Source organism: Bidens hawaiensis, unplaced genomic scaffold (genome assembly GCF_021521415.1).
Source record: "Bidens hawaiensis isolate Kalapana, Puna unplaced genomic scaffold, B.hawaiensis_p1.1 tig00013297_1, whole genome shotgun sequence".
NCBI classification, from domain to species: Eukaryota; Viridiplantae; Streptophyta; class Magnoliopsida; order Asterales; family Asteraceae; genus Bidens; species Bidens hawaiensis.
In genome coordinates, this window is record NW_027492126.1 from 127,246 (window position 1) to 199,334 (window position 72,089).

General features: G+C 35.1%; 2 protein-coding genes across 2 annotated transcripts; one reads left to right on the plus strand and one right to left on the minus strand.

The window, feature by feature from the left end:
* Positions 1–11,496: 11,496 nt before the first annotated feature.
* Positions 11,497–39,548, minus strand: LOC143543762 (protein FAR1-RELATED SEQUENCE 5-like). Its single transcript, XM_077036013.1, has 6 exons — positions 39,312–39,548; positions 12,965–13,791; positions 12,768–12,882; positions 12,138–12,604; positions 11,648–11,704; positions 11,497–11,584 (listed from the first exon to the last, which is right to left on the minus strand). Exons 1-6 carry the CDS (start codon positions 39,546–39,548, stop codon positions 11,497–11,499), a joined length of 1,791 nt encoding a protein of 596 aa, XP_076892128.1.
* Positions 39,549–41,761: 2,213 nt separating this feature from the next.
* Positions 41,762–43,321, plus strand: LOC143543758 (putative WRKY transcription factor 51). Its single transcript, XM_077036009.1, has 3 exons — positions 41,762–42,447; positions 42,688–42,829; positions 43,027–43,321. The coding sequence occupies exons 1-3, from the start codon at positions 42,180–42,182 to the stop codon at positions 43,148–43,150; spliced, it is 534 nt and encodes a 177-aa protein (XP_076892124.1). The 5' UTR covers positions 41,762–42,179; the 3' UTR covers positions 43,151–43,321.
* The last annotated feature ends 28,768 nt before the right edge of the window (positions 43,322–72,089 follow it).

The window sequence follows — 72,089 nt, forward strand, 5'->3', positions numbered from 1 at the left end:
CATAATGAATTCGGGTGTTGAATTCCAAAAGAATAATGAGGAATAAAATTAAAGATTTCAGGTGTTGAAATCCCAAGGAATTCAGGTGTTGAATTCCCAAAGAATAACGTGGAGTAAAAATAAGGATTTCGGGTGTTGAAATCCCAAGAAATTTTGGTGTTAAATTTCAAATGAAAATAAAACATATTTTTATAAAATGGTGTACTTACTTAGCGAAAGCCAATAAAAATATGTTTTAAAATGTTTTTAGGAAAAGCACCCATAGATGGTTAAAGCTTCATGGACGGAACTGGACTGACAAAAGAACCATACTCTCGTGTTTAATAGTTTGTATAATAAAGCTTTTTTTAAACATATATGTTTTCTTGTATAATATATATTTTTATAAAATAAAATATCACCATGAGTGATAGGTTTTGGATGTAAACTGGGACCTACTCTGATAGATATTTTGTGAAAATATTATTTATTTATAAAAAAAATAAAAAAAATTTAGGGTGTTTCAAGTTGGTATCAGAGCACGGTTCGAGAGATTTAAGTATTCGGGATAAATACTTAGACTCGAACCATAAGTGCTCTTGATATATAAACGAGATGGTTCAGTCCAGAAGCGGTCCATGGAAGCTACAAAGAGGAGTTTTGTATGGGTGCATAAATGAAATTAAAAGAGAAAATATGTGAAAACTGAAATTTGTATGTGTAAAAGACAATATATTAGTTTGGAGATCAAGATGAGTATAATATATTTTTCAACAATTATATTGTGTTGGAAACAACAAAGAGTAAGTGGGGGAAGATAAATATGCATGAATGATGTACGTGCTTATATTTATTGCATCATATGTGCATATACGTTGCTTTGTGTTTTATGGCCTTAGATAAATTGTTAGAATTAACAATAGATTGAGGAGTATAAAGGCCTTGATAAAGTACATTATAAGGGATAAGATTACGGAATGAAAATAATAATAAATAAATTATTCGTCACAGTAAAAAGATATGGCGGAGGAAGAAGGAAATATTGTACACGGTGATGGAAACCGTAATGTAGAAAAGCATGTAGATAATGCTTCAGAAAGATCTGCGTCTTCACCTCATCAAGATGATGCTATAAAATTTGTACCTGATGAAATTTGCAAGCATAATTGCAATTGAGGTGGGGAAAGCATTCGAAGCCTATATTCCATTTCTTTTTGCTGAAATGCAAAATTTTATAGGAATTATGCTGGAAGAAAAACTTAAAAAGAATGAATTGAATGTGAAAAAGCCTCTCGAGAACGTGAGAGCGGCACCAAGAGTGGAGGTAAATATGCATCGATGTGCGTATAGAAATTTCATGGCTTGTAAACCATTACAATTTAAAGGAGAAATAGACCCCTTGGTTAGCCGGAGGTGGATAACAGCCATAAAACTATTTTTGACACGTGCCACTGCGACACGGCTGATGAAGTGATCTTCGCAACAAATCAATTTTTTGAACGAGCTAAAGACTAGTGGGATATGGTCAAAAAGGAAAAAAGTAGGGAAACGATAAGAAATATGTCTTGGGAAGAATTCAAACAAATCTTCCTAAAACATTTCAGTCCCCGTGTTGCAATTGATCGTATCACCGAAGAAATTCTTCATATGCGTCAAGGAAATGAAACGGTGGACTAAGTATTAGCAATTTTCTATGATAAAGCAAAGTTTTGCCCTTCTCTTTTCACTAGTTAAGAAGCGTGGATGACTCGTTTCCATCTTATCCTTAAAACGGAAATAAGAGAATTTATTTCTCCATCAAAGTGTGGAAGTCTCAAGGAGCTTCTTAATTGGGCTCGTGAACGAGAAGTGGAGCTAAAAAGACAAATTGAAAGAGATGGGAAGCGAAAGCTAGATGTTGTAATTCCTGCAGCACCGGCAAAGAAAGCAAAAATTTTTAAGCATACAAAAGTACCTAGCTTGAAGAAGGAATCTGGTACTTGCCAATTCTGTGGAAAGAGGCATTTTGGGGAATGTCGTTATAAGAATCCAACTTGTTATAAGTGTGGGAGACTAGGGCATATGACACCAGAGTGTACTAGTCCAGTGAACTTATGTTATAACTGTTATAGACCGGGCCATATGAAAAATGATTGCCCAGAATTGAGGGCAAGGAATGGAAAGGCGGCAGAAGGATCAAGAACTACAGAGAACGTGAAGAAATTAGAAGCTCAAAAACCCCGAGGCAGGGCTTTTCAAATCACCGCAGAGGAGGCGAAGGTTATACCTGATGTCGTAACAGGTACCTTTATCGTAAATTCCCTCCCTGCCTATGTTTTATTTGATTCTGGAGCCAGTAGATCCTTCTTATCCAAAAATTTTGCTTGCCATATTTCTTTTAGTAAAAGTAAATTAATAAATTCATTAGACGTCGAAATCGCTAGTGATAAGAGCTTTGTCGTCTCCGAAGTATGTCGAAATTGTAAAATAATTATTCAAGAAGAAGAATATTCTATCGACTTAATTCCTATTACAATAATGGAATTTGATGTCATTATTGGGATGGACTGGTTATCTCAACATCGGGCGTCGATTGTTTGCAATCGAAAGATTGTTCAATTTCAGTCACCAACTGGAAAACAAATTTGTTTTTATGGAGAAAGGAAGAATGATATCATAATATGATCGATGGCAAAGGTGAGGAGTTATATGAAGCATGGCCATCAAACGTTTCTCGCATACGTAATTGATACTAAAGAAAAAGGAAAGGAACTTTATCAGGTCCCTGTTGTTAATTAATTTCCTGACGTTTTTCCTGATGAGCTACAGGGAGTCCCACAGGAAAGGGAAGTCGAGTTTAAAATTGATCTAGTTCCAGGAGCTAAACCTGTGGCTAAATCGCCATGTCGGCTAGCACCAAACGAGATGAAGGAGCCGATGTCTCAACTCCAAGATCTATTGGACAAAGGCTTTATTCGCCCAAGTGTTTCACCTTGGGGCGCACCTATTTTGTTCGTTAAAAAGAAAGACGGTAGCATGCGGATGTGCATTGATTACCGTGAATTGAATAAATTGAGCATCAAGAATAGGTATCCTTTGCCTAGAATTGATGATCTTTTTGATCAACTGCAAGGTGCTAGTTGGTTCTCAAAGATCGATCTAAGGTCAGGTTATCATCAAGTAAAGGTACGAGAAGAAGATATACCTAAGACGGCTTTCCGTACTCGTTATGGGCATTATGAATTCGTTGTGATGCCATTCGGCTTAACGAATGCCTCAACAGTTTTCATGGATCTTATGAATCGAGTATGTAAGCCAATGCTTGATCGTTTCGTCATCGTATTCATCGATGACATTCTCATTTATTCCCGAACCGAAAAAGATCATGCTCAACATCTTCGCGAGGTTCTTGATACCTTAAGAAGAGAAAAGCTATACGCAAAGTTTTCTAAATGTACATTTTGGCTTCGAGAAGTTCAATTCTTGGGTCACGTAGTAAACGAGGAGGGTATCTTAGTTGATCCCGCTAAAATAGAGTCTATCATGCAATGGTCTCCTCCAAAGACCCCAACTGAAGTCAGAAGTTTTCTTGGATTAGCCGGTTATTATTGACGTTTCATTCAAGATTTTTCAAAAATAGCCTCCCCGTTAACAAAGCTAACTCGAGAGAATTCTAAATTTGAATGGAACTCAAAACACGAAAAGGCGTTTCAAATTTTGAAAGAAAAGCTAACTAGAGCTCCGATACTAGCTTTACCGGAAGGAACAGAGGATTTTGTTGTTTATTCTAACGCCTCACATATTGGATTGGGTTGAGTTCTTATGCAAAGAGGAAAAGTGATAGCATATGCCTCACATCAATTAATGTCACATGAAGCAAACTACCCGACCCATGATCTTGAATTAGCAGCAGTAGTATTTGCGTTGAAGATTTGGAGGCATTATTTATATGGAACGAAATGCACTATCTATACTGATCATAAAAGCCTGAAATATTTCTTTGATCAGAAAGAATTAAACATGAGACAACGTCGGTGGTTGGAATTAGTCAAAGATTATGACTGCGAAATACTCTACCACCCAGGTAAATCCAATGTTGTTGCTGATGCCCTAAGTCGTAAAGAGTATAATTCTTCGATTAAGTTACAATCATATAAACCGATTGTAAATTCGGACTTATTTGACCAAATTAAAACTGCGCAAAAGGAAGCACTAAAGGAAGAAAATTTAAAACGCGAAAGAATTGTTGGTCAAGTTCGACATTTGGAGGAAGATGACAAAGGAGTTAAGATTCGTTTTGGACGAATTTGGATTCCTAAGTCTTGCTCAATTAAAACGATCATTCTAGATGTGGCACATAAATCAAAGTATTCAATTCATCCAGGTGCAACCATGTACAATGACTTGAAGAAAAATTACTGGTGGCCTGGTATGAAAAGAGATATTGTTGAATATGTGGAAAGGTGTTTGACTTGTTTACAAGTTAAGGCTGAACACCAGAAACCATATGGAAAGATGCAACCTCTAGAGACTCTATTATGGAAGTGGGAACACATTACGATGGATTTAATAACGAAACTTCCAAAAACAGCCAAAGGACATGATATCATATAGGCAGTTGTGGACCGTTTGACAAAAAGTGCACACTTTATACCCATTCATGAAGAATATACTTCAGAAAGAATGGCAGAAGTATATATTAATGAGGTGGTGTCAAGACACGGAGTGCCAGTATCTATCGTGTCAGATAGAGACACACGTTTTACCTCAAGATTTTGGAGAAAATTTCAGGAAGAAATGGGCACCAAATTATTAATCAGTACGTCATTTCATCCTCAGACTGACGGACAAAGTGAAAGAACAATTCAAACTACTGAGGATATGCTTCGTGCTTGTATAATTGATTTTGGTGGCAGTTGGGACAAGTGTTTGCCCCTGGCAGAGTTCTCTTATAATAATAGTTACCACTCAAGCATTGGAATGCCCCCATTTGAAATGCTTTATGGTAGAAAATGTCGAACTCCAGTATGTTGGGGAGAATTTGGTCAAAGAGAACTCGCAAACAAAGAAGTGGTAAACGCAACGAACGAAAAGATTGATCAAATCAGAGCACATTTGAAAGCGGCTCAAGATCCACAAAAGTCGTATGCTGATAAACGGATACGCCCAATTGAATTTCAAATACGAGATTATGTTATGTTAAAAGTCTCTCCATGGAAAGGAGTGATTCGTTTTCGTAAATGTGGCAAGCTAAGCTCACGGTTTATAGGCCCATTTAAAATAATTGCTCGTGTGGGGCAAGCGTCCTACTGACTTGAACTACCCGAAGAACAAAACGACATCCATAACACATTTCATGTGTCATATTTACGAAAATTTTTGGCTAATGAAGCAGCTTGTGTGCCATTAAATGACATCGAAGTGGATGATAAGCTTAACTATATAGAAAATCCAATAGCAATTCTTGATCGTAAAGTTAAGCAACTCTGAAATAAAGATATAAGTCAAGTGAAAGTACAATGGAAACAACGACGAGGTTCGGATACCACATGGGAAGCCGAAGAGGAAATGAGAAAGTATTACCCTGAATTATTCAAGGTATGAACAGGTTTCGGGGACGAAACCTAATTAAGTGGGGGAGATTTGTAACATCCTATTTTGTGAATAAAAACAAAATATTTGGAATATATATTTCAAATATTAGTAAACGAGTAAGTAGCAGGTAAAACGACTCGTTAGATATGAGGTGTTTAAACAAGCGTTCGATGCTATTTAATATCGTTTAAATATATAAAATAAATTGAAGTAAATGACATAATATTATTATTAATATATAAAAGAAATTAAAGATTTAGAAGTGTGCGTGTGATCTAAATGATGTAACATGGTCCGAAAAATAATAATTATAATAATAGCATAAATAAATTAATAGGACAATGAGGTGGTATCATTTGGATGCAAGAAAACATGTGCATGAGCCGCGTAGCCCAATGGATAAACACAGAAGTTAAATCTTCAACTTGAAGTTTTGTATATCCCATAAATCTCCTAGTATATATGTATATGTATATGTAAGAATATATATATATATATATATATGTATATAGATTCAAGCTATAAAAAAAGGCGTGAACCTTAAAATAATAAATAATAATGATAATAATTTGGATTGTCGATATTAAAGGAAGTAAGAGTTAAAAGGTTGTGAGCCATATTAGTAGGACATCGACCGAAGTGATCACCAGGAACTTGGTATTCGTATAGTGTTTCCTTTAAGTTTAAGGTAAGTACACGGACCATAATCATGTTATTTTTACAAGAGTTTTATATATGTTTATTTTGATATGCATATATATAAGTTTGAGAAATGATTGTGGGTCCAAGTATGTAAATTAATATGTGGCTTAAAAAGAGGCTATAGTTTCAAAATAAATATGGTTGTATGCCTTAAATAAAATATGGGTTCGAGTCTCGAGGGTTTCGGTAGTTGAAAATCCAAAAAATTTAATGCAATGTATAAAAAGATTTCGGGAATTGAAATCTTAAGGGGTTCGGGTGTTGAACCCCAAATATACAAGGGGGAGTTAATAACCCTCATGAGTTAAAAATGAGCTCATAATGAATTCGGGTGTTGAATTCTCAAAGAATAATGAGGAGTAAAATTAAGGATTTCGGGTGTTGAAATCCCAAAGAATTCGGGTGTTGAATTCCTAAAGAATAACGAAGAGTAAAAAATAAGGATTTCGGGTGTTGAAATCTCAAGAAATTTTGGTGTTAAATTTCAAATGAAAATAAAACATGTTTTTATAAAATGGTGTACTTACTTAGCGAAAGCTAATAAAATATGTTTTAAAATGTTTTCAGGAAAAGCACCCATATATGGTTAAAGCTTCATGGACAAGAGAACCATACTCTCGTGTTTAATAGTTTGTATAATAAAGTTTGTTTTAAACATATATGTTTTCTTGTATAATATATATTTTTAAAAAATAAAACGTCACCATGAGTGACAGGTTTTGGATGTAAACTGGGACCTACTCTGATAGATATTTTGTGAAAATATTATTTATTTATAAAAAAAATTAGGGTGTTTCAGTAACGAAAAACACTAACATAAGAAGCTTGAATTGGTGTGACTACATAATAGAATGTCTCAAAGAAACACAGAAAGGATGGACTGGTGATGGTGACGCATTTTACAATGGCCCGATGTTGTTATTCGCGGTAAAATAAGCAATATATATTACACAATGGAAGTTACATAGTATTATGATTATTGTTTTTTTTATTGTTAACAGATTATATATATCTATCAGCGACAGAAACTTTCCGCCAAGAGGAAATGGGTTAAAGATTCTAAAATACTTGAAAAGATTGACTTCACTACATTAGTGGAGTTTTTGGAAAATTATCTTATAAACAAATGGAAAGACACAATGAATGAAAAGGTTAAAGAATCGAAAAAGTCATTAAAAGTTGTTATAAAAAACACAATCAAAGTGATATCCAAGATAATATTCGAGGTATTTAACTTAACCTGTTATGTCTTATTATATTTTGTTTCATTCACTATGGTGTAACATGATTTATTTAATTATATATACTACTTAGATCATTGTGCAAATGCGATTTGTATTAGAAACAGAGTCTGATGAAGATGAGTCTGATGAAGATGACACAATGGAAACAGAGTCTGGAAAATATAACACAATGAAAACAGAGTCTAGAAAATATAACACAATGGAAACAGAGTCTGGTAAAGATGAATTCCTGGAGACAGAGGAGGTATGATAATTAATCATATCTACATTTTCTTAATGTTTTCATTTCTTTAAATTTGTAATTAATAAAAAATTGTCTTTGTTTTACAGATTTTGGCTAATATGTTAAAGAAAGAGCTTAAACAATTCAATGAACATGGGAAGAAAATTGAGTTTATTTGTTACAAAAGGGAATTAATCATTTTCCTCAGGTACGTTGATCAGACAACAAAAGGACGAATGGGAACTTTTGGTAAAGAAGTTTCACAAAAGCGACCAAGATGAAGTTAGGCAAGCTAACGTGGGTATGAAAAACGGAAATGCTATAGACAGTACACCATTTGAAGTTAGTGGATCACAAATGTTTGAGCTTGATCAGATGGAACAACCAACCATTTCATTAATTAAAAAAAGAAACCTCGTTAAATCTTTTGAGCCCTCAAGTTTTGACTTGCATTTATCTCAACCAACACCACCAACTCCAAAATCAGAGGTGGGAGCAACAAAAAACACAATGAATAATCAAGCTGGAAAAGAAATAGGTGCACAACCCATGGTTGAGGATGGGCGGGAAAAGAATAAGAACCATGTGGATGAGGTCAAAAAATCGTCTAAAGGTACATATGTATTGTGTCATAAAAGTCTATTGTGTCATAATATACTGATTGTGTCATATATTAACTGGATTTCAGAAAGCATGAGTTTTGAAGCCGGAAAGAATAAAACTGAAGACATGGCTGCTGAGAAAACAAAGTTGATATTAAAAATGTATTTCAGGTCAAAAGAAAAGGTTGTAGCACACATTGTTGAAGAAGGGGAAACACATAAAAAGAAAAATGTGGATGTGGTTAAACAATCGGGTCAAGGTACGTACGTATATATTGTGTCATAAAGTCTGTTGTGTCATAATCTACTGTGTTATATTTTGATTGTGTCATATTTTAACTTGTTAAAGGCATGATGAGTTTTGAAGCAGGAAAGAAAAAGAAGGAAGACATGGTTGAGAAAGGGGAAACACAGAAAAAGAAAAATGTGGATGAGGTTAAACAATCGGGTCAAGGTACGTACGTATATATTGTGTCATAAAGTCTGTTGTATCATAATCTACTGTGTTATATTTTGATTATGTCATATTTTAACTAGATGAAGGTGTTGAACAAGTTGTTGATGTTGATAAAACAATAAAGAATTTACCAATCCTTCAAATAGAAGAAAATGACTACATCACACTAGTTAAATATGTTATTATTGCCGAACCAATTTCAAGTGTAAAACCACAACAGAATGAGGAACATGGGCAACAACAGAATGATGAACAGGGCCAAAAAAGACCTACAAGAAATAGGACTTTAGCTGAAGCCCTGTGTTCTCCTTTCGTTCGAAGACAAGTTGTAATGACAGAAAAAAGGACACAATCTGAGAATAGTGTTTCATCCTACTTATTTACAGAGACCGAAGACATTTGGTACAACACCTTTTAAATTTTATTACAAAATTTAACACAATGATCTTTGTATAATTACTTTATTAATTGTTATCCGTTTTTTTTTTCAGGGATTTTATATTCTTGATTAAAGATGTTATATCATTGCCAAGAATTGAAATGAAAAGCTTGATGCCAGGAGTTGAATTACATGCTGATGTTATAAATGTGTGGTCACATATTTTAAACGATGGAGAGAAGACAAGGGGAAAGAAATCTGTACATCGTCTGTTTTGCAATATCCCAATGATTGTAAGTACATTGTGTCATTGTGCCATTGTGTCATAATTCATATCATTGTGTCATTGTGCCATTTACATATTTTTGTGTAATGTATCATTGGTCGGATTATATGTTTTGTGTAATATTTACATATTTTTTTATTATCTAATACGATTGTATATAGTTTGACTTTGATGCAGATGAGAGTAATAGATCTGATCAGTTCAGGAGTAAAATGACTGAACTTTTAAAGAAATAAAAATGGAAACTATTGAAGACATTGATATTGTATTTGTACCAATTATTCAGGCACGCCATTTTTATGTCATCTGCTTCAACCTAAAAGACACAAGGATTGTTCTCATTGACAACATTGCATCAACGTTAATCTATGAAGAGAAATACAATGGATACGAAAAAAAACAGTAAGTATACAAAATCAATCATATATCACACCTATTTCTTTTTTTTGTTTTCATAAAACACAAACTATTTTTTTTTTTGTTTTTTTCAGAAACAAGCTTTTAAAGCTTAACTTGATCATATATCACATCAGAAGGTGATCCTTATGAAACTACAAAATTAGAAGAATTACAAATGCCATGGAAAACTTCAACTAACTATATCGATTGTGGTATTTTTTTAATGAGGCATATGGAGACCTATAAGGGTGAGGAAGCCAAGGATTGGGCGTGTGGATCGTTGAAGGAGGAAACCATAAAAGCAGGAGGCGCAAATCATAGAGTTACGCAGGAAGGATGCCGCTAAGATCCCTTTGCGTGACATGAACGAGAACATAAACTTTGTTATAGAATGGGTGAAACTTTATATGGCAAAATCAGCAGCAGACAGAAAAAAGCTACAAAGTAAGGAAAAAAAGAGAGTACTAAAAAGGTTGGCTAAAGAAGTGGATTGAAGAAAAGATGAATGTATGGTTTGTATGTGTTCTGTTTTGTTTATGACAAGATTTGGAATGTATTTTATGATCGTATTTGACAATATTAATATCACTATGTTTATGGCACAATGACCATGCAAAAATTAATTAGTTTGAATGGTTTATGACCAACATTTTAGACACAATGACCATTATAACACAATGATCATTATAACATAATAAAGCTGAAGTATAAAAGCTAAAAGTATGACACAATGAGAATTAGACACAATGACCATTATTACACAATAAAACTTCTGAACTGGTTGTTGCTTCTTTCTCTTTAATGCTAAACATTTAGACCAAAAACATTCCAGTATGACACAATGACCATTATAACACAATATATAAAATACGACACAGTGACCATTATAACACAATAAAAGCTAAAAGTAAGCCACTCAATTCAGAACAAAAAATTCTAGTATGACACATTGAGAATTAGACACAATGACCATCATTACACAATAAAACTTCTGAACTGGTTGTTGCTTCTTTCTCTTTAATGCTTTACATTTAGACCAAAAACATTCCAGTATGACAAAATGACCATTATAACACAATATATAAAATATGACACAATGACCATTATAACACAATAAAAGCTAAAAGTAAGCCACTAAATTCAGACCAAAAAATTCTAGTATGACGCAATGAGAATTAGACACAATGACCATCATTACACAATAAAACTTCTAAACTGGTTGTTGCTTCTTTCTCTTTAATGCTTAAAATTTAGACCAAAAACATTCTAGTATGACACAATGACCATTATAACACAATAAAAGCTAAAAGTAAGCCACTCAATTCAGACCAAAAAATTCCATTATGAGAGAATGACCATTATTACACACTAAACTAAAGTAAAAATTTATTAAGACTCTGAATCTTGCAAACAAGAAACTCTTGAACTGGTTGTTGCTTATTCTCTTTAATGCTTTGTAAGTTTAACTTTAACTTGCAAGTGTGTATATTGTGACCAACACCTTTGCAGAAACCACATCCCCTTTGTTTGTCCCCATCTTTACTAATTGCTATCTCACGAGCTGACTTGAAACGTTTATGACTCCGACAACCTTTTGTTCTTGTTCTAACAGTATTTCTGATTGTAACACTACATGGTTCTCTCATTCTAGTCATTTATGCATATCTATCTCTCCTGCTGGGGGCAGGGCAACAACTTGAGCCTCATCAGCCTTAGACATGTAACCTTTGGCATAATATCTATAAAGACACAATTGTTCTTCGTTACTAACCAATTTACTTATATTATACTCGTGAGCAAACCTAAGTTGACGAAGAACAGCTTCAACATATGCACGATTTTCCCCAAACTCTTCGGGCCTAAAAGAAGAAAGTGATGTATCAAAAATAGCTTCCTTTCACCATCGCCTAACTATATACTTCTTTGGGAATTCTGTTACGAAACTAATTCTAAAAACATAAAAAAATATGCCTACATAGTAATCCGAACAATTCAAATCTTCTACAGCTGCATGATATTATTTGATCTGCACCTAGATACATAACCTACACAAAAAGAACACATACAAAAAGGATTAACATATATACACAAATATTACACAAGCAAAAAAGAAAAGATATAATGACAAATGAATAACATTAACATTACACAATGAAAAGCAAATATAAGAAAAAAAAAGAAACAGGAACTGAAACCTCAAAAAATGTAGAGCATGGCTGCTTCAAATCCTCAATTTCAAACTTCAAAAAATGCCAACTGGTTGTCTAGTAACGGAAGCACAACTATGAATACCATCCTCTATCTCCAGTTGTTGATAAAAAAATCGTCCGTGTAAAAAGTTTTGCAGCTTGACTCTCAAGAACGAACGTTGGATTCATAAATCCAGGAATGGTGTATCGAGAGTGGTGATCATTTCCTCTATGCTCATTCCATTGAGACTCAACTACCGCTTCAAAGTGACAAAAAAACTCAACTAATGTTGATCTTGGATTACAAAACTGGTTAAAAAAATGGTTCTCACTTTCTGATCTTGACGTGGTACGCATAAGTCCAGAAAAATTCTCTGGTAGATAATACGCAGGTATCCAGTCTTTTCTAATCTTATAAAGATCGGCCAACCACTCATGATCACTTAAGCCATATTCAGAAAGAATTGAGGGAAATTTCTCTTCAAACTCATCCGTTGTGATAGAATCTGTCCACACAATCTGAGCTAATTTTTCTTTGAACTCAGCAACATTAGGCGTCACTGGCCCAACCTACAAATATTTGAACATGAAAAAATACACGATTTAGATAGAGTAGCATAAAAAAGACGCAATGTACATAAAAGGAAAAAAAACAATAAATAGCCCACTTCATAGCAGCATCTTGGTCAGTAACAACTACTTTAGGTGCAGAACCAAAGGCATGAGTATATACCCTTAATAACCACCTGTATGAGTTAGCATTTTCAGATCCAAGAAGCGCAGCACCAAGTGTAATATTCCTATTGTGGTTATCTATACCAGTGAAAGGGACAAACACCATATCATACCTAGAAAACAAAATCAAAAAGTTAAAGACAAAAAAAATGACACAATGAATGAAGAAAGACACAATGAAATTCTGAGTCTTACTTGTTTGATCGATAGGTCACATCAAACCCTACAACATCACCAAAAACCAAGTAACTTTTCTTTGAATTCTCATCAGCCCAGAACAACCCACCTAAAGTCCCGTCTTCTTTAATAGTGTAATCAAATGAAAAATTAGGACAGTGCTTCTTTTTCTTCTCAAGACATTTATTTACAATATCTGCATTGTATTCACTAATGTATTCACTTTGACGCGTCTTAAAATTCTTAAAGTCATTCTTTGTTACACCTACTTGCTCATAACCACCATAGAAACTCTTCAAAATATTAAACGCTCTAACAGGCCCTAGATTTACTTGAGACAACACTTGAATAGCACTTTCTTTTACGTAATCTACCATTCTCGCAGATGTTAAAAACTGAATATCATCTTTATGCATGAAATTGTGGTTATGCTTTTCTTCATAAACATAAACCTCATATTTGTTTTTATCGTTCAACCTAAACTTAATATGTGCACCGCATCCGGTTCTCTTCGATGGTTTCCTATGCTTTCTTTTACCATTATTTGCATCATCTAATGTAGTATACTCACTTCCACTTTTAAACCCTTCCTTAGACCAAACATAATACTTCAATTTCAGAAGACCATGATTAGTGTATGCACTATTCTTCCTAACACTAAAACCACTAGCATGAGCATAGATAACATAAAAAGCATAGGCAAGCTCAACAGAATCAAACACCATACCTATAACAGGTTTAAGTGATGGACTCACAACAGGTTTGTAATATATTTTTCCAGACCTCGGGGATACACGTTCTTCACCAAGTTCATTGTAAACTACAACATCTAAATCAATAAAACTCTGTTAAGTATACACAAATTTCAATATAAATATAACACAATGCTAGCAGAAACTATTTTATCAGTAAGACACAATGATGTTACAAAAAGGCACAATACTTGTAAACTAAAATCAAATAATACCAAAAAAAATCGATTTTTCAAATTGAAGCAAAACATTAAATCAATTCAATACACTTTGAATCAAAAAATCGGATGAACTAAACTGATTCAATCAATGAAATCAAAATATATGGAGAAAAAATCGTACCAGATCCATCATCGTTCCTGGAAGAGTTTGTATCTGAATTCGTACCAAATCCTTCATCGTTCATAGCTTGAGTTTCTAATCTTCGATTTGATTTCACCGATTAAGATGCATAATTTGTTTAGATTTGTTGATCCATTCTTATTGATGGTCGATTGTCATGTATACGGTGTAAATTGATAAGAATCTGGGTTTAAAAAATAAACCAAAAAAGTTCCAAAAATACCCTTCCTTCCTAAAATCATGTTGATGGGAAGATTGTCATGTGTCATAATCCTATTCCTTCTCACATTTCTTATTTTTAACCCCTTTGTATTTTAACTTTACCCGGCTACATAGTTTCCTAACTCTAACTTTTATGTCATTTCTACTCTTCCTGTAAAACTATGTATTTTTATTTTAATATATATATATATATATATATATATATTATATATTATTGTAACACAATGAAATCTTTCTTTCTCCCTACATGTCCATCTCTTAGTACTTTGTTATTAGATAGTTTCAAAACAAATAAAACATTAAACATAAGTACTAACTACTCCAAGTGGGTTGACTTGTCAACGTTTGACGTGGGTCAGTATCTACCCGTTCAAGGAACTTGATTCGTGTGACTTCTAGTCGTCCACTCTCCCCTAGTCTCTTGTATACATCAAGAGAAGCTCACAAGAAGTCTCCACATTTATTATATAAATAATAACTAGTATAATAAATATGATTAAAAACATAATATCATTAAAACATATATAATTACCATAATTAAATATAATAGTTTTTAAAGTTGCACGTTTATTTGAATAACCTTTTGATAGTTTTAAACTCATTCTAACTCGTTTGATTGGTTTGATAAGCTTGAGTTTATACTTGTTTAACGTATTAGAAATCTATATCTATGTATATAGTTGTAAGGCTTTGTTACTGGTGCCCCACTTTAGACGTTGGATTTACTCATAAACATAGTTTCAAATATCAGAGTTAATTAAAACTTTCGCAGAATAATAATAATAGTCAACCATTCATTACAAACATTCTTAACTTGTCTTTTAAAATATAACATAAATGATAATATCAAAACATCATGGCAAATCTTTATATGCTAACCTCTTCAATATCGCCATGTGTCCTGCTCAAACCAGCTTTCTCGATCTGTTAACCTGCGTGCATACTAAAAGTCAGCTACGCTGAGTGAGTTCTAGTTAATAAAACTATTTACTTTACGTACATATATACGTGCTTGAATGTACGCATTACATACTTAACATGTTCAGCATTCTTACATATATGTTCATAACTAACCTTACATTATAAAGAGCGTTTCACCCTACATACCTCGGATATTATTAAGGTTCGGTACCCTTCATCCTCGGATATTATTAGGGTCCGGTCTCCCTCCATCCTGGGATATTATTAGGGTTCGGTCTCCCTCCATCCTCGGGTATTATTAGGGTCCGGCACCCTCCATCCTCGGATATTATTAGGGTTCGGTCTCCTTTCTTCCCTACTATCATGTCATATCTTTCTATATATATAATTGTAAGTTTCATACGTACATACATCATTCATCCATCATATACAATAATCGTATAATCAAAACATCACCTGACAGTACATGCAATATCCGAAGATCGTTCACGCACCGACAAGCTTTCATTCATATTTAAGACATACATAAATAACATACAAATCATACATGGCATACATTTACCATTTAAGGTAAGTGTATTAACTATCACATCGAGTATGCACACAGCCCCAAAAACATAACAAGGGATGGGGCTAGAAACTCACCTAAACACGGTTACGTTCACCATTAATTGTTATTCATTTCCTTACCTGTGCGCGACTAATTGTATAACGATTACACGTATCAATTAACTATCACTACTCATATCGCATTTCTAGTCTAGTTATAACCCTCAACAAACGGGGGTCCGGGGGCAGCGCCCCTAGAAGCGGGATTCTAGGGGCGGCAGCCCCTAGCGGGGTCCAAGGGGCAGAGCCCCTGGTTGGGGTCGAGCTGTCTTAACACGTTTTTCATTAGGATTTTAATTATTATTTTATTCGCTAACTTAAAAAGTTCGAGGGCTTCTTTGTAATTGATCCATTTTATTCTAAGTCTAGGGACCTATCCATCATTCTTCAAACTTCAGTTCGTTAACCAGTCCTTAACGAATGAAGGCTCATAACGAATGAACTCATTCATTACTTCATAACGAATTAACTATTATAACGAATCTGCCTTCATGACGAATTGGCTATTATAACGAACCGGTCCTCATAACGAATTGGAACTTATGACGAACTGGTCCTCATAACGAATTGGACCTTATGACGAACTGGTCCTCATAACGAATTGGACATTAACGAATGGGGCTAGTTCGTCATTCTTTCCTTAACGAATTTGAATACGAATTAAGGCTAGTTCGTTAAACTTCCGTTCATGAATTAGGGTTAGATCAGAGAATGTCAGACATTCTCTGACACTATCCTAACCTCGTACCCCCTTTCCGGCGCCGCCAGTCCAGCGCCGTCGTCGCCGGAAAACCGGGATCTTGCCGGAAAAGCGAGATCTCGCTTGTTTTTCATCGTTTTTCGTCTCGTTCGATCCAGATCTGAGCTAGGGTGACCCCTAGGCTCATCTTTTGCTCGGTTCATACCCGATTCCATCCGGATATCGTGACTTTAACGGTTTAAAGGTGTCGGCCCGTCGTTTCGTGACTAAATCTAACGGTTTTGGATCCGTACACTATCCTATTTTCATTACCTCAGGTCGTTACTTGGTTTTCCTTCTTGGTTTCGGTTAGAGAAAGAAATATGTAGAGATAGAGCTTAAGTGTGTGTTTAGGGTGGTGTATGGAATATGTGAAATAAATGGATTATGGAGTAATTATTGTTTATATATGATGGGTCATGGGCTTAAGCCCATGGTATTTTCTTCTTTCCTTTTTAACCCAAGTCCATAACTTATATCTATTTAACCCAACACAAGCCCAACTCATAATAACTCCTATTTTATTTATTAACCGAAACGAGAAAAACGGGATGTTACAAGTCCTTTCATAAAAATCTATAAGTTTTACCACTTTTCATTTCCACATTAGAGCATCCACAACAACAAACTTTCAAAAACTAACACATCAAAATCACGTCAGATAATTATAAACTTTTACAAATCCCATTATATATATATATATATAATGTATATATGCATTTGAGAGGGTGAGAAAATGAACCAACCACCTTGTTTGTTGCAGGTCTGCAGAAACAACCCCAATCCTACAAACTTTGATCCCATAATAATGGATTGAGCTCACCTTTGTTTGTTTCTTTTGCCAACTCATTCAAACTTACGATATTGCACCATGTTGTGGGTGCTCTTAACATCATATGTTGTGAGCGCTCTTAAACATAATCTTTTCTTAATGAATTTATTAATAATAATAATAAAATAATACTAATAATATCATTCATCAAATTTATGATTCAAAATTGGTTAATTTAATATTTACTTTCTATTTTTTTACAAACATTTGTAATTTATAATTATCTTTTATTTATTAAAAACCATTTTTATTCAAGATATATACACTTACTAAAAGTTTTTAAAGTTTGACTTTATTACGTTTGTACGCTCATCAAGTTTTGCTATATATAAGAATATACATAACATTCCGTCGTGTTTCATATACCAGTTAGTACCAATAATAATTCAAATTGAATAGAGTTTTACTTTGAAACCATATTTATATCTGGTGTCATATACAAGATTTTTAACTTTCATTGCTAGCACTCTCACGGTTAACTTTTTAAAAGTCTAATTAAATCAATGACAAATAAGTATAATGTAATCTTTAAGTTCTCTTATGATATGTTTAAATAATAGACTATAATGCAACAACTAAAATACCCATTATTTAAGTCTTTTATAAGAAATCGCATTGTTAAAAAATTGACAAAATAGGAAAACCCATCCTTTATGTTTATTCAGTCGTTGTCCTTTACCTCTAAAATGTAAGAAAAAATATTTTATGTTTAAAAACCTTATAATGTTATGTCGTTTGGCCCTAACGCTATAGTTTTGACAGTTCCACTTCGGCAACCACCACCATCACCGCCACATCCCCTTCTAACGACAACACTAAACCTTGTCTTAGATCTATATTTTAAATTAGGTCTAAATAACAAAGCTTTATTTCATATATGGGTAAAGATTTTGGCAAACAGGAGATCTACTAATCCGTGTTTCAGATCTCGCTATAGAGAGACATCTAAATTTGACTTTTCCAAACCGACAATCCCAAATCGAGGTGAAACAATATCTAAGTTGAATCTTTGCTTGGGTTTTGACCATACCACTAGAAAACAGTTGATAAGGTTTTGAGGCTAGAGTTTCAAACTCATTTTTTTGACCTAAACAGGCGGTGGCGATGGCAACCTTGAAAACTGTTTCATTCATGTTGGTATATATATGTAATGGGTCTTATATGACCGGATACAGATTCTTTAGCACCCCTCGTAGAAAAACCCAGTTGTGGTGGTGGATTGGATGGTGTTGAGTTGATGATGAAAATGATGTGGAGGGGATAAATAGGGAACATGTGGGTGTGTGGGTGGGTGTGCGCAAGTGTGTGTGCACGCGCGTGTGTGTGTGTTTATGTGTGAGAGACAGAGAAAGAGAGTTATTTATACATTTTGTATTTTATTAACAAATAAATGTATTTTAATATAAAACTAAATCTTTAATCTAATTACTCAAATAGCCCTTAAAAGGGTAAAATACCACATTGCTTTCATATGCAAGGCCCATAATTATATAAAATTGAGAAATTTGGCATTTGTTAGTAAAAATAAAGAATTGTGCAAGGTTTTTAAATATATAGGACAATTTAGGATATTTTTAAACATAAAGGACTATAACTAAATATTCGTGCAAACATAAATGATGAGTTTTGTTATTGTCTAAATATTTTATGGGTACTTTATTGCTTTTCAATTTTTTGAATTTGTGTTAAACACTAAAAACCTTTCGGAGAATAGTATTGTATTGTTTATTTTAAAATTGTTGTAAAGACTATTGTACAATAATGATGTATTAATAGTATTTGATATGTTTATTCTTTATTGTATAGCGGTTTATTGTTATTGTTTAATGCGTATCTGTTACTTATATTTTCATAAATTACTCATGTAGTACACAATTATCAAACTAGTAAAATATAATCGAAACACAATATCATTTTAGATGGATGAGTTACTAATAATATTTCTGGAAATATATACAATAGCACCCTAAAATGGTCTGGTTTTTATATAAATTAAACAAATTAATATATATATATATATATATATTAACAATTTTACAATGATTAAGATGTGATACTATATATCTGTTTACAAATTAAAACGATTAAGATTGAATGTTTTGGTTTGTAAAAAATATTTGTGAGTGTCAGCAATGCAGCACACTACATCTAGTGTGGGTGAGGGGGGCCGTGTGATGGTACACGTGAGCTCACTCATGCTCTTAAGAATCTAAACCTTTTCTTTAAAACTCATCTATGGTCATACATATCAAAATATGGCCTTTCTTGTTTTCTACAAAACAATCTCATCTTGTTCTCTACAAGGAGTTTAAACTCATTATACAAAAGGGATCCAAGCAATCCCAACTCATATATTCAAGGACTCAGTTCTCACAAGTATTTTATCTGCAGTGTGATCCTCCGTATATTTTTTATTGGTCCATTGTCATTTGCCAGTTGGAAGGAATACCTTCCCAATACCCAAATACCACAACAATCCAAACCATAAAATCTTTAAAAAAACCAGCCTGATACCATCCCCGAACCCAATCTGCACCGTCCAAAATGAAATGTTCTAAAAAGTGTATCTATGAAACCTAATCACTAGCTAGTAAGGCCAACAACTCATGGCCTATATGGACAAGGAAATGGCTTTAACACGAGTGTGGGTCCATATCTCAAAGGATCTCGTTATCCTAAGTCACTCATTACACAGTAGACGCAAGCAATGAATTGAAAACCATAGCACACATGCCTCTCTCATATGGTTTTGTTGCACAAAGATTATTTTGTAAATAGGTTTGAGCTCCATACCAAAAAACATGATAACGGGCAGGTCACGCTGAATAGTGGTGTATGTGTGAGGGGGGCTTACATTGAGCATGAGCGTAATTATTATGGAATACTAGAAGAGGTCTTAGAGCTGCAATGTTATGGCGTTTCACATTGTCTTATTGTGATGTTCAAGTGTTCTTACTTTGATAATAGTTGCGTAGCTAGAGTGGACCCAAAGCATGGTTTGGTAGATATCAAATTCAAATTAAGACTAAAGGCCAACGATCAGTTGATTCTAGCATCACAAGCAAGAAAGGTCGCTTGTGACCATATCTTCCAGCATCAAATGATTTGAAACATTGGTGGGATACAAAAAAGGCGAAGCTAAGGGTGGGGGGGTACATGAGCTAGAATAACGTGTTGATGAAGTACCAAATGGTGATAATATAGAAGATGAATATTGTTTTCCAATCAATGAAATGGTAAACCATTCAATAGTTACGGGAGTGAATCAAGAATCCAACTCGTTTCTCTTATCATGAAGATGTAGGCAAATTCCATTATAATGGGGAAGATTCTTTAGAGAAGAAAGCAGATTTTGGAGGAACATATAAAGATACATAAAACTAAGACAAGTTAATTTGGCCTGATTATTTTTCTGATGAGTACTAGTTCTTAGTGAGTAAAACACCAATTTGTTAAATATGTAGTTCGAATTAGGCTTAAAACTACTATTTTTTATGTTTAATTTATCTTTGTGTGTGTGTGTGAGAGAGAGAGAGAGAGAGAGAGGAAAGCCCGGAAACCAGGGTTTCCAAAGTTGGATTAACTCATTCGCATTATTGTTCTTAAACTTTAGATTTCATTCACTTGCATCGGAATCGTTCAAAACACCGCCATAACATCTTGTTCCAGTAAGATACATAATTCATAACACAAATCTGTAATACAAAATATAAACACCGGGTTGCGAGTACTTAGCCAAGGTAACCCTTACTTTAATGCCAACCAATCCCACAACATTCTTATGCATGCGCTTGCTCTAATGTGCATAATAAAAATCAGTGTTGCTAAGTGAGTTTTAACTTTCATATATAACATACATACATTCATTCATAGCATACTTTAAACTTGCATTATTAGTCAAAGTGTTGCTAAGTGAGTTTTAACTTTCATATATAACATACATACATTCATTCATAACATACTTTAAACTTGCATTATTAGTCAAAAGTTTCATTTGTCTAGATCTATTCATATTTCATGCAAGATTGTGACCCCCTTTGATCATAAACAATTTTACAATTGCAGATAAGCCACAATGATATTGCCATATAATAACGTAACCGCTTATTATATTCATTCTATAAGCATACATACGTTTTGAAACACATACAAACATAAAACATGCTATTGGGAAAACTTAATGGTTTAAACTTTACAAAACCTTAATGGTTTCGATAATGACTAATTAACTTAGTGTGACTTAGAAAATTACAAGTTCATCAATGATGCTATATTTAACATGCACATCCCTAAAAACTTGATCAATCATCTTTAGTCATTAAACAACAATGATCAAGATAACAATATGTTAAATGAAGAATCTAAATCATAGAATGAATATGATATTATATGAAGTCTAACCCATTGAATATTAAGATAATTTTATAAAATAAAGAAAGATAGTTTTATAAACTTAAGAAATGTTTATAAACTAATTAAAACAAAATTGTTTAAATAAATACTAATTGAAAATCAAGTAGTACTTAAAAGAATAATGCCATTTAGGGAATATCTTTCATCTAAATCTACATACAGATTTAAGTTTGATGAAATGGTTAAGTCAAATGCAAGAATGAAATGTATACTAATTTGGGTTTGATAAACCATAAAGTGGTTAGCCCATTTAAGTAAAACACATTGATATATATTGAAAGGTCAAAGGATAATGAAAGTTAAACCATGCAACATGTTATGGATCTACGTGTCAATGAAAAAAAAACTGAGGAAAATGACTTTATACAATGTTCGCTTGCATAAGATCAAGAAAGGTATGGATTGGTTGTCCACGGTCAATTGGACAGACCATCGATCATCTAGATGCAAGACATCAAATTTCAAATGGTGGGCTATAAATGGATGTCTTGTGCAACCTTATTCCACATCCGTTAGCTCTACAACATATAAATACACATATACTGAAGACCTCTCTTAATCTAAAGCATTATTAAGCATCACTAAAATATTGTTCTAGTGATTTGTTGATGAGCTAGAATTGGAAACACTATCTTGACATAATGTTATTGTTTTTAGCTGGAAAACTCTATCTTGTAGTTATTATTTTGTAGAGATTACAATATCTTGACATAGTTAGTTCATTATGTTGACATAGTGGACCATTAAAGAACTGTAAAGACACACTATCTTGGCATAGTGTGTTGAAGAAGATGATCACTTCATTTGAAGATTGAAACGTGTAATTGGTGATCCCTGCCATTTAGGGAGACGTCTAGTGAAGAAACTTTTCGATCGATCGGGGTGAGGATTAAAGTGAATTGGTTAAAGGTTCAAATGAGTTTAACACAAGTTATATTTTAAGAAGACCTATTAACCCCCTAGTTTTCTACGTTTTTTACACATGCCTTACCGGTATGCACACTAGCTCGAAACATGTGGTGTGTGGGTGGGTATGGGTGTTGGAGGGGGGGGGGGGGTGTTCTAGAACTCATGTGATCATTAAAACATTTAAATTTAAGATTCTGAATGACCTCTTCCCGTGCAGAGCACTTGAACAACTAAAAAGGTTCACATGTGAAATGGGTCTTTGTTTAACATCATGACCTTAACCATTATACTTTTTGTTCATTTAACTTAAGCGATACTTATAATCTTTCGCTGAAGGTTTAAGGGAGTTTTTAACCAAAATAGGGTTTGAGGAATAAGTATTTACTAAAATTGGGAGTTTTAAAATTATTTACCAAAATAGGTGTTTTCATGTAAACTTACCCTTTTCTCACTCCTAATCTTTCAGGGTAAAATAATTTCTATTATATAAATTAATTCAAGACTAAAAAATGAAAAAAGATAAAACTTAATTTTTTTAAAAGTTTTTCACATTTTCTTAAAAATAGTTGACAACAATGATTTAATAAAGGTCTGTACGGAATGAAAAACGTTAAATAAAAATGAATTGCACTTAAAATTAAAATAGAACATGATAAAAGAGAAAAATAAAAAATAAAATAAGCATATTAGCATAACCATGGTATGGCCAACAACATAACACATATTTAAAAAGGCATTACAAAGAGCAAATCTTTATTGTGCATAGTAAGTTATATAAAGTGTCTGTATCATACCAGTACCGTGAAAAACCAAAACGATATTATCTAAAAAAATATCGGTATTGTTATCCGTTTTATTGGGATCGGTACCCAAATTTTTTTTATGGTTTTTGCCATTATTTTTTTTTGTATCGGACATTCGCATAGATTTTGTTGAAACGAAATTGTTCTAATATCAAATAATTTTTTTGGATATACTAAGTTTTCGAGTGCCGATACCATACTTGTAACAATGGTCAACTGAACAAATTATAACATAACAACGCCGGATATCATTATCGATATTAAATCTAAATCAAATTTGTACGTCCTTGATAAGAAAAGCTTGTTTAAAACAACAAATTAAGAAAAACTAAAAAAATAATAATATTTTGTTGTGGTTTAAATCAGTTTTGTAAAATAATAAAAAAATTAAATTTAAAAAAGAGTTATAAAAATTTTCTTGGAGTATTTCAAAGAAAACAGGATGAAGATAAAATGACTTTCATATTTTTTTAATTTGTTTTCTTTATTACTCATATCTTTTTTCAAAGAGATAACTTTAATAGAAATGATTTTTACCCAATAAGATTACGAGTGGAAAAAGACAAATTTACATAAAATCACTTATTTTGGTAAATAATTTTCAAATTCCCCATTTTAGTAAATACTGTTTCCATACACCCCGTTTTGGTTAAAAAAACTCAGGTTGAAGGTGTGTAAGGCCCCGATCCCGGTGCTCTACATTAGCGTTGGATTTACTCATAAACACAGTTCTAAATATCAGAGTTAATTAAAATTTTTGCAGAATAATAAAAGTCAACCATTCATTACGAAGCATCCACTTGTCCTTTAAAATAAAACATAACATAGTTTATCAAAACATCATGACAATCTTCATTGGATGCCAGTCCCTTCAGATCCTTTCATGTGCCTTTCTCAAACTAGCTGCTTCAGTCTATTAACATGCGTGCATACTAAAACTCAGCTACGCTGAGTGAGTTCTAGTTACGACAGGTAACATACAATCCATACACTTGCTTTCATATACGCATCCGAAGAAGCATATTATATACTTTACCTGTTAACCTTCCTTTCGTACATACGTTTATACATACATACATTCTTTCATATTTTCATACTACACTCGTAACTATCTTTACCATCTCAGATATTATTAAGGTATGGTCCCTTCTATCTCAGATATTGGTAGCGTCTGGTCCCTTCTATCTCAGATATTGGTAGGGTCTGATCCCTTCTTTCCATACAACCATGCATTCACTTCTTTGTACATACATTTTGTTATATACTTTCATACATACTCTTAACCATTCATTTATCTTTCATAAGACATTCATATATAAAGCTCACCCTTCCTAACGATGTGTGCAATATCCGAAGATCGTTCACGTACCGACAAACATTTGTTCACATTCTCAATCACTATCACACAAATCATATAAGGCATACACTTACCACTTAGGGTAAGTGTATTAACTAATCACATCGAGTATGCACACGGCCCCGAAAACATAACAAGGAAGTGGGGCTAGAAACTCACCTAAACTCGGTTTCTCTCAGAGTTAATGATAACTCTTTCTTTAACCAGGGAACGGCTAACTGTATAACAATTACACATATCAATTAACTATCACTACCCATATCGAATTTCTAGTTTAATATAACCCTCAACGAACGGGGGTCCGGGGTCAGCACCCCTGGCAGCGGGGTTTTAGGGGCGGAAACCCCTAGCGGGGTCCAAGCGAATAGCCTCTGATTAAGCCTCATTCGTTATCCCATTCGTTATGACGAATGGTCTCTGTTTAAGCATCAATCGCTATCTCATTCTTTAAGAATCTTCATTCTGGTCTAAGTGCAATTCGTTATGCCATTCGTGATGATGAATGGTCCCATTTGTTATTATAAGTGTATAACGAATGACTAAGGCCATTCGTGCTATCTTTGAGACGAATAAAAGGCTCATTCATTACAGGAGCATCTATAACGAACGGCTTCATTCGCTGTCTCCTCATGGCGAATGAATGGATGACGAATATATTATGTCATTCGTGACTCCTATAGAACGAATAAGGGCTCATTCGTTACTAGTGCATTCGCATGTATCTCATTCGTTATGATTGCTTAGCGAATGATCAGTCATTCGCTATTCATAACGAATGAATATCTGTTCTGTCCAATCTTTGACCCCGATGGTCAAAGTCAAAATTGATATGAACAAGGATAGTCAACATACACCATATTCGTGATTAAACCCTAAATCATGATGAAACAACACAATCTTGGTATCAATTTGCTCGAAATAACCTCGCCTACTAACCCCAAACCACCAAACATCTAAGCATTAAGGTTTAATGGTGTATTAATCGATATATAGCTACGGCTACACCTTTGACTAATTAACCCAACAGTTGTTAACGAATTTCATCAAGATTCATTACGTTTGATTTGTTTTTACCATTTGTGTATAGATCTAGGATTATTAAACGAATCGGACAAAAATGAACAAGTTTTCAGTTATAAACATACCTTTAACTAATCGGTTTTAACGAACACGATCTAAGTTTGATGTCGGTTTGGCTTGTCATGGTGTTCTATCACTATCGAGCTCGGGTTTTCACCTTCGGATCATGGCTCGGGATATAAGAGGGTGTGTGTGTTTTTGAAGGTGTAGGCTATGGTGTAGAGATGAATAAAAATGGAAAGGATTAGGATTTAAGGGGTATTTATACTCCCTTAAGCCCATTGACCTAAGGCCCATTCCATCTCTTATTCCATCTTCTAAAGTCCAAGTCCACCCTCTAGTAGTTTATTTAATCTAAACTGACACGTGACACGTTATTGGATAAACGAAATTTTTTTTATTAATATCATCGTAAACAGGATGTTACAAGGTGAAACTTGCTAACATTTTCTTTAGGTGTTGGACACTTTCGCTTGAACCTTACTTCTCTTGATCATCCTGGGACAAAGTTGTAGACTTTCATCCAACTCTGAATATTCACCTAGACCAACACTCATTTTGATTAGCGTTCACCTAAATGATACTTTCATTGAATCTGTCTAGGCGAAGCGTAGGAACTTTCGCCTAGACTAACCTTTCGTTTAGGACTAGCTTTCGTTTAAATAAAAGTTAGGCCAAAGCTGACTTGTGAAAACAATAACAATGGCGACTCCTTCAACTCGATCAAAAAACATCAAGATCCTTACTTTATCAGGTAAAACTAATCAAAACATTAGTCTAAGATAATATTAAGCATAGCCTAACGTTACCATTCTAAAAAGAACGTAATTTTTTACCTTTGAATCCCGAAAACCAAACTGAACCTCAAAAGTTTCAAAGAAGGCGAGGGAGGCGATTATCGGACTATTCCAATGATTTCGGTAAATGTTCAGCAAATGTGGTCCTTCAACACTTGCAATTAAAATTGGGTAAAAAAAACCAAAGCTTCGAGACTATTTCTCAGTTGAAACTCGTCCGGTTTCCAACTGGTTTTTGTTAAAATTGGTTTCGGTGCCAACATGTTTCTACTTGGGGAGAAAGGTGTTAGTGCACGGTTTTGCGTCTAGAGTCTTTCTATTAATTGTTAATGTTTATTTATCAATTAATGTAATATTAAATGTTTATATTTATCTAATTCGTTAAAGTTATGTCTAGTTTGCTAGTAGCGAACTAAGACTAGTTCGTTAAGGTTAAGTCTAGTTCGCTAGGGATGTTAGCGAACTAAGACATTATAATGTATTCCCTCCTGATTCGTTAGGGGATGTTAACGAATCAGGGGGTGGTTCGTTATGTTAAATTATGTAACGAAGGGGAAGCTGGTTCGCTAGGGGATGTTAGCGAACCAGGTCATCCTCTATTTATAGTGAACCACTGTTCACTTTAAGAAAAAGTTTTAGAGAAAAATTCACAGAGTAATATAAGTTTATTTCAGAAAATCAATTACTCTCTCTCAAGCTTCATATTAATGTTATTGATAACATATACACATATAAAATACACTAAATCAAGGTTTATTATGAGATAGATCTTTAACAGTATAATTAACAGATCTGTGATCTGTGTTATTGTTGTTAACTGTTAATTATGGGGGCATGATCACACAAGAGGGTGAAGTTTCAAATGGTCACATTACGTTTGAGAAAGTGAATTATTGCGACAAGGTTGATCATAACTTATTGAGTGTATCGCAGATTTGTGATAAAAAATACACTACGATATTTACTGACAAAGAGTGTCTTATCTTGAAACCGGGTTATGTTATTCCCGAGGACATGGTTGTCTTGCGATCACCACGATCAAATGATATTTACGTCTTAAATATGAGTTCTAAGATATCAACATCGATTGAAACATGTTTTGTTTCGAAAGCAACCGAGAAAGACTCGATTCTATGGCATCGTATAATGGGTCACATACATGTCAGAAAGATGAATTATTTAATGGCAAATGACTTAGTTGAGGGTGTCTCGTTAAAGAATTTTAAGTTATCTGATCACTGCGTTGCATGCAAAAAGGGCAAGCAGAAGAAGAAGATACATCCCTCTAAATTATTGAATTCCATTAATACTCCTCTTGAACGGCTTCATATGAATTTGTTTGGTCCAGTGAATCGTGCGAGTATTTCTGGAGACTGGTATTGTCTGGTAGTGAAAGATGATTATTCAAGATATTCATGGGTGTTATTTATGAGTTCAAAAGATCAAACACCGGTTTTGGTACAAAACCTTATTACTAAGATCGAATCACTGTATAAACAAAAGGTGAGGAGAATCCGAAGTGACAATGGTACTGAATTCAAAAACACTATATTGGATTTCTTTTGTATTCAAAAGGGAATTCACCGAGAATATAGTGCACCGTATGTACCTCAACAAAATGGTGTTGCTAAAAGGAAAAATAGAACTCTGATTGAAGCTGCACGTACAATGCTCGCTGATTCAAAGCTTCCGGTTCAATTTTGGAATGAGGCAGTGAATACAGCTTGTTATACGCTTAATCGGGTTCTAACAGTGAAACGACTCAAGAAAACAAGCTACGATATCTTAAATAATAGAAAACCTAATTTAAAGTACCTGGAACCATTTGGGTGTCCGTGTACAATGTTGAAGAAGGATTCGGGTAAATTTGATGAAAAAGCTATCGAAGGGTATTTCTTGGTATATGCATCTCCAAATAAAAGGGTTTTTAATTTCACATCTAGCTATGTTGAAGAATGGTACCATGTGGACTGTCAAAAGTACACAACCCCTCCTCAAGGGAAAGGTCTAGACTGGATGTTTGACTACGATAGTTTATTTAATTCTTTTACTCCTTTGACTGAAAACATCGATGAAGATCTGGTTAGAGCATACTTTGAAGAACAATTGAATATTCCAGGTTCTTCAAGTTCTAATACAGTTGAAGCTCAACCAGATGCTCCAACTGAAGACTCTCCAATTGTTTCTCCAGTTGCTATTGATACTGTTTTTACTTCTTCTGATGATCAAGCTGAAGTTCAAGTTATTGATCTTGACAGTGATAATGTTTCATCTCCAGAGTTGGATGAACATTACACTAACTTATTTGATAATGTTGTTGTTCCTGAGAATCCCACTCTTCGGATTCATGGATATCATCCACAGGAAAACATCATCGGAGAACTTGATGTGGGTGTTCGTACACGTCATCAAGTTTCTTCGTCAAGTAACAATAACACGTTGTGTGCTTACACTAACTTACATTTTTCGGGAATTGTGAATCTTGCTAAGTTCAATTGCTTTCTATCTCAAGTTGAGCCAACGACAGCTCGTAAGGCACTTGAAGATCCTTCTTGGGTAGAAGCTATGCAAGAGGAATTACAGCAGTTTGCACGTTTGGGTGTTTGGGATTTAATAGACAAACCTGCTAGAGTTAAGAAAGCTATTCCGACTAAGTGGGTATTTAAGTGTAAGAAGGAGGATCGAGGGGTGATTGTCAGAATCAAAGCACGTCTAGTGGTGCAAGGTTTTTATCAGCAAGAGGGTATTGATTACACAGAGGTATATGCTCCAGTTGCAAGATTAGAGTCGATTCGAATCTTTCTGGCTTATGCAGCTTATAAGAATATCAAGGTTTATCAAATGGATGTTAAGAGTGCTAGTGTTTGTCCAACAACCACCTGGTTTTGAAGATCCTGATTATCCAGACCATGTTTACCGTTTAAACAAGGCCCTGTATGGTCTACATCAAGCCCCGAGAGCTTAGTATGGCACGCTCGCCGACCATCTGACTGATAATGGCTTCAAACGAGGAACTGTTGACTGCACTTTATTTCATAAGACTGTTGGTGATGATCTTCTTCTAGTCTAGATTTATGTTGACGACATTATTTTTGGGTCTACAAACGACACATTGTGTAAGGAGTTCGAGAAGTCCATGCAAACAAAGTTCGAGATGAGTTCGATGGGAGAGATGAATTTCTTTTTAGGGTTGCAGGTTCACCAGTCTGCTCACGGAATTTTTATTCATCAGACTAAGTATGTGAATGACGTCTTGAGCCGATTCAAGATTTCTGCCAGAAAAATCCCTTCTACTCCTCTTCCAGTGGGTCACAATTTATCACCGGATGAATTGGAGGATTCCGTTGATCCAACCCTTTATCGTGCTATGATTGGTTCTCTAATGTATTTAACGGCTTCTCGCCCTGATATTATGTTTGCTGTTTGTCTTTGTGCTAGGTATCAAGCAAGTCCACGAGTGACTCACCTAGCTGCAGTCAAGAGAATTCTTCAGTATTTTAGGGGAAATCCAGACATCGGGTTGTGGTACCCCAAGGATGATACTTTCGTTCTTACTGCCTACTCCGACTCAGATTATGGAGGATGCAAGATCAACTTAAAATCAACGACTGCGGGATGTCAATTTTTAGGAAACCGACTTGTTTCCTGGCAGTGTAAGAAGCAGACAACGGTCTCCACTTCAACCGCTGAAGCTGAGTATGTTGCAGCCTCGAGTTGCTGTTCCCAGGTTTTGTGGATACAACAACATCTTCGCGACTATGGTTTGAAGTTTCTTACTACTCCCATCTTGATTGATAATTCTGCTGCTATTTGTATCACCAAGAATCTCGTACAACATTCTAAAACGAAACATATCGAAATTCGATATCACTTTATACGGGATTGCTATGAAAAGAAATTAATCGATCTTGAGAAAGTACATACTGATTTTCAGAAAGCCGATCTATTTACTAAAGCTTTTGACAAAACGCGTTTTAAATTTTTTGCTTGGTTTAAACGGATTGAAGACCCTCGCTGATATCCTTAAACAAGGATGACTATCTTTATTTTCTTTCATATCTTTCTTTTAAAATTTATTTTGGTTTTAGGGGGTGAGAATCTAGAAAAATACAAAAAGAGTGTGCTTTCATTTGTATTGATAAAATCCAAAAACATTAAAATTTTCAATCAAAATTCAAAAATATTGTGATTTATGTTCTTTAATGTTTTTCTTTTAAATATTTAGAAAAATCAAAAACATTTTAAAAAATTCCGAAAATCCAAAAAGAATGTGATTTATGTTTTGTACAGAAAAATCCGAAAATCCAAAAAGATTGTGAAGTTTATTTTTTTTATAAGAAAATTAAAAAGACAAAAATATTGTGTTTTAAGTTTTGTACAGAGAAAACCAAAAAGATTTTTGATTATTTTCTCGCTGAAAATTATGTCGGTTGTTTAAGTTTGTGAAGCATGCTTGCATGTTTTGGTCCTATGATTCACTTGTGAATTGAAGGTTAGCCATTTATTTATTAACTTATGTTAACTGGGGCGATTATATTTATCTTTAATTTGTTTTTATGCTCCTCAAAATTTTGAGTTTTTGAAGCAAAAACAGAAAATGATAGTACATTGATTTTCTTGACCCCGAGTTCAGCAAAAAGTAAGCTTAAAAGACTGTGTGCTTAATTGCATTGGTGCATTGGTAGGTCTTAAAACAACCCAGTAGAGTAAAGTATGTGATATAAACATAAAGAAACGCCAAATTGAAAGGGGTGTTAGTCTCTAGCAAAAGTCTCGGTGAGGATGGCAGAAATGTAATAACCGGTCATACTCAAGTCTTATATTTGTTGATCACCAAAAATCAAATAAAGCAAATAACAAGCGTTAAGATTCTGGACACTGTGAGTCTTTATGCGGCTTAACCATCTGGGTATTCATAAGCATGAATATTTCACTCGCTTTCTAGAGCAAACCTAAAGTCATTAAACTTGATCACCGCTGTACTTCGTACAATTTTAAATTACTGACTTGATCAAAGTCCGCTGTTAGTCATACAATTGTTCCTCCCTTGCGTGCGTCTTAATACCATTAAGAAACGGACCCCAGGGGATACAATGTATGTAATCCGACAGATGGACTCGTGCATACTCACTCACAGTAAAGGAAACTTGATGCATTGCTCAAAATTTCTACAATTGGTATCAAAAATTTTGATCAATAATATAATGGTTTAAGTCAAGTTGGGGTGATTTGGCAAAAATCAAATTAAGCTTGAACTGAGATTAGAGACTGATAGTTTCTGATATTCTGTGCTTTAATTGAACTATTTAATCATATCACAAAAAAAATACTTGAATGTGTGTTATTAGATTTATGTGGACAACAATACCAATGACCGACTTATCGCCAGTCATAATATCGCTGAAATATAAAACTGTGATTGAAGGGCAATTTTGTCAATATGATTCTCTGCTAAAATTCAACAAAAATACAAAAATATGCACTGCTTTTGATAAAATCATTGAAAAACACAAAAAGATGGTCTATTTTAGAGGATTGGATATTCTTCTGTAAATACATTCTTTAATTCTTTAAATTTTTTATAAAATACCAAAAATATTTTCATCTGCTTTATACAATATAATTAAATTATTTTTAAGTTATGTTTCGGAAATCTGAAACAATTTTAACATAATTGGTTATCGGGATAAAAGGGTTTCTCGATAACCTAATTTCTTAATTTATTTAATTCTTTATTTAATTCATTAATTTATTTTATTTATTTAATTTTAAATTAAATAATTAAATAAAAGTGTTTAATTCGCTAAAATCCCATTCGTTATGTATGGATAACGAACTAGGTGATTCATAGCGAACTACCTTCTGGTTCGCTAACCTAATTCGCTTCCGCACTCTGTAACGAATCATCCCTTCGTTATGCATATTTAACAAATCATGACACGAATCGTGTCTTGATTCGCTACCTTTAATTTAACGAATCAAATTGCGATTCGCCATCATAAGGTAACGAATTGAGTTAGCGAATGGGCTAATTCGCTAATTTTAAGTTAAACGAATCGTCTGATTCGTGCAAGTTCTGCTTAGGACTTCGTGCACTGATATATAAGACAAGAAAACGAATAGTATTCCACTGTTCGTCTTCTTTCTTCATCTTTAAGAAAACTATTCAAATTCTCTCTGAAAAATTCGACCTTTCCGTTTGAATACTTCAAAGATCGATTTGATTTTCTAAGGTATAACTATTCTTGGCGATATCAATTTCGTCAAAAATGGCCATGTATTGACTGTTGAATTATGAAATTTAAGGGGTTTAAGGGTTTTGAACTTTTGAAACCCATTTGTGTATAATTTAGACTCATAATTGTATGATTTTGATATCATTATGATCGGAATCATTTTCGGATACCCTTGGTGGACTCTAATCAACATTTGATTATTGTTTGCTGGGTTAATTATTGTTTGTGTTATTGAGGTTTACTGTTGGTTCGTTTGATCCTTAGTACATCTAGGTATTGAGTCTCAATCTCATTCACCTACGTTCACTAGCGTGTTTCCGAGCTCAATGAGCTGATTAGCTTGATGATTCAACGCTAGTTATGGCCTAATTGTATCTGGGTTAAAGATGTTGACTATTGTTGTTCATGTTAATTTTGACCTTGACTTTGTGAAGTCAAAGAAAAAGTCTTAATTCTGACCATTCGTTAGTCTTAGCGAATTGGAACTGTTTCGTGTCCAATTCGTTAAGATTTTCCACGAACTAGCATAGCGAATAAGATGTTACACGAATCAGAGTTTGATTCGCTTAAAATATAACGAACTAGAGTTTAGTTAGTTAAAATTAATTAGTGATTCGCTAGGTTTAGTTTGTTAAGGTATTTACTTGATAGCGAATCGCCTTATTCGTTATCCTTGTATAACAAATCAGTGTGATTATTAACAAATGACATTTAAAAAAAATGGTGATATCTTTCAATTAATTAATTAACTAAATTTAATATTAGTTTAATTTAATTAAAGGATTTAATTCGTCTAATACGCGTAACTAGATTAATCACACATATTTTTTGATTATATATGGCGATATCTATTCTCATATTTGGTTTTATTTATACAGTAAATCATGGCTGAACAAGAACAACCACAGGAACAACCTCGTCAAGAACAACCACAACAACAAGATCAACATGCTGAAATGATTTTATTACCGTTTGATAAGAAGCACAACATCTGTGCTTATGTTGATCAAGACGTGACTGACTTGAGAACGTTCGGAGCTATGTTGACTTTCTTATGCCGTTCGAAGATACATTATGCAATCACTACTAAACCTAAGGTGTATCTTAGTATAATCAGATAGTTTTGGAACACGGCGGTATATGTTGAGGAAAATAATTGGGTTCAAGCTACAATTAATCAGATTCCTATCACGATTGATGTTGAGGTCATTCGTCGGGTACTTCAATTTGACGATAGTGATGATTACCCGAGTGAATTTGACAGGACGCTGGTTAGGGGTCTATTCACAAGATTAAATTATGGGGGTGATATTCGTCGGTCTATGTTGAACAAGAATGGGTTGTGTCCACCATACAAGTATTTGCTGCATGTTTTGCTTCACTGTATGAGTGGACGTCGAGGTGGTTTTGATGAATGCAAACTAAGTTTACAATCGGCATTTGTTGCACTAATCCTAAACAAGCCATTTAACTACTCAGAACTTATATTTGATCATCTGAAAGAGCAAGTTCAGCAAACTCTACCGTCGAAGAAGTTCTTGATGTATCCACGCTTTTTACAACTAATTATTCAGGATCTGATACCGAATTTGGTGATTGATCGATCGTTGGTGAACGATGTTCTTGATATGGAACATATGAAAGCTGAAACGGTGCATCGTATGTTAATATATAGAAAAGACAAGCCACAGGACAAACGGATGATTGGTCATGTAATCAATCCGGATTACGTATGTCCTCCTAATGAGCGCTGGATCCATGATGATTCGGATTCCGAGCGTGAAGGGGGAGAAGGTGGGAAATGATGGTGGAGATGATGATGGTGACAATGATGATAATAATGGTGATGGTGGAGCTAGTGAACGTGCTCTGAAAGAACAACAAGATGCAGTCGATGCTGCCCTAGCTGCCACCATGAAAGCTCAGCTAGAACGCAAACGAAAGGGCAAAGCTGTAGCTACTGGTGAACCCTCGAAGAAGCCCCGTGTGTATGCTGGGGCTGGGGTAATTATTGGAACACCACCACCACGTCAATCAACTACTCAAAGCTCGGCGGTGCCGCTAACTACTAGCACTCTGATGCTCACCTTGACAACGACGATGGTGTCACATGAGAGGCTCGGTCTTATTCCCCAAATGGCGTTGACCGAGTTACCGAGGCCTCCTGCTGTGTTCTTTACAGTATCTTCCACCACATCAATGAGACCTCCTCCTCTGCCAACAACTACTCTTCCTCCACCTCTGCCGAGTGATGTCTCTTTTATGAGGACTACTCGACCTCAAGGACCTGTTCAACCTGTTCATCCATCCGTATACAACTTGCCACCAGGTCGTCAAACTGAAATTCTGCTAAATCTGCTACACTTATATGAAAATCAAATGGCAGCTGATCGCCAAACTCAAGAACGACTCATGGAGAATCAACGAAAAATGATGAGTTATATTTCTTTCTGTCAGAAAAAGACTAAGTCGTTGCCTACGATTGTTGAGGCTCAGGGGGTGAAATTAAAGGAACAAGATGAGTTGATTTTACAATTAACTTGCAAAGAAGATGCCCTCAAGAAACTCAAAAATGACGATGATGATCCTGACGAATCTGATGCAGGAGGTGAGCTTAAACAATCGCATGGTTCACCCTCTGGTGCTGGTGTTAGTGGCGCTGATGAGTCGAGTAAGCAGATAATTACCTATCAAGATCCAACAGCTGCCAAGCCAATTGAAATGATTGAGGCTAACACGGTGATATTTATTGATGGATCGGGGGTGGTTAGAAGTGTGTTGAACATAGATGAGATAGAGGTCGGTGAGTTTGTGGTTAGATCTTTGACACGGGAGCAAATTTCGATTCTGCTTGGGCTAAATGACGATCAGTTGACTGCTTTAGAGACTGAGCCCGATGTTGAAGTGATCAATGAGGAAGATATGTATGTTGATCCGCTATTTATGAATACGGATTTTATTTATGAGAACGAGGAGATTGAGATGGAGGATGTGACAGCTGAAGAGTACCCGGACTTGTATCAACAAGCAAACGTTGATCAAGGTGCTCCGGTATTTCATGAAGACGTAATTAAAGAGACTGAGGATGAACTGGAGGAGATTGTGCAGCGATTTGTTCCCTCACTCAAATAAGTGACTGATGATGACATAGAAAGATGGTTCAAACGTCAGAAAGTGGGAAAGATCATCAGTGCTTATCGGTATGTAGATCAGGAAAGAAAAGATGCTGCTACTGCTTGGATTGAGGCTAATCAGGTGACTACCTTCAAGACTGTTTCTAAGGTACATGGTGATATTGTCTCCTGGCTCTATGATTCAGACCTTAAGGTATGTATAGTCAAGTGGGAAAAGGGTGTCCAGTATTACGAGAGGATAATGGATGTTTTAACCCTACCGCGTTGGGATGTACGTACCCTCGCGAGACGTCCATTTATCAATCGTAGGGGTAACCGAACTGCTGAGTGGTTTCATCAACACTTACTGTTCGAGGTCAATAATGGTTTCAAATTCTTCAAGCCCCAGGTCCCAAGACGTAAGCGCACTGATGAGATTGATCCAAGGACCGGCTGGAAAAAACTTGTCTTGAAAGTGAAGCCGCCAAAGACAATGAAAAAGGTTCCTGTGAAGACAATGCCTCAAGATATTTATTTGTCTTTCAACCGTTGGTACTATGACAATCGTACTGGCGAGGCCGTCATTGTTTGTGGTCGAGGACTGCAGACCGAGCTCATCAAGATAATCGACCCGATGTGGTTGGTTAATTTATCAGAGACCGACAACTACGTGCTATACAGGAAGCAGATTTTATTTGAACGCCAAGAAGATTACGACCTGGCTATGCAATTCCAACGAGTCGTTCGTGTGTGTCACGAGCATGGAATTCATAGTTGCAGAGACTGGCAATCCAAGCGTTTCAAATAAGTTAAAGACAAAGAGCTCAAGACGAGGGGGTGTCTGTTAGTGCACGGTTTTGCGTCTAGAGTCTTTGTATTAATTGTTAATGTTTATTTATCAATTAATGTAATATTAAATGTTTATATTTATCTAATTTATTAAAGTTATGTCTAGTTCGCTAGGAATTTTAGCGAACTAAGACTAGTTCGTTAAGGTTAAGTCTAGTTCACTAGGGATGTTAGCGAACTAAGACATTATAATTATTCCCACCTGATTCGTTAGGGGATGTTAACGAATCAGGGGGTGGTTCGTTATGTTAAATTATGTAACGAAGGGGAAGCTGGCTCGCTAGGGGATGTTAGCGAACCAGGTCGTCCTCTATTTATAGTAAACCACTGTTCACTTTAAGAAAAAGTTTTAGAGAAAAATTCACAGAGTAATATAAGTTTATTTCAGAAAAGCAATTACTCTCTCTCAAGCTTCATATTAACGTTATTGATAACATATACACATATACAATACACTAAATCAAGGTTTATTATGAGATAGATCTTTAACAGTATAATTAACAGATCTGTGATCTGTGTTATTGTTGTTAACTGTTAAACCGGGATCAAACAAAAGGATTGTGTTTGAAACCGGGTTTTAACTGGTTCAGTTGTGTTTGACCAGGTTCAAACGATATCAAGGTAGATGGTTACAAATAAATTTCAACTATATTGTTCGTTCAGGTTGAAAACAACCTTTAGTTTTCAGTTCGGTTCGGGTTTGACCGGTTCAAACGTTATGAAAGTACATATATGGTTAAAAATCAATTTCAACTATATTAACTGTTCGGTTCAGGTTCAAAACAACATTCGGTTAGCAGCCCTGTTTATTCTGCACCTCTAAATTCTAAATCTATTGCCATCATCAAGCCATCATCATATATACAAACATGATGATGTTATAATAACATCCAATAAGTCAAAGAAGATTTAATATTATGTAAGACTTTAATGGTTAAATCTTAATACGACCCATATTTTTATCAAGTACCACATCGATAATCAAACACGATGTAAAAAAATAACTTTTGTTTATTAATCAGAATATATAACTCAAAAAACTGATTAAAATCTCTCAAACCCTAACTCGGTTACACCAACTTCACCTTTTTAATGTCTAATCATAACCCGGTTTATATAGACTAACCTAACTTGCTAGCCAAGACATTACCAAATTTAATAAAACCATAATTCTTGGGTTGGGCCTTACACTCGCACCAAACAACAATTGAGCCAACAATCACCCCCCCCCCCCCAATTGTTGTATCCAACACACCCGACTCACCCCCCCCCTAATTTCCTACTCGAAATTAGCGGTTATCAACTTCACGCTTATCATTCTTTACTTGATTATCCCGAGGATTTTCTTGATCTCTTGCAATGTTCTTTGGGCTCCACTTCGCTTGAAGTAACACTTGCTTCGTTTGATCATTAGACCTCTTCGCTTGGGTTTATATCTCTTTCTTGACCATGTGTTTAGTTTCTTGAACACTCTTTTTTGGACTTTGAATTTTAGAACTTGGATCTTTAATTGGAATCCGACTCGTAACCGACTTGTCTTCATTCAATCCAATACTTTAAAGATCCCTACCTGCAAAATTCTTCATTCCAATGATAGCTCGTTTACCGGGACTTGTTATCTTGAGACTGATCTTGTACAATCGATTCTTGGTCCTTGTCACCTTCATCAAAAGCTTACATGCATCATCTTTAATGGTTAGTAAATCATGTTTCATGTGAATCTCGCATCCACCTTCTGTTGCTTGACCAAGACTTATGATATTGCACTGTAGGCTCAGGATGTAGTAGACATCGGTCAACAAACGTTGCTCCCCCGTTTTTCCTTCAATTAAAACCGGCCATTTTCCCCGAATATCAATACAAGATTCATCTCTGAACTTAACCTTTCCCGTGACACATTCATTCAGCTCATAAAAGTATGCTTTATTACCTGTCATGTGATTCGATGCTCCGTTGTCGAGATACCAAACACTGTTCTCCATCGGTTCGGTTTCGAAACGCTTTGGAATCACACCATCTTTATTCAGAAAAATCGTTTTCTGATCACCTTTAATCATAAATATACTTGTATAAAAATCATCAGTTTTGTTCAAATTAGATTCTTCCTTTTACTTCAAACATTCCGGACACGTAGACGCAAAGAGACCGAAGTCGTCACAACGGTAACACTGAACCTATGACATATCATGTCTTCTCCATTGACGATGATTCGTTCTTCTTTGACTCATATACCCTGACTCATAATGTTGACTATCTCGGTTTTCACAACCATCTTAGTCCTCGTCGTCTCGGTCTTCATCTCCGGTTTCACAGCCTCTTCCACATCCCTGTGAACTCGGCCAACCCTTACCTCGGCTACCAGATGATCATACGACTTGCCTATATAACTACTTTTCGAGCGATTGAAAACTGACCTTGTGAACTTGAAGCGCGTTCTCTCCCTCGTAGATGTTCCTCAAACGCCTTAAGTCTTCCAACAACATCTTCAAACATCAAACTATCAAGATCAGCACTTTGCTCGATTGAGGCTACGAGTTGAAAGTACTTATCTGGAACCGCATCCAGTAACTTCTTCACCAAGACATCTTGCTCGAACACGTGACCTAGACTCGTTTCCTTTGAAACCATACTTGTTATTTTTCCTACAAATTTGATCAACGGTCTCAATATCTTCCGCCATCTTGAGTTTCTCAAATTCACTTTTTAGAGTTAGCAGTCAAGCCTTTTGAACTCGCTCGGCCCTAACATACCGTGTCTTTAAAGCCGTCCATATATCCCGGGCATTCTTATATTGAGAAATCTGAAGAAGAATATCACCTTCTATTACTTGAAACAAAAACGATCTTGCCGTTTTATTCTTCTTCGCATCAATAACCGCACCCTCATTCAGTTGAACAACTTCCCATAACTCTTGATCATCAATCGCTTCCACCACAATCGCCCATGTGATGTAATTAGTTCCGTTCAGCTTTGGAACCTGCAACGATATACCCCCACTCGCTTTGGGTTGGGTTATCAGCTCTTCATTGTCACATGTCATTGATGTCGTCAAACCCCTTTGCTCCACTACGTTGGAACAAATACAAACCAATCAATCTGAACAACTTTTCAACCAAATTCGTTTGCTCGCAAAACCCCGGTTACGAAAATCTCTCGAAAACCGAATCATGCGCAAACCAAAAGGCTACGGTGCAAAACCAACTCAACTTGTTGAACTATTTCCCCCCTTATTGTTGCGTTGGAAAGAAAATTAAATAATTCAAGAACTAAACCCATAATCCTTCTTGAGATTTGAATTTTGTGACTTTTTTCTTTAATAAAACCTTAATTGCAAAGTAAGGACACCAAAATAACAAACCTGCTCGTTTGCCTTCTGGATAAAGAAACGGATTATTATATTTTTGCTTTATCTCCTGTTCATCACCTTTCCAAGAAAATCAAATTCCGTTTTTTAGTCTACTAGTTCGCTGCTCACAAATACAACTTAAATTCCTCTTAAGTCAGTTCTCCGAGGTTTCCAACTTGAATACCCAACAACCAAAACTCCAATTCGAACCCAAAAGCAACGATCGGACCAACCCTTGTTCAATTACGAATCAAAACTTGCGACTAGAAACGCGAGCGACAACGACCCTACGAACTTGGTCGTCGGTCACGATCAATTCGGCATACGCGGCAGCGGTCTTCTTTCCGTAGCAGTTGTGTCTTACTCTCACAAAGGCAGCAGGCTCTTCTTTCGGCAGCGACGGAGTCGATTATCGATTTCTTGAACTTGGCTCTGATACCAATTCAAGTCCTAAATCGATAATCAAACACGATATAAACAAATAACTCTTGTTTATTAATCAGAAAATATAACTCAAAAAACTGATTACAATCTCTCAAACCCTAACTCGGTTTGACTCTTGATGAACCCTAACTCGGTTACACCAACTTCACCTTTTTAATGTCTAACCATAACTCGGTGTATATAGACTAACATAACTTGCTAGTCAAAACAATACCAAATATAATAAAACCTTAATTCTTGGGTTGGACCTTACACTCGGGCCAAACAAAAATTGAACCAACATTTTATTGTCATAAAAAGTATCAATGATTACTCACACACACTTTAAACCATGTAACATGTGAAGATACCATTTATCTAAATGTGTCAAAAGGGTTGAAGAGTTGGTGGGTAGTAATCATGTTATAAATGTGTTAATCGGGTTGGTAGATTTTAAAAAAAGGTTATAGAGGTTATTGCCTCGACATGTTTAGTTAAACATATTGGAGGGTCGACGTATTTAATTAAAAAGTTGAATAGGTTAACGAACATGACTCATTCATTCCAACACCACCTAAAACTTGATTAATTTTGTATCCAATTTCGGACCTTATAAAACCACTCAAAAAGAAAGATAATGATGAGGTGTTTGGCGTTTTAGAAGGGTCGATCTACACTTGAGGCCACAAAAGTCTGCTCACAAGTCCTCCTCTCATCACTTAATTGATAATATCCCTTTGTCTTGCTCAATCTTGACTTTTCAAAGTCAATGATTTTACTTTTCATATCCCAAAATTGATTTTTATGAACATGCATGTTTATCTAGCATCAATTTTTTTTTTTTGAATCATATATCTATAATGGTTTTTTTATATACCCTCTTTGTTGATCAACATAAAATTATATAAGTTTGTGTCAATTTGAGTGTCGAATATAATAACTTTTTATGTAACATTTTAAGGCAATAATTCCAACATATTTGTTTATGAGGGTTATATTTTATCTTTAATGGGTAAAAGTTCAACGACGGTGTATTTTAAGTACGCACACCATCCAGAATCATTGTAAAAAAGATTATATATTATTGTGGAAGTAATATAACTTTTAAGGTCAACCAACATGACTTAGCCATTAACCACTCCGTCTGACCCGCCAATCTTGCCACCTCTAGCCTTCGTCGACGTGGTGAGCTTACTTGCTAACAAACGTCATCATCGACACCAAACACAAGTCCCATCAGTTTACCAATTTCCTTCACACTTTCCTAATTCTATTTCACTTAAAGTAATCTAAAACTGTAACATCACAGGATTTGTTTTCACTCATGGGGCCTTGAATTTTTTATTTTTTTTAAATCAGCAGACACTAGTGTCACCATTAACACGACGAAGCTTCAACGATGGTCATAGGAAGGTCACTAGGAAACCGTCATCATCAAGATAATATATCAAGAACACAAGTTTGCATCATGCAAATCATACTTCAAATTAATGGATGCAGATGATCCTATGCCTAATTCCTACAGCTTTAGATCAGTAGATTCACCTGATATTGAATACGATGATTCAAATCAACAAAATACTGAGTTATTCGATAACTTTTTTGGTCTTGATAATTGGAACAATGAAGATCAAACATCTATTGTTCCTGAATATCCAGATTATACTCCGGTTTACGCTCAGGAGGCTGCCATTAATGATCATGGAAGTCAGTTCAATATTGGAACCAGTAGCAGCCACCTTCAAGTTAATGACAGCAGTAAGAAAACTCATTTGATGATTATATCATATTCATTTTTTCATGCACACCAAAACACACACTAAAAAATACACAGTTTCAGCCCTTGTACACATATAAGGTAACCCTAATGCACCAAGGGTCCTACTATTTAAGGGTCAAGGAAGGATGCGTATGTATGCATGCCATCTTTGAACAACATTATTTATATATGACCATGATCAAGATTTGACTAAAAATAAGTTTTTTTATTATTGCTAGGTGGCAGTGGAATTGGACAGACCCAAAACGCTACAAAAGAGAAAGTTGCCTTCAAAACTAAATCACAGATAGAGATCCTAGATGATGGTTTCAAGTGGAGGAAATATGGAAAGAAAATGGTTAAGAACAGCCCAAACCCAAGGTACAAGGGTAATAATGTCATTTTCTAATCACAATAACCAAACCGGGTCAAATTATCAAAATGAACCGTTTAAAAAAGTATCACTTTGATTCAGATTAAAACATCTTCTAACAAATATAGATCCAGGTTAATATGATATATTTTCTTTTACGACGGCTAGTTATACTCATGTATATTTCATTTATATGTATATACAGAAATTATTACCGTTGTTCGGCAGAAGGATGTACAGTGAAAAAGAGAGTAGAAAGAGATGTAGAGGATCCGCGGTATGTAATCACGACCTATGAAGGGGTGCATAACCACCAAAGTCCTAATTAACATCTCATCAGTATTACTATTAGCTTATGTTTTTCGTGGTGGTAAGGAGAATGTTGTAATTTAATTACTTTTTCTCTTCATCCTACAAATGTTATGAATCGATCCTTTTAGAATATAAATGATTTTGCTTGCTGCTATACATGCAAGTTCTATTTTTGGCGTTTTGCCCTAGTTGTATCAGCCTGTGATCACTTACATGTTGTAAATTGATTACGTTTACTTATATATGAAAATAGCAACTTACTTCTTGTCTCTAAAACTCTAGGGTATTAAGGTTACTATTTTGTGAAGATTAGAAACAAAAAAAATAAGGGTATTAGTTATTTAAAACGAGAGAATGTTATTTAAAGGGATATTGGTTTTTTTAATACTCCCAACTTTCCCTTACTGGTAGATAACACTCCCAAGTTTTGATTTGTCACCCACCACTCCCAACTTTCACCCTATTTTTCTGTACCACTCCCCGTTTAAATGAAAACTAACCTCGTTAATGTTTTGGACTAAAAATGTCATTCAAATTAGTTGAGGGGGTAAAACAGAAATTTATTTTTAACACACAACCTCCATTTCCGGTGACCTCGTTTTTCCGGCGACCTCATTTTTTTCCGGAGAATTTGGGTTTTTCGGCTATCTCGTCTTTCAGAACACCATATCCATCATTTCACCGAGCTTCACATATGAATTTGAGTTTTCCGGCGAGTTGCAGGTTTCCGGCGAACACCATATCCATCATTTCACCGCCCAAAAACCGCAACCCCGCCCCCATCCACCACTAGTGTCTCACCCAGCCACCTTCCGGGATCGCCTGCGTGCCGGAAAATCGAGTTGCAGGTTTCCGGCGAGCACCATCTTCATCATATCTCCACCGGTGCACAATCTTCATGATCTCCATCACCTTTTTACACCTCTGAGCCATCTCCATTTTCTGAAAGACGAGATAGTCGGAAAACTCAAATTCGCCGGATAAAAAGAGGTCGCCGGAAAAACGAGGTCACCGGAAATGGAGGTTGCGTGTTAAAAATAAAATTTCTGTTTTACTCCCTCAACTAATTTGAATGACATTTTTAGTCCAAAACATTAACGAGATTAATGTTGATTTAGATGGGGAGTGGTACAGGAAAATAGGGTGAAAGTTGAAAGTGATGGGTGACAAATCGAAAGTTGGGAGTATTATCTACCAATGAGAGAAAGTTAGGAGTATTAAAAACCAATATCCCTTATTTAAATTATGAAAAGTAAATATTGCTTAAATGAAAATTGAATAAAGTATGTTTTGATTTGTAATATATTAATATGTAATTAAGCAATCGATTATAACTTCTTTATTAAATAAGAATATGATGATAAGGGGTGAGAAAAAAAAAACAACACCGCCAAAATAATTGAAAAATCAAACCAATGAAAATGCATTTGTTCAAATCTTATAATCTACCTATATTATAGGTAATAAAAGAAAATTTTGAATACATGACATTATAAGATTAATTCTCACTATCAAATTTTTGTTAAAATCACTTCTCTTCTATTAATGGAAAGGAAAAAAAAATCATGGCTTTAAATATAGTAGTGATTATTAATTCAGCATACCGTATTAATTGCCATTAATTGAATGTATAGCATTTTTTTGAAAGACTTTAACTATATCGTTCACATCGAAAGACCCTATTGTTTTAAATGTTGTTTTCAATGACATTACTTCATTATTGTATATCGATGGTAGAACAATTCATTCTCAATTTAAAATTCAAATATATTTAATAATATAAAACGACTATATTTGTAATACATTTTTTTCAAAATATAAAGAGACTTAATTATCTTTTTTTTATTTGCATAAAATTATTCAATGTAATTTATACATTAATTTATCTCGTGTAACACACGGGTTTATAAAGCTAGTTATATTATATATGTATAAATAATTGAACCGCTATTACAGCTAGCCTTAAAATTGTTGTTAATATGAATTTTGTTAAAACACAAATCGAGAGCATACTTGTATCCTTTCTCGACGTCGTGGCTAAGATGGCCTTTTGTAATTGGTGCGTAGTTAAAATACATGCATCAATTTGGAATAAAACCATACTATATATAAATATCACATCATAGATCTATGTGCAACTACTAACCAAACATAACCACCATAGAGGGTCTATGATATTCGAATTTGAATTTGTCTCCATCGCTATGAGATTTTATGCATTTTATGTAAACCCAGAGGAATAGCATGATGAACCAAAAAGTCTCCAGGACCTATTGTTAAGAATAGTGAATTACTATTCTCATTAACAGCATTTAACCAACCTGGCAACCATATGCTTCGACCCGAATTGAATGCCGGGCCGTTCGTTGAAGATAAAAGTATATCGAACCCATATGAAGTTTTACCGTGAGCAGATTGTATCCATTGAGCAAATATAGGTTCGATTAAGATTTGCTTTTCCGGAGTACCAAAGGCAAGCATGACATCATTATGAACATAAAGTCCCAAGGTATGGAAACCCAAAAAGAGGCTGGCCCAACTTAAATGAGATATGATAGCTTCTTTAGAACATCAGTAAATGTAAATTCACTGAAAAAATCTTTGTGAGATCGTCAATATTATACCGAGGGCGTCTTTAGAGTATACCGAATCAGTATAGCTATCCTTCTTCTGACACAGCAATGCACTTTTAATAAGTATTGGAAAAAGGTGCTAAATAATTTCTTTCTTGTTTGTCGATGTAAAAGAATGTCCCATTCAATAGAAAATTATTGAATTTCAAATAATCTATTTCTCGTCATTATGAGTTTAGGGCTATAAACTAAGGATAAGGTAAAATGCGAATCTGATAAGTGAGTCTTTGAACCCAACTAGGAATTTTGAGTACGTGTGGTGTGTAAGATTGGAATTTCACTAGGATTATTTATGAGATTTAAACAAGTTTGTTCACTTAATTCATCTTGGTCTTTATTTTTGTAACAAATGATACATAAGAAAAATGAGGCAAAGAAGAATATTTTTGGATAAGCCGGTAGCCAGTTTTGTTAACTTTTTTCAAACTTTCTTTCTTTTTTTTAAACTACATAACTTTTTCACATCGTATTATTTTTTTTATAAAAAAAATTATACAATTAAACTAAAAAATATTTTATCTTCTAATTTGAGTATCGTTAAATATCACACGTTAATATTATATATTTTAACATTTTCATATTAAATATATCACCCTATAATAACTAGTTTCCCTCAAATATTAATAAACCGGTTAATAAACTATTTAAATAAAAAAAATACTGTTTACATATTATATTTGATATTCCAAATATCAGATAATAACAATAGTAATAATAATTAATATTTAGGATTCTTCATGTGACATCAAATTTAAATTCCTTGTAACCGTATACTTGGTAATCTTGCTTAATGTGTGACTAGGTTATTAACCCGTGTATGACACGGGTAAAAATATTGAAATTTTCGAACAAGCTCATGTCATTTAAAAAGACAACATAAGTAATTATATGTTATTCGGGAACACAACATACTTTAAGTTGTAAATAATATTTAACGAAAACAAATTATTATGAAAAACAAAGATAAACCCAAATAACATTCAAATTACAATCTTTAATGTAAAATTCATAAGCTAACAAAAAAGACTTCATTATAAATCATATTTATTCATTATTTGTAACTTTTTCTTTATTGTTTAATATAAGAATTTTAACATCACTCTTCGCTCTCTATAAATCTACATAGAGTTGTCTATGTGTAAACACCGAGTCTCTGAGATATATGCCAACTCTTGCTAGAAATTGACATTGACTTTTGTTATTGGTCAATTGCAAAACATACTACAACGGGAAAAAAACTACAATCTCATTCAATTTAAACGAAAGTTTCTTATCTGAAGGTGTTAGACCACAACGAATTATATAAGTACGACAACCAGTATTAGTACATGAAATAACTTTTACTTCAACAAAACGTCTACCCAAGTTAATTACTCGCAATCTAGTTTCATTACACAAACCGTTCTTTTGATCCATATTACTTATTAACATTATTGGCACACCGACTTTTAGAACCAATCTATGAGTCAAAATAATTTTGATCTTTTTGATTTTATTTAGCATAATGTGTTTATGAAAATTTTAGTTCAAATTAAAATATAAAAAAATAATTGGTATGATCTGACTTAAAAACCAAAAAACCGATTTTTTATATAGACCACGACTAAATTTGTGAACTTTTGTTGCTAAGTATGGAAACAATATAAATTGAGTAAACCAAATATAAGTAAAAAAATAATGGAGAAATAACTTTGCGCCTCTTATTTAGATAAATTGATTCGTATACACATCTTAATTAAAACATATATTTTAAGACAGAATTACAGAAATTGTCCTTTATGTTTACACCAAATTTCAGTGGTTGTCCTTCATCTTTAAAATTAACAGAATTTGTACTTTACGTTTCCGAATGTTACACCAATTGTCCTTTAGCCCTAACCCGGTTATTATTTCTCGTTAACTCAGGTTACATGCCTTGCACATGAGAGCAAATTGGTCAATTCTAACAAAATTAATAGATAAACTAAAAAACACAAATCTACTCTCTCTCTATGTCTCTCTGCCATATCCACATAACCTTCATCTTCTCCAACGATTCTTTGATTCCGGCGACCACTGTAACCGGTGACCAAAAACCACCGAATCACCTTTTCTCTCTAGATTCCGGTCAAAAACCTCACTGAAATCACTATAAATCGTCAGACACGAGTGCCTCAGATCTAAAAATATGAGAAAAAAAATGTGGACACCATTTGATTTAACACCCGCAATTGCTGCTTCATATCTAAAAACGTGACAGACTAACCAGATATGAACGTTGTAGAAAGACTAGATCTGAAAATTATATCTAAAGACGAAGATGGAGGCGACACCGATTTAGTTCCATACGAGGAAGGGTTAGCAGGCTAAAAGTAGTTTGTGGCTTCTGATTATTAAGAAGACAATGGCTACTGGCGGTGGTGATATGTGGTCGTTTCGGTGATTGGATTCAAATTGAGGCAAAGACGTTTTTTGGTAGACGAGGCCTTTCAAATCTGATGATATTGGTGGTGGGAGACAAAAAGGGTTTGATGGATTTTGGGGTTTTGGAGAGATTGAGAGTACCCATCACGTCTTATTGCTGCAGATCCCACTGAAACCAACCAAAAGTCTTGGAATCCCCACTACTACCTATTGTTCTTCTTCGCTGATGCTCTAATGAATAGATCTCGTCGATTACTCGCGGAGATAAGGTCACAGGTGGACGGTGACAGTGGGGGTGATGGTTGGCGGTGGTGAGTGTTGATTGTGACGGTGGTGGGATGGTGGTGAGGGTTGGCGGTGAGTGCTGATAGTGATGGTGTTGGGATGGTGATGGTGGTGTTTGTGGTCTTGGGTTGTTAGTTGCAGAAGAGAGGGAGGGAGGGAGGGAGGAAGATGGTTAGAGAGAAAGAGAGAGTCATGATATGTTTTATTATATTTATAAAAATATCATTTTTTTTATTAAATGTTTTTTTCTTAAATGGGTAGAATAACTAATTTGCTCTCATGTGTCTTGCACATGACCTGAGCTAACAAGAAAAGCTAACTGGGTTAGGGCTAAAGAACAAACGGTGTAACATTTGGAAACATAAAGTACAAATTCTGTTAATTTTAAAGATAAAGGACAACTACTGAAATTTGGTGTAAACATAAAGGACAATTTCTGTAATTCTGTCTATATTTTAATTGGTTTTAAGAAAATAAAATAGTATTGGATAACTCAAAAATTATGTTTCGTATCATTTCTAAAAAAGAAAACAGAAAAAAGAAATGTGTAAATATATACATTCAATGTTATTAAAAATTGTTTATCAAAAAGGTATAATGTTGTTATGTAAGGCCCCGTTCCCGGTAGCCTTACTTTAGCGTCGGATTTACTCATAAACATAGTTCTACAAATCAGAGTTCATTAAAACTTTCGCGGAAACGTTAACTGAAATCATTTGTTACAAAACATTAAATCTTTTCTTTAAAACCAACTTAAAACATCACATTTTAAACACTATTTCTTCCGTCTTCAGATGCCAGCCGTTCAATCCATGTCATGTGTCATCCTCATGCTATTTCTTTAATTTTCTCACCTGCATGCATACTAAAAGTCAGCTACGCTGAGTGAGTTCTAGTTAATCAAGAAACTTGTCATACAACCACTACAGGCATTTATATACGTGTCCGAAGGCACATAGTCCACTGTCTAACCTGTTACTGCTTAACCACTTAATTACCTCTACAGCTTAGCCACTTAATTACCCCTACAAGTTAGCTTCTTAATTACTCTTACAGCTTAGCCACTTATGCCACTTATGCCACTTTAATAACAAAGGCACGCATAGACTCATTCTACCACGTGCTCACGTTATGCCCCTAACACTATTACTAGACCCCTATCCACTTCTATCACACTCTACTTCTACTTGTCTATAACCCACTTCCTATCAGTTCATTATTTACATAATACGCAAGTCACATCATAGAAATCATACACACTAATAACCACTTGACAATCACTATCCTTGACGATACGTGCAATATCCGAAGATCGTTCACGCACCGACAAGCATCATATAATAGCTACATAGTATATCATCTATAGCATACACTTACCACTTAAGGTAAGTGTATTCACACTTCACATCGAGTATGCACACAGCCCCGAAAACATAACAAGGAAAATGGGGCTAGAAACTCACCTGTATCCGATTACGCTCCAAGCCAATAGTAATCCCTTTCTTTAATTGAGCACGCCTAACTGTTAAATATATAATTAATTAAGTCGGTAATTTAGTTAACCAGCGCACTTATCAATTGGGCTCTTTTGCTTAGTTTATGATTATGGGCTAGCTTTATTTTAAGTAGGATATGGGCTAATCAACTTTTAATCTTACTAGGCCAGGCCCAATCCGTTCATTGAGGCGTATGGGCCCAAAGCCAAACAGAACACTGGGTCAGTCGAGAACATCTTGGACTATGTTAACCGAAAACATGAGCTGACCGAGAACATGGGTTGGCCGAGAACTCTGACCGAGAACATGGGTTGGCCGAGAACTCTGACCGAGAACATGGGTTGGCCGAGAACTCTGACCGAGAACTCCCATGGCCGAGAACCCTCATGTTACCGAGAACTCGAGGAGACCGAGATCTCATGTCTGATGTCTCCAGTTCTCATTTTTCTATCTTTTCATTTCTTTCATAGCTTAGTTAACTGTTTTATATTATTGGTTTTTAGCTACCTTTGCTACTCATCCTAACTGTTTTACATCCGTGTAAGGCCCCGAACCCGGTGACCCTACTTTAGCGTCGGATTTACTCATAAACACAGTTCTTCAAATCAGAGTTTATTAAAACTTTTCGCGGAATATAAAACATCAATCATTTGTTACAAAACATTAAATCTTTTCTTTGATACCATAACACAAAACTTTATTTTAAAACATCTTTACTTCTTTCTTCAGATGCCAGCCGTTCAATCCATGCCGTGTGTCATCCTCATGCTAACTCTATAATCAGCTCACCTGCGTGCATACTAAAAGTCAGCTACGCTGAGTGAGTTCTAGTTAATCGAACGCCATACAATACATACACATACATACATATCCGTAGATACATATCCATACTTCACTAGTTACCCTTCTGTTCTACATACATACTTGCTACCATGCATACATACAAATCTACAATCACTAACCTCAGTCTACCGAGAGTACGTTCATAGTTCACCGTCTATACCTGTACTCAAGGTCGTGAACACGTACAAGGTTCGCAGTCCTTACCTATGTTCACCATTTATGGTACGTACAAGGATCGCGGTCCTTCCCTATACCATAGTACATTCACAACACGTACAAGTTTCGCAGTCCTTCCCTATGTTGCAACCTAATTCATAGCACGTACGAGGTTCGCAGTCCTCCCCTATGCTACAAAACCAGCACGTATAAGGTTCACAGCCCTTTCCTATGCTGACATACATCCACAACACGTACAAGGTTCGCAGTCCTTCCCTATGTTGCAACCTAACTCATAGCACGTACGAGGTTCGCAGTCCTCCCCTATGCTACAAAACCAGCACGTATAAGGTTCACAGCCCTTTCCTATGCTGACACCTATCTACATTTACATCTATCATCTACATCACGTATAAGGCTCGCAGTCCTTAACTACGCCATCACCTGACGAGTCTATGTCCGACAGAAGCTAGAGGGATTTGCCATCCTAACTTACTATGTCGAACGTAGAACTCACATGCCATTCGTGTACCTATATACACATACTTACATTATAACATAAGAACACTCTAGGCATTCTTTACCTCATTCATTTAACAACCATACCCCTTGTCGTTACGTGCAATATCCGAAGATCGTTCACGCTCCGACAAGTATTCATTTGAAATATTCATACATCTTCGATATATAATATTCGTACCTTTATTTTTAACCTGACAGTACGCGCAATATCCGAAGATCGTTCGCGTACCGACAAACAATCATTCATATCTATCACACATATCACATATGAGTATGCACTTATCACATATGACATACACTTATCACTTAGGATAAATGTATTAACAACACATCGAGTATGCACACAGCCCCGAAAACATAACAAGGAATGGGGCTAGAAACTCACCTGAATTCTGCTTCTTTTTCTGATAGCTGTAAATCCCTTCTCTATTTGAGCTCGGCTGACTGTACAAGTTACACGTATCAATACTCGTCTGATCTAATCTGGTGGCCTAGTATTACCTTACTTTAACTTATCGCTTTATAATTTATTTTCTAATCAAACTTGGCTTTAGGCGAAGTTAACCCTCGGGCGAACTTAGCTTCAGGCGAAGTTAAACCTTAGGCGAACTTGGCTTCAGGCGAAGTTAAACCTTAGGCGAACTTGGCTTAAGGCGAAGTTAAACCTTAGGCGAACTTGGCTTAAGGCGAAGTTAAACCTTAGGCGAACTTGGCTTCAGGCGAAGTTAAACCTTAGGCGAACTTGGCTTCAGGCGAAGTTATCCTTAGGCGAACTTGGCTTCAGGCGAAGTTATCCTTAGGCGAACTTGGCCGTAGGCGAAGTTATCCTTAGGCGAAGTTACGCTTGAAGGCGAAGTTACGCTTGAAGGCGAAGTTCATCAGGCGAACTTAATCTTGCAGGCGAAGTTATCGCGCTGTAGATCTGTTTGCCCATAACTTCTTCGTTTCTTAGCCAAATAACTCGATTTTGGTACCCACGGAATCGTATGATCGGCGCCTACAAATCCCAACCATCAAATCGGCCTAAAATTGACGTTTTAGGGGTCCGATTTGGGCAGTTTGGGTTTCGGGTCCGGTTAACCCAACCAATCCTAACCATTTTCAGTAATATTAGCTTTGTTGGATTTGTTCTTACCTTACCAACTCAGATCTATCAACAAAATCTCGGGTCTCGGCTTCGAATCTTGGTCGGTTAGAATGTGTGCTTTGAGTGTGTATGGAATATGTGAGAAATGGTGGTTAAGGGTATTTATATTAGGGATCATGGGCTTAAGCCCATGGACTCTCCTTCCTTCGTTCATAACCCAAGTCCATAACCCATATCCATTACCCAACACTAGCCCGACCCATACCAACTCCTACTCTATTTATATCCCGATAACCCGAGTAAACTTTCCCTCTATTATTATGTAATAATATTATCTTGAAATTTCGGTATGTTACAAGTCTTCCCTCCTTAAAGAGGTTTCGTCCCCGAAACCTAACCTATTCCCTATTAAAGGAAAACTTCTTATATTTACACACTTTATTGAATCGCCTTCGCTTTCTGAGTTATCCTTCTTACTCCCGACTTTGCAGCCATCGAATGGTGGTCATGTGTTTTAGCTATTTAAGGTAGCTTGTCCATGAGACCCTCGATGTACCCAGACTCATCTCATCCTTCTAAGGGTTTCGATTAGTACTTTTAACACTATTGTCTAAAACAACATTTCATCATAACATAATAATCGTTCATAACCAAACTCAATATATTACACGTCACTGATAAACATAAGTTTTAAACCTTAACACAAAACAAGTTCTTAAGCAAATGTAATTTAATAAAACCATTGCATGAACAATTATTCCTTCATCAAGCGTTCCTCTCTGCAGTTTCCCCAAGTCTTTATCGTTCCGCACCTCCCGCTCCTGATTCCTTGCAATCCCTAGCCATGTGGTCAGCTTTTCCGCATTTGAAGCACTTTGGATGATCAGGGCAGTCTCGAGAGTAATGCCCACCCTTTCCGCACCGATAGCACCTGTCTGTCCCAATCCTGCATTCCCCCGGGTGTACTCGCCCACACGTCTTACACGCATCCTTGTTCCCAACCTTGGCCTTCCTCTCATCAGTTGTTGTCACCATCTCGCCAGACCGCTTAGCGGAGGTAGCCCATTTCTTCTCCTTCTTTTCCCCCACCACCACATCGTCCTCAGCCAGGTCAGCATAAACCACCTCTGCAAGTTCAACAGCAGAGTCAAAAGTAGCAGGTTTATTTGCCCTGACCAACATGCGGACTTTTTGTGGCAATCCCCTCACATAACATTTGATTCTTTTGACCTCAGTGTCAACCATATCAGGCACCAACCTAGATAGTCGGTTGAATTCGGTGGTGTACTCACGATGTGTCATCTTGTCCGCCTTTAGATTCAGAAATTTCTTCTCGGCCCTCTCAACCTCAGCATCAGCACAGAACCTTTTCATCACCATGTCCTTTAGGTCATTCCAACTCATCGCCTTGATATCTTCACGGGTCTTCCTCTGCTCCACACTCTCCCACCAATACATAGCCTCATCTTCAAAAGATTGAGTGGCATAACCGACAGCTTGGTCAGGACGGCACTCGCTAATGCGGATAACCTTATCCATGGCGGTTATCCACTGAAGAGTAGCGATTGCGTCTCCCAAACCAGTCAGCCTTGGCGGGTCGCATCCTTTGAAGGACTTATAGTTGCACCCACCTTGGCCTCTTCTCCTGTCATCGACTTTCACAGACTTATCCTCACTCGAGGCCCCTCTTTCTCCTTCTCCATCCTTCCTACCATCACCACCCGCCCCTTCAGCACTTCGTTCACGGCTTCCAGCAGATCCTTCGGGATTCAGGTTCTTCACAGCAGCAACTACAGCTTGAACAATGGCTGCTTGAACCGCAGGGCTAAGTTGAACTTCTTCGTTGTTGTTCTGGTCTCCTCCAGCGGCGCTCCCTTCATCTTCAGTGTGGGAAGCTTCTTCTACCGAGGGTTGCCGGACAAGACGAGGCCTGCCACGACGTCCAGCGCGACCCCCAGTTCCCACAAATTCTCCAGCTCCAGCCATTAGTATTCTAAAAGGGACAACACAACATCCTCACTCAAGGAACTATATAGTACAAGGATAGCAAGGCTAACAGGTAATAACAGTGGCCAGTTGTGACTAGCTGATCACGTTGCTTTCCGTGTCCTATACACTTCCCTTTTTGATTCTATTTGTGCTGGTTCTACTTAAGCAGTTAGTCAAATCAAACAATCATTTATTCCTATCCCTATCGTTCACATATCCTTTCTTTCTCATTAACATATATCATTTAATCATACACTTTACCTTTACTGATCTTGCTTGAGCGACACATGGCATTCTTGAACTGACATCTTCTTTCCTTTCTTACTTAAATCCCATTTTCTATTCGAGTCTAAGCATGTAGGATGCTTAAATCTCTCGAACTTATGCTCTGATACCAACTTGTAAGGCCCCGAACCCGGTGACCCTACTTTAGCGTCGGATTTACTCATAAACACAGTTCTTCAAATCAGAGTTTATTAAAACTTTTCGCGGAATATAAAACATCAATCATTTGTTACAAAACATTAAATCTTTTCTTTGATACCATAACACAAAACTTTATTTTAAAACATCTTTACTTCTTTCTTCAGATGCCAGCCGTTCAATCCATGCCGTGTGTCATCCTCATGCTAACTCTATAATCAGCTCACCTGCGTGCATACTAAAAGTCAGCTACGCTGAGTGAGTTCTAGTTAATCGAACGCCATACAATACATACACATACATACATATCCGTAGATACATATCCATACTTCACTAGTTACCCTTCTGTTCTACATACATACTTGCTACCATACATACATACAAATCTACAATCACTAACCTCAGTCTACCGAGAGTACGTTCATAGTTCACCGTCTATACCTGTACTCAAGGTCGTGAACACGTACAAGGTTCGCAGTCCTTACCTATGTTCACCATTTATGGTACGTACAAGGATCGCGGTCCTTCCCTATACCATAGTACATTCACAACACGTACAAGGTTCGCAGTCCTTCCCTATGTTGCAACCTAATTCATAGCACGTACGAGGTTCGCAGTCCTCCCCTATGCTACAAAACCAGCACGTATAAGGTTCACAGCCCTTTCCTATGCTGACATACATCCACAACACGTACAAGGTTCGCAGTCCTTCCCTATGTTGCAACCTAACTCATAGCACGTACGAGGTTCGCAGTCCTCCCCTATGCTACAAAACCAGCACGTATAAGGTTCACAGCCCTTTCCTATGCTGACACCTATCTACATTTACATCTATCATCTACATCACGTATAAGGCTCGCAGTCCTTAACTACGCCATCACCTGACGAGTCTATGTCCGACAGAAGCTAGAGGGATTTGCCATCCTAACTTACTATGTCGAACGTAGAACTCACATGCCATTCGTGTACCTATATACACATACTTACATTATAACATAAGAACACTCTAGGCATTCTTTACCTCATTCATTTAACAACCATACCCCTTGTCGTTACGTGCAATATCCGAAGATGGTTCACGCTCCGACAAGTATTCATTTGAAATATTCATACATCTTCGATATATAATATTCGTACCTTTATTTTTAACCTGACAGTACGCGCAATATCCGAAGATCGTTCGCGTACCGACAAACAATCATTCATATCTATCACACATATCACATATGACATACACTTATCACTTAGGATAAATGTATTAACAACACATCGAGTATGCACACAGCCCCGAAAACATAACAAGGAATGGGGCTAGAAACTCACCTGAATTCTGCTTCTTTTTCTGATAGCTGTAAATCCCTTCTCTATTTGAGCTCGGCTGACTGTACAAGTTACACGTATCAATACTCGTCTGATCTAATCTGGTGGCCTAGTATTACCTTACTTTAACTTATCGCTTTATAATTTATTTTCTAATCAAACTTGGCTTTAGGCGAAGTTAACCCTCGGGCGAACTTAGCTTCAGGCGAAGTTAAACCTTAGGCGAACTTGGCTTCAGGCGAAGTTAAACCTTAAGCGAACTTGGCTTCAGGCGAAGTTAAACCTTAGGCGAACTTGGCTTCAGGCGAAGTTATCCTTAGGCGAACTTGGCTTCAGGCGAAGTTATCCTTAGGCGAACTTGGCCGTAGGCGAAGTTATCCTTAGGCGAAGTTACGCTTGAAGGCGAAGTTACGCTTGAAGGCGAAGTTCATCAGGCGAACTTAATCTTGCAGGCGAAGTTATCGCGCTGCAGATCTGTTTGCCCATAACTCCTTCGTTTCTTAGCCAAATAACTCGATTTTGGTACCCACGAAATCGTATGATCGGCGCCTACAAATCCTAACCATCAAATCGGCCTAAAATTGACGTTTTAGGGGTCCGATTTGGGCAGTTTGGGTTTCGGGTCCGGTTAACCCAACCAATCCTAACCATTTTCAGTAATATTAGCTTTGTTGGATTTGTTCTTACCTTACCAACTCAGATCTATCAACAAAATCTCGGGTCTCGGCTTCGAATCTTGGTCGGTTAGAATGTGTGCTTTGAGTGTGTATGGAATATGTGAGAAATGGTGGTTAAGGGTATTTATATTAGGGATCATGGGCTTAAGCCCATGGACTCTCCTTCCTTCGTTCATAACCCAAGTCCATAACCCATATCCATTACCCAACACTAGCCCGACCCATACCAACTCCTACTCTATTTATATCCCGATAACCCGAGTAAACTTTCCCTCTATTATTATGTAATAATATTATCTTGAAATTTCGGGATGTTACAATCCGTTAGTAATTCCTTATCAAGATCCAACCCTTTTTAGGTATAAAGTTTAAACCTTTATCTCGTTTTAGGTCTAAAGCTTAAAGCTTTATTGGTTTTAAACCCATATTAGCTAGATCCTTAGCTAATGAATAGATTAAGTCCACTTTTATCATCAAGTTTGCAACTTTATGAAACATCTAGACCCGATCTACTCTAAGGTTAAGTTTCTTAACAAACCGTTCATAAAAACGTAAACTTTGAATATCAAGAACATACCTTTGAACGTTTTTAGGTCGCGGTCCAGGTTAGTTATGAACTTGTAGCTTGTATATAGCTTGCACACCAAAGATCTACCACTAAAAGGCTTGATTTGATATTGGATCTTCTTATCTCTTGCGGCCGAAAAAGGAAGAGTATATGTGTGTGTTTTAAGGTGTAGAGAGGATAAGATGGAAATTATGGATGGAAATGGAAATGATTAGGTTTTAAGGGGTATTTATACTCCCTTAAGCCCATGGACTCAAAGCCCATCTTTCCTTTTTGGTCCATAATTAATTCCCTTTAGTTAGCCTACTTATCCTTTTTATATTTATTATTATTAATCCACTAACTCAATTATTTCACCCGACGCAAATAATATATTAACTATTATTCTAAAATTTCGGATGTTACAAGTTAATAATAAATATATTAAAAATCATTTATAACTTTATGTTACAAGTGTCTAATTTTTAGTTAATAACATATTAATTTTTATTTACTGTATTTTAGATAATAAAAAAAATTTATATTTTAACGTAATATAGTGTATAAACGTTTTTAAAATAAAATGTTACCGTTAAAAATGCTAATAAGTAGTTCTCTTGGCGTTGAAGCTGCGCGTTTACAAAAACAAATATATATACATTCTTAAAAAACATTTAAAGGGTAACTAAAAAATATTAAAATGACTAACCGTTTGAATTACTCCTCTTACCGGAAGACGGTGATTAACCAAAATTTACTTTTTATTTAACTTTGAAGACATCTTGATATACGTCTATTTAGATGGAATCCCTTGTAAAGTTATATTTATTTAATGCTTTAAGTTCGGTTTAGTTCATGTTTTGTTAATCTTTTATTATTATAGGTTTTGAGTCAAGTTTTATCCATTTATTATGTTTTATATCTTTTGGTGTCTTGCATGTTAAGCTTTAATTCTTTCTATCATTTTATGAGAAGTTTATGTTCGTAAATGATTATATGGTTTAAATCACTAATGTCTTGTTACGTTTTCATATAGTTGATGGCTTGTTAGTTAAGGGAAAGAAGGTCTAGAAGCTTCTTATCATTACTTGGAGATCAAGGGAGATATTTATCAAGTTTATGCAAGATTTAACATGAAATAACAACAAAATTCGTTGGCCATGCATAAGAGCACGCCGCGCCGCGCTAAGGCAAAAGGCAATATGCCTTCGCGGGGCGCCTAGGCCTTCTGGTCAGCCAAAAATTGCAAGCCCAAGCCCGATTTTCGTTATATAAACATCTCTTGCAAAACACAGCCGATGGAGACACTATTGGAGCCGATTTTCCAAGGGTTTGTGAAGGTTTTGAGGCTAGGAATCAAGGAGGATCATCAAGCTTTCATCCGGGTGTTCGAGGATCAATTACAAAGGGTTTTATCACTCTAACTTTCGTTCCTTGTTCATTATTTTTGATGTCTTTCCTCTTTGTTTTTAAGACTTGTTTAGTATTGTTTTTAATAATTATGCTAGGCTAGACTTCATGTCTACCTAGGTTTGATGAACATGTTTGAGACTTGATTCTTGCTTTGGACTTATGCTTTGATTATGGTTTCGTTTTATTAATAGTAAAAGACTTGATTTTGCTTTCATGATGCGTATAAGTGTTTATTATCTTGGTTGATTATTAACTATTGCTTCACATGGATCTTGCTTTCTATTGATTGTGTTCTTTAGATCTTAGGGTTCATGTTTAATATTTACTTGGTGTTTTGATTATTATGGTTGAATAGGCCTATTAGATCATAGAAGCTTGTTGATAGTTGGTTAGGGTTTTAAATGTTTTGCTAAATTCCAATAGCTGTAAGGTGAGGAGTTATTCATGTGTCTTGGTCAATTGCATGCTAGGATAGATAGTGACAATATTCTTGCTTATTGTGTTGATCCATGTTCATGATGTCATGTTAGCTTATCAAGTTAACTAGGGTTTAGTGTTTCGTAAGATTGCTTGCCTAAGATATTATTAATTAACCCTAATTGATGACTTTGCAGAAATCAATAATACTGATTGCTTAATAATCTAATAATTGTTCTTTGGGATTTCGCTTGATTCAGTCAAGGGTCCTTAGGGTTTTGTTAGATGAATACGTTTAGAAATCAGTTTCCATATCATATTATTTGTCCATTGCTTGATGATTGTTGATACATGGGATTCTTACCTAGGTAGATTCCTTCTCTGATTGGTTTCGATCTTGTGATTAATTGCTTATCTCTAGTTTACTTGTTTATTTACTTTCTTAGTTTAATCTTAGTTTAAAAACCCCTTTAAACATTAATAGTAAATAGTCGTGTCGTAAGTCGAGTCTAATTAGTTAATTAACGTAATTTATTGTCCTGTGGGTTCGATATTCCGGACTTACTTAGCTTTAGTACAATTGACCGGTTCACTTGCCGGTGTTTTGTGTAGTTGAGTCTTAAGTCTAGTTTTTATTACTTGTTTAGTTTTGTTAATATTTAATTGAATGTTTTAAGCACATCAAGTTTTTGGCGCCGTTGCCGGGGACTCCCTGCAATTGCGTTATTTGCGTTAATTGGACTTATTTTCTATATACGTGCTATATGTTTTATTTTCCTTTGAGTCGTAGGAGTCTAATTAAATTTTAGTTTAACTTAGTTTTAGTTTGTATTTTTAGTCTACTCACTTGGTCTTTTGCGTTTTCAGGTTTATGCCACATCTTCGTTCGCAAGGACCACCGTCAGAAGCTAGTTTGTCACAAAAGTCATCACCACCCAGTTCACCGCTAGAAAGTCCGATAAATCAAGATCAAATGGCCGCCGACAGAACAATTGCTGCTCAAGCCTTTGATGGCTTAACCGGAAACCAGTCATGCATCGCCGTTCCCGCAATCAACAATCCCAACTCGTGGTAAATTCCGTCGTACGTCATGAACAACATCGTTCAAACTAATCAGTTCACGGGGCGTGATGACGAGGATGCACCGGCTCATATTAACCGACTTTACCGCGTTCTTAAAACTTTTAATTTGCAAGGTGCTACTGAAGATGCTATTTTCTTACATTTGTATCCATTTTCACTTGCAGGTAAAGCAGCTACTTAGCTTGACACGCAGCCACCTGGCACGTTCACCACTTGGGAAGCACTACGTTCTGCGTTTATCAAGAGATATTTCCCACCGGCTAAAAAGACTATTCTTCACGATCAGATTCACTCGTTTCACATAGAACCGGGGGAGCAATATTGTCATGCTTGGGAGCATTTTCAGAGCTTGCTGTCTCGATGCTCACACAATGGTCTCACACCATGGGCTCTCATGGAAAAATTTTACAATGGGTTGAACTACGAAACCCAAGTTCGGTTCGACACGGCCGCGGGAGGAAGTCTACTGGCTAGGAAGAATGTCACCGAATGTAACCAGATGTTTGAGAGCTTCGCTCAATAGGACCTAGCCAAAGAGCCACATCACAGGAATTCCACTCCCGTCAGCAGTACATCCTCATCCGCTCGAGGGGTACACCAGGTTAATCTGGATACTAGTGTGGCTGCTGCTTTGGAATCACTGACTAGAGAGGTGAAGGAACTTAAGGCCAAGGTGGACAGGTGTGAATTTTGTAGAGGTGGACATGGTACGTTGGAGTGCCCGGTGATGAATCAACAGGTTGACTTTGTTGCTGGTCAGAACAGGTTTCCCAATAATTACAACAGTCAGAATTGGAACACCTACAAAAACCCGAATCAGAATAATGCTAGCTGGCGTCCGTCGGGTGCACCACCCGGATTTCAAAATTCTTATAATCAAGGACAATGTTAGTATTTTAATAATAATAACGCCGATGGTACTAATATTCAAAATAATGTGCAGGATTCGAACGATGGAATTGGGCATTTGGAAGAGATGATGAAGCTAATCTTGGATAGAGATCAAGTTACACAGAAAAAGTTAGCCGACCACGATTTGCTCTTCAAGAATCAACAATCTTCCATTCTCGATATTCAAAGGACTGTTGGTGATATTGCTCGTCGTTTAGAAGAAAGGCCCCCAGGTCAGTTTTCGGGTATCCCTCAAACTAATCCGGCTACTCAATTTAAAGCCATCTCCACTCGTAGTAGTATGGTTTTTGGTCCGGAGGTAGTTAGTAGAGAAATTAGGGAAGATAGGGATGATGAGTTGATAGATGAGGAGATAGAGTTAGAGGCTCCAGGTAAGTCACATAGTAGAACACCAATCATAGAGCCGCAAGTTAAGAAAAACACCGATAAGAAGCCGGTTGGAGTCCGGCCACCACCACACACCATTGACCTAGCATATATCCCATATACCAATAATCTAAAGAATTAAAAGTATACAAAAGATTACGGGCATTTTCTTAATATATTTAGCCAATTGAATGTCAACCTTCCATTCGTAGAAGTCCTTCAACATATGCCTAAATACGGCAAATTTTTGAAAGACCTTCTTAAAAGAAAGGATAAGTTGGAGGAGCTGTCAACTGTGCCCCTAAATGGAGAATGTTCCGCAGTAGTGCTCAATAAAGTTCCGGGAAAATTACCCGACCCCGGTGTTTTACCATTCCATGCCTTTTCGGAAGTGATACGACTTGTCAAGCATTGGCCGATCTTGGAGATAGCATAAACCTCATGCCATATTCCTTGTATGAAAAGTTGGATCTAGGAGAGCTCACCCCAAATCGTATGATGTTGTCTTTAGCCGATCGTTCCGTTAAGTATTCGAGGGGTGTCGTAGAGAATTTGCTCGTTAAGGTAGATAATTTGGTTTTCCCCGCAGATTTCGTTGTTTTAGATATGGAGGCCGACGAGAGAGTTCCTATCATTTTAGGTCGCCCGTTTTTACGTACTGCTAGGGCAATTATTGATGTGTTTGAAGGTAAGATCACTCTTAGAGCCGGTGATGATAGTGCCACCTATTTGGCTAAGTCCATGAGACATCCGAGTGGTCAAGACGGTCTCATTGATTCATGTCACCCAGTTTACTCGATAGAATCATTTTGCTCGGGCATGGGCCCTAGTCTTGACGATTCCCGTTCTGTAAGTTTAAGTGTGGGGAAGGAGCGAGCGGTTTCGAGCTCTCGGGAAATGGTGAAGCATGTGGGAGAAAAAGGTGGTGGTAAGTGAAAGATTGAGAAGGTTAGTGGAGTTAGAAAGAAGAAGACAAAGATTGATGAATGGTTGGATTGTGATTCGGTATCTTTAAGGGCATTGGAGTTCTACCGAGGTGGAGGAAGCTCCACTCGTGTGACATTCGTCAATTTCAGGTTAACTCAGTTAACTCAACTCCGTCAATTCAGACTTAAAGATCACTGAATCTATAACGCACACCTCATTACATTTAAACTAGGGTTTAAATGACGCTTGACACTTACTACATGTGTAGTCTTTCGGGAATTGCACCGAAACGCAAACGAGTTGACGCAAACAATTGGTGAATAAACGAAAAACGTCAAAACAATAATTATGTGATAATTATGTGTTAGCCTTATGTGTTATGTGATAACATGTTATATAACGTTAACTCAATGTGCAAACTAAGTTAATTAAGCTAGAAAAGTAACATTTGGAAGTGGAGGGACCTAGATGTAACTTGATTATTATTAATAATATTATAAAACCCTAAACTCCTCTTCCTTTCTCTCACAAAAACCGACGGCAGCCCCTTGCTTCCCCTCTCCTCACAATCGGCTCACATACACACACATATCACTTGGTTTTGATCTTGGTTTTTCACAATTGAAGCATCCTACATCCGTTTCTAGCCATCTCCTACCTTCCTCTTGCTTGTATTGGTGTTTTGAAGGTATAATTATAAACCCTAGGTCCGATTTTCATATGTATATATGTTCATATGTTTTATCTTGATTAGATGATGTATTGATTGTGATTTGATAACTAGAATTGATGTTATCACATGTTAATTGTTTGTGTCTTTGATTTGAGTTCAAACAAAAACCCTAATCATGTATTTAATGTGTAATTGATGTGCATGGATAGTGATTATGGAGTCTAGAGTGTGATATGAATGAATTATGGTTCATAGATAGTTAATATGTTGAGTTTGGATGCAAACAGTTTCTGGACAGATTTGTTATTGATGTTTAATTGACTGTAACGGGGTGTAAAGGTGAAAATTGGTTGAGATTATTGATACTACAGTAAACTAGGTTGAGTCTAGTTTCTATAGAATATAAATTTGCAATTTTTGGACGTGTAAAAGTTAACCTTTATGATTTTTACAAAAACGTTGTGCAAAGCTGAGTTGTTAGACCTGCTGTTAGGTTGTTTTGTAAATGTTATATCTCATGAACTACGAGACCAATTGGGTTGGTTCTACTTCTGGAAGTTGACTTATTGAGTTAGAAACCTAACCCAAGTGGTCTTATATTTGTTGGATTTTTCATTTAATGGGAATTTCAAATAACATTCTGTTGCGCATGAATTTGACTGTTATGAGCTTGCTGTAGTGTTTTGATCATTATGAGAAATCTATGTGGAATAAAAATAAAATAAAATATTTTCTGGAAACCTAACATATGCATGCTTTAGTGATAATTTTTGGTAAATTAATTGAGATGCTATGATCGGTGGAATAGTACAATCTTTCAAGTAGAATTTCTGTCTCGGTGAAACTAGCTGCTGAATTTTGTGAAAATGCATGAAACATGATAATTGCTAGTTAATTGTTATGTTTTGACCAAATTGCCCCTGTGGGAATACTTGCTATATAATTGTTATGTTTTGACCAAAATGCCCTGGCGGGGAATAATTGCTAATTAATTGTCGTATTTTGACTAAATTGCCCTTACGGGGAGTAATTGCTAGTGATGTACATTATTAATACATGACACGTAAATAATTGCTCACACACGTATCGTATCACAAATGTACTCGTTAAGTCACACACGATTCACAAACAAACATGAAACGTATCTTGTGATTAGGAATTATGTGCCGGGTCTAGAGACTCGATATTAGTTCCGATACTTAGAAAATCTCCTTGTTGTTTTAGAACGCTAGAGAGAGTTTTCTGTGACGCGCATCACTTGGTGATTTATTTTGGATTTCTTCACAAACAGTGAGTTCACTTACCCCTTTTTTTTAACTGTTTTCAAACGCTTTTCACTTGGGGAGATAACATACTCCGAAAACGCATTTAAGATTTTGTTAATATAGATTATATATCACTTGTAAAGACTAAGTGGCAAACGCAATAACTAAAGTCCTTCATTCACATCGAACCGTTTAATATTGGATAATAGCGAGTCATTGTTGAGTAGTACTACTGGGTTTGACAAACCCCACCCAACGCTAAACTCGACTGGAGGTCGAGTGGGTGTAATCTTGGCTAAACACATACCATGGTCGAGATAGACCTGGTGGCAAGGCAAATGATAAACAGTCAGCTTCGATGTCGAACACTTAGTAATACTTGTTTTATAGGCTAGCTACCTATAGATATATAATTGACATAACACTATCTGGTAACGCAAAACGCTGAACGCAAAACGCTGAACGCAAAACGCTAAACGCAAAACGCTGAACGCAAACGCTAAACGCTTTATTTTTATATAAACTTGTGAACTCACCAACCCCGTGTTGACACTTTTAGTATGTTATTCTCAGGTAGCCGAGGGGGCGCGCGGTATATGATCATGCATTGTTTATAACGCTTTTGTTTATGCAACCTGATTTTAAACTGTTATTATGGGTTTTGAGTCGTCCTGCGTGACGCAACTTTTGTCTTTGTTTTTTTTTTACGCTTCCGCACTTATTTTCATTTAAACATTTTTATGGTTTGATTATAAATAATGATTCCGATCCTGTTAGTTCACACCCTCTGACGGTAAAACTCTGTTAGTGGAATTTGAGGGTGTGACAACTCGGTCCGCCACATGATTCACATAGCATGGGTTCTTGAGTGAAAGCTCAAGTGTAGAGTTTGTATACTTTATTTTATTTTTATTTCTATTTTCTTTTTCTTTTAGTCACTAACGTAGTTTTTTATAGTTTCACTTTGTTTTGGTGTTTTTGTGTTTTGCTAGTTGGAAGATAGTGTGAGCTAGAGAAGAGATCCCCGAGGTTGAGTATAATGAACCGAACAAGTGTGGGGATGGAGTTTCATTGGAGCCGTATACTTTCTGTTTATTTATTTGCTCCTGATTATTATATTCTATATATTTATTAGTGAAATACTTTAATTGCATAATATCTATCAATTTGATAAGATACATTTTTAGACATGTTTGTTTTGGTTTGCCGTTTACGTTCGTGAGAAAAGGAGTTACCATTTGCTGAGCATGTTCGTAGTTGGAGGGCATTCATGGAAGAAGACCTTAGCATCATGTTTCATGCGCATATTACCAGCTAAGTCTTTTCCATTATCTAGCTTGTTAACTTTTTATTTTGCTTTAGTTTTTATTTTTTTTAAGTCTTTAGTTTTTTGTAGTCCGACTTTATTTTATTTTTGTTTTAATTCGTCCTTATCCTTGCATTGAGGACAATGCAAAATTTAAGTGTGGGGATATGATATTTGAGTCATAGTTTAAATCGAGTTTAAATTTAAAAAAAAATAAAAAAAAAAATTTTTTAAAAATTGAAAAATGTTTTAAAAATGTCCCTTGAATTTAGTTTTTTTGCGTTAAAGTAGGAGATGATGATATTTATCGGAAATCAGTTTTTCAAACTACTAATTATGAGTTAAATAAAAGAAAGCGCACTTAACTTGGGATGTGTCGGTAGGCTCAGCCTTGAAAATGAAAAGGCAATCTGATAAAATGGTTAAAACGGAAATCTTTTGTGGGTAAAGCGTTTTGACCGTGGAAAATATGTAATGAAAGGTCGGGCCATACTCAAGCCTCTCTTATTGGTATGAAAAGTGGAAATGTCATTAAGTTTTAAAATCTGAATACGTTATTATATGATGCTTGGGTAGGTTTAACGTTAGAGTATCCCGTGTAGCCTGTGATATAAACTTAAAATGCTAGTTTAGTGTTTTACACCTCATTGGCGTATGGTTTTATAACCTTAAATCTTGTATTGATGGGATGCTTCGGGTCCGGAGACCATGGGTCTGTATGCAAAATTCATCTGGGTATTCACAATTCCTAAGTGGGGTTGTTGATATTTAAAATAAAGCCAAAAAGAGCAAACCCTTATAAGTCTATAAACATGATCACAAGAGTACAAAAGTACAAATACACTACAGACTTGATCATCCACGCTGTTAGCCATGTGGGGTCCCCTTGCTGGCGTCTCATTACCATTAAGAAACGGACCACAAGGGACACGCCACATGTAAGCCCTACAGATTAAATTTTGCATGCTCACTTATGGTGATGGGTTCGGGGTGTTGCTTGATAACGAGGGTATGTCATGTTATGGGGAACACTAGCTATTAATTAATTGAACCTTAATCGTATCTAATGGCTGCTTGGTGGACTTTGATGCTTAAATTTAGGTGGATAAACAATACCCTTGATCGTCTTAATTATTCATGAAAAAAATAGAGCAACAAAAGTTTTAAACTGCTATTTTTGAGGTTTAAGTCAAGTTGGGGTGGTCTAATCCGGTAAAAGCTGAAAATAAGCGGGTCTTAATTGTGTAAACCACTAAGTACTATTATTGTCAGATCATATTTGTCTCGGTAAAGATTAAGGCATGGGTTTAAGTGAACAACAATATCGGTGATCGCAGTTTTGCGTTCTTCTAAGTTTTAAAAATTAACCTATATATTTGTTAGACTATATTTTCCAATTCTAATCCAACTGCATCAGACTTTTTCAAGGACGAAAAAAGAGTAAGTGTGGGGATATTTGATATACGTCTATTTATACATCTTGAATCCCTTGTAAAGTTATGTTTATTTAATGTTTTAAGTTCGGTTTAGTTCATGTTTTGTTAATCTTTTATTATTTTAGGTTTTGAGTCAAGTTTTATCCATTTATTATGTTTTATATCTTTTGGTGTCTTGCATGTTAAGCTTTAATTCTTTCTATCATTTTATGAGAAGTTTATGTTCGTGTTTGTTCGTAAATGATTATATGGTTTAAATCACTAATGTCTTGTTACGTTTTCATATAGTTGATGGCTTGTTAGTTAAGGGAAAGAAGGTCTAGAAGCTTCTTATCATTACTTGGAGATCAAGGGAGATATTTATCAAGTTTATGCAAGATTTAACATGAAATAACAACAAAGTTCGTTGGCCATGCATAAGAGCACGCCGCGCCGCGCTAAGGCAAAAGGCAATATGCCTTCGCGGGCGCCTAGGCCTTCTGGTCAGCCAAAAATTGCAAGCCCAAGCCCGATTTTCGTTATATAAACTTCTCTTGCAAAACCCAGTTGATGGAGACACTATTGGAGCCGATTTTCCAAGGGTTTGTGAAGGTTTTGAGGCTAGGAATCAAGGAGGATCATCAAGCTTTCATCCGGGTGTTCGAGGATCAATTGCAAAGGGTTTTATCGCTCTAACTTTCGTTCCTTGTTCATTATTTTTGATGTCTTTCCTCTTTGTTTTTAAGACTTGTTTAGTATTGTTTTTAATAATTATGCTAGGCTAGACTTCATGTCTACCTAGGTTTGATGACCATGTTTGAGACTTGATTCTTGCTTTGGACTTATGCTTTGATTATGGTTTCGTTTTATTAATAGTAAAAGACTTGATTTTGCTTTCATGATGCGTATAAGTGTTTATTATCTTGGTTGATTATTAACTATTGCTTCACATGGATCTTGCTTTCTATTGATTGTGTTCTTCAGATCTTAGGGTTCATGTTTAATATTTACTTGGTGTTTTGATTATTATGGTTGAATAGGCCTATTAGATCATAGAAGCTTGTTGATAGTTGGTTAGGGTTTTAAATGTTTTGCTAAATTCCAATAGCTGTAAGGTGAGGAGTTATTCATGTGTCTTGGTTAATTGCATGCTAGGATAGATAGTGACAATATTCTTGCTTATTGTGTTGATCCATGTTCATGATGTCATGTTAGCTTATCAAGTTATCTAGGGTTTAGTGTTTCGTAATATTGCTTGCCTAAGATGCTATTAATTAACCCTAATTGATGACTTTGCAGAAATCAATAATACTTATTGCTTAATAATCTAATAATTGTTCTTTGGGATTTCGCTTGATTCAGTCAAGGGTCCTTAGGGTTTTGTTAGATGAATACGTTTAGAAATCAGTTTCCATATCATATTTTTTTTCCATTGCTTGATGATTGTTGATACATGGGATTCTTACCTAGGTAGATTCCTTCTATGATTGGTTTCGGTCTTGTGATTAATTGCTTGTCTCTAGTTTACTTGTTTATTTACTTTCTTAGTTTAATCTTAGTTTAAAAACCCCCTTTAAACATTAATAATAAATAGTCGTGTCGTAAGTCGAGTCTAATTAGTTAATTAACGTAATTAATAGAGTCATGTGGGTTAGATATTCCGGACTTACTTAGCTTTAGTACAATTGACCGGTTCACTTGCCGATGTTTTGAGTAGTTGAGTCTTAAGTCTAGTTTTTATTACCTGTTTAGTTTAGTTAATATTTAACTAAATGTTTTAAGCACATCACATCTATAACAGAATATAATAAGGTTAGCATATGAAAAAGATGTACACCATAAATATAAAAACAGAATTTTATAGAACATGATGTTTCAGTTGTACTGACTTAATGAAGGATTTTAATACACAAAACAGAAAAAATTAGAAAACTGGGAAACCAAATACTATTAACTTTAGTGACAATTGTAGGTTATTTATATTTGGTGTTCATAAAGATATTAAAGACATGGAAATTAGAAATATTACACAGGAAACAACAATAACATAACTTACTTAATTGGATATGAAGACTATCGGCTAATTTGAATCGACATAGATGATTAGAAATTAATTTATGTAAAAGTATCTAACCCACCAATATATTTATAAAATAGTAGCCCATCACTACTATAAAAAATCTTAGCCAGATTTGCAACAAATTTTTTCCGTAGCAAAAATTCGTACCAAATGCCTATTATTGTAGTAGTGCATGTTACACATGTGTTGAAAACTTATAAACAACCATATAAATATAGACAACTATAAAATATCGTAACTGACATTTTAAACCAACACAAATATTTAACATAAGTTGTAACCAAAATATTATACATTTAGAGTGTGTACAAAAAAATTTGATACTTACACAAACTACTATACACCTAAATTAAAAAAACCAAACGAAGACATGAACATGATATAATCATATTAGCCCACCATCAACTTCTTCGACATTTCACATGAAAAGTCATTTTGCTTCACAATCTATAAAACAAAATAAACCATAGCAGCCTGAGTAAATATACAAATAAAGTCTTAAGGTATTATAAGTTTTATTTCAACTTTAATAAATAAAAAAATAAATAAATAAATGTATATTTTTTTATAAATTATTTTGTAATTAAACTTTTGCTTTATTTTGTTTCAAAGACCTTTTATTTATATGTATTAAGTTAAATCGAGGCAATAAAGTTTTATTCTACTAATTTCACTAATTAAGTATAATTAAAATAATATAAAGATAATTAAAATTAAACCGGTTAATTTTAATTTTATTACATATAAGTCATTCCCTAATTAAAATTTTATTAAAGTGACTGCAATTTGCAGTAAATTATGCTTCAAACTCTTTAACATCATTACTTTATTTAAAATCAGTTTCATTATATAATTCCTTTTCAATTGTATACATTAATCTTGACATTTATGCTTTTAGGGAATTTTAATTATCTCTATGACATTGATGCATTTGAATTGTATACATTAATCTTTTTTCAGTTGTACACATTAATCTTGACATTGCCAATACAACATGTGAATTACATATGACATTGATACATTTGAAAACCTCATGTTCTTCAAAATAGTTGGTTGCAGCCTGATAAATTATATCTCACGTTACGTGAATACTAATATCAGATCGTATTAAACATTAAAGAAATAATATTAAACATTAAACATATATCATAATGCATGATTAAATGTGACTTTTATTATTCCATAGTTCAAATAACCTGAATGTTATTAAAAACATTAATAGTCAATCATTAAAATTTACAACTCTTTTGAAAAATATTAATATAGTCAAATCAATTAATTTTTTATAATTGTTTGAAAACATTAATATAGCCAAGTCAATTATATACATAACTGTTTTGGAAATCATATATAGACAATATAAGATTGAGTGAAATCAGTCACAAACCTTTATAAATAGACAATTAATTCCATAACTGTTGGAAAACATTTATAAATAGATAATATAAATAGAAATGCAAATAAATTATTAAAATTATAATAATCTCCAAATTTACCAATATTTGAGTGAAATTATATTAATAAAAATAGTCAAGTTGAGTCAAATGGTTAATTTATTCAAATTCGGTTTTTGAAAATATAGTCAAAGTTCAGTTGTATAACATATTTTTGTAAACTTCATATAAATGTTGAGAATTCGAATTGAAAAATCGTTAGATATATATAAGTTTACATCAATATATAAATTGATGAGAACATTGAGAACATATGTATTGACTAGATAGTATAAATTATTTAACTTTTTTTTTTTGTAAAAATTCATATAAATAGAAATTAGAACAAATTATTATTATTAAAATTATAATAATGTCCAAATTTACCAAAATTAGAGTCATATCATATTAATAAAAATAGTCGAATTCAGCCAAATGGTTAACCTCTTATAATTCGGTTTGTGAAAATATGGTCAAAGTTCAACTGTATATAACATATTTTTGTAAACTTCATATAAGTGGTCAAGAATTCGAATTTCAAAATTTTTAAATAAATAATTTTTATTATTCACTTAAGGGATTACTTGAAATTGACATTAAATTCATAATAACTTGAAATATTAAGAAGAAACTCACATTTTTTTATTAAAGACATGAATATTGAATACTTATGAAATGAGTTTATAATTATTGATAATATTCAAAAAAGTTTATAAAGTTTGAAAAATATTAGTCAAATTAGGAATGAGAATTATATTTAAATAAGTAAATGTTACTTAAACATATTCAACATAAATGGTCAAATTGAGTCAAATTGTTAATTTATTCAAATTCGATTTTTTAATAATTGGTGAAAGTAAAACTTATAACATATATTTGTAAATTTCATATAAATGGTGAGAATTGGATTTTGATTTTTAGTTATATATATATATATATATATATATATATATATATATATATATATAGAGGTGAGTTATAATAAAAATAAATAGTTTAGTACAAAGAGTAAGAATAAATCTAGACCCTTCGATCTATGATCTAGTGGTTGAGATTGGTAGTTTTCAAAATAGCAAATCGTTTTCTATGATTAAGCATTTAGGCTATATCGTTTCCTAAATAGAATTACATAGTTTCCAAACTCTAAATTTTATGTTCTTTCTACTCTTCCTACAAAACTATGTATTCTTATTTTAACCATTATATATATATAAATATATATATTTGACATTTGAAAGGAGAAAATCGATTTCTAAAATGCCATATTAAATGTGTATAAATCTAA

Bases quoted from the DNA above. Each gene is read 5' to 3' on its own strand.
- LOC143543758 (XM_077036009.1), top strand. From the start codon at position 42,180: ATGGATGCAGATGATCCTATGCCTAATTCCTACAGCTTTAGATCAGTA. The intron at 42,448-42,687 runs GTAAGAAAACTC...TATTATTGCTAG, and splicing joins CCTTCAAGTTAATGACAGCA to GTGGCAGTGGAATTGGACAG. The intron at 42,830-43,026 runs GTACAAGGGTAA...ATGTATATACAG, and splicing joins AAGAACAGCCCAAACCCAAG to AAATTATTACCGTTGTTCGG.
- LOC143543762 (XM_077036013.1), bottom strand. From the start codon at position 39,548: ATGGTTTCAAAGGAAACGAGTCTAGGTCACGTGTTCGAGCAAGATGTC. The intron at 13,792-39,311 runs GTAGTTATATAG...TATACTTAACAG, and splicing joins AGTTTTCAATCGCTCGAAAA to AGTTTTATTGATTTAGATGT. The intron at 11,705-12,137 runs GTATTCATAGTT...TTCTTCTTTTAG, and splicing joins ACAACTGGAGATAGAGGATG to GCCCGAAGAGTTTGGGGAAA.